The sequence below is a fragment of the Astyanax mexicanus genome, chromosome 1 (genome assembly GCF_023375975.1).
Source record: "Astyanax mexicanus isolate ESR-SI-001 chromosome 1, AstMex3_surface, whole genome shotgun sequence".
In the NCBI taxonomy this organism is placed as follows: Eukaryota; Metazoa; Chordata; class Actinopteri; order Characiformes; family Acestrorhamphidae; genus Astyanax; species Astyanax mexicanus.
This window is the reverse complement of record NC_064408.1, coordinates 65025539-65097627: the sequence shown is the minus strand read 5'-3', so window position 1 is coordinate 65097627 and position 72089 is coordinate 65025539. Positions and strand designations below refer to the sequence as shown.

The window sequence follows — 72089 nt, the reverse complement described above, 5'->3', positions numbered from 1 at the left end:
GATGGTTTGACTTTGCATTCAGGATTGGCTGGTGCTTGTGCTTATTTACATGCTTGTTTTTCAGACATTGCCAAACCGTTCTCAAACCGTTTAGGCCATGTACCACCAGTGAGCAAACTCAAACATCCAATACACTAGACATGAAATCTACTCATATACATGTCCTCATATTTTTAGCCAATTGTTCTTCACCTGTTGTGTGGAGTCTGTAATTAGTATGATTAGGTACGTTATTTGATTGGTTATTGTTTTGGTTAATACATATTCCTACTGAGACTCTCAGAAGGGTTTAGACACAGAAAAATCATCTATGTGAGAGGCAAGCAGTTAACTATAATGTTTTTTTTTTTTTTTTTTTTTTTTTACTTTTTTAAGCTATTCACTGTAATTTAGAAACTGTAGTAAACTGTTTTGACTGATTGATATAGGTTATCATATCTTGTGGCATACCACAGAGTTTTACTGTAGAAACAATGAAACTGATGTTAATAATCATAAAACTGTAGTTCTGAGAGTGAAGTGTGGCTGAAGTGTAGCTTACATACTAGTTATAAGAGGTAAATCACTAAACACTAACTAATGTAATGTTAGATGGAAAAATACAGGTGTAAACTTTATAGATTTCAGTTCTTAATATTTCAATGGAAGCAGATGTTTTTTTCTGGGATCATCTAGTTAGTGGATGCTTTGAGTCCCACCAGTGGTAGCCGTACCATAGTTTAAGAAACCACTAACCTAACCTACATTTGACCTAATCTTGATGTACTGCATCTGTTTCTTACAAATGGAACTTACCGCAGACATTAATTTAGTAAATGCATTTAGTAACACATTTACTTAAAATACCTACAGTAGAGGTACAATTAACATATAGTAAATTGGGTGAGATGCAGCTGAGACCGATTAGGGTGAAAAACAGATTAGAATGAGTATTGCTTTAAAGAATTCTGGAGTGGAGCGCGTCATTCTGCTGCTGAGAGCAGTGACCGGCACTGTGCCTGAACAAAAACACTGAAGGGTGGAGTGCTGCTTTCTCTGGCGCAGTAAGAGGTACAGCAGAGAGAGCTTCACCAAGGAACACTTGTGCAGCTGCAGAATCCAGCAGCAGCATACCAACCACAGAGATACATGTGCTCCATCTGACCAGTGAGCTTTGTTCAATATCTTGTGCTGAATGCACTGATATATCATTTTAGAGATATTGTCCTTAAATAATTACATATCAAACCTGCTCACTCTCTTTTTTACTCTATCTTCCTCTCTCTCTCTCTCTCTCTCTCTCTCTCTCTCTCTTACAACCCCCCCCCCCCCCCCCACACACACAGGCACTCTCTTCTAGATGACGACATTCGTAAGAAACAAATTCCCCTCTTTCGATTCCTAATACTATTTTATTGCTCCCAGCGAATTTGTCAGTCCAGCTCTGGGACTTCATCTATTTCCTGTGGCTGAGAGATGAGGAGGATTCAGCCAAATGTCTTCTCTGCTCAACTGCCTCAGAGAGAGGATATCCATTTCCTCCATTTTACACTTCACAAAACCCATTAACACCTTTCACTAAGAAGAGCTTTTATACTGGATACTTATATACTGTTCAATTAGGCTTCTCTTTATGAACATTTGTAAAAAAAAAAAAAAAGCAAGCAAAAGACAATTTGCTGTGTTAGACCTAGGACATTGCAATACACAGTGCAGTATTACACGTATGTAAATGGCTACGGGTGTGGTCCGATTAGACACAGCCTCTTGCCACAAGAAGACATAAAAGTGCTTCCCCTGTTGCACTTTTGAAAAAAAGGGCTCTCAGGGGCTATGTTTGGGTAGTGTACCTCTTGGTGAGAAATTGTTGACTGCTAGACATTCCTCTACAACACCCTCAAAACATTTTACCCATTTTGTCAACTTTACAAGGGTCTTGTTGTAATTGCTTTGATCTTGCTTTGCTGTGGAGTGACACATTGCTCCAACTGCTGGCGTGATGACACATATGGCTACCCCTAATATATATGAGTGGTATGAGGGACACTACCAGCTTAATGATATGTGTAGGACATCATGCAGCCACATGTGTAGCCTCTTATGGCAGGGCTTCCAACCGACATTCTTCAGCAAGATAATGCTCACCCACACACAGCAAAGGTTTCCATATTTATCATTAATCAAATATTTATGGGGCCGGCTGTTACAACCTTCAGAAACCTACAAGTATGCAGGATCTACAGGTTCACCTGCAACATCTGTGGGCAAGTGTGCCACAGAATGCAACAAGGAACCTGTTTGGAACCCTAATGCATTTTTTGTTAGTAGGTGTATCTTATATTGTCGCTGTTCAAGGAATAACATGTATCTCCAAAAGAGCAGCTTTACAGGAGAAAGAGAAAACCTTCTTAACTTTTAATGGCAGTTAACGTAAAAAGAGTTGGTTTAAGGTAATTTTGGAAAATTTCTATAGGTCCATTCATCAAGAATTTTTAAATAAACTGTAAGGGACAGTTTGTCAGTACAAATTTTGTAGCAAACTAAAAATGGACAAAAATTAAGATACTTGTTTTTCATTGGACAGCGATGATATCAAAAATAGCTGGCAATGGATTCAAACAGCTATTTACCTGTACTTTGGTTTATTCTGCAGCACTCATTTTTTTGTTTTGATTTGCAGTAGTGTAAAATATATAAAATAAGAGATCATGCAATTATATCATAAAATGTAAGTCGGCTATTTTACGGTGCCCCTTTTACCAATTAACCAACGCCTTGTATAATTTTCTTAGAAAAGTGTTTCCAATATATTAATCATAAGGACAAACCAATGGGTTGGATTAGAGTTTGTGATCTACAACTAAGTATACAACTTCTCACTAATGGTAAACCCAATCTAATTCTTATAGCAATGTTCTAACATCTAGTCTCTTTGTCAGTATTTGCTGCAGTACAGGCTGTCACTGCAGTGAGGGATGTCAAAATCCATGGTCACAGCCTTGATCAATAGTCTTTGGTACTATAGTCTACACACTAATCATGTCTTAGCACAGTGCTGTGGACCCATATAGTTTAGCATCATCAGGTAAGTATAAATGCAGGCACTACAGTGGCATTTTGCAACCAACAGAGGGCGGTACAGGCTGATAATAAAACCAGGACTATGATAAACAGCTCATTTACTTTTCACACAAAAGATCTGCCACAACATATTTAAAAAATTCAACGAATCTGGCACAGAGAAAAGAGAGTTAATGTATAATCTTAAAAATTCTAAATTATAAAGTTACTGTAAACACATTATTGAGTTACAATATGTATGTATTCATTGTGTCTATTTTCCAATAACTTGTTAAATAACATTGCTGCAGTTTTAAATGATTTTATGGACAAAGCATCCTTTGTATTATAATTGTTTTACACTTGCATGGCAAAAGTCACGGCACAGTAAACCGTGTCCTGTGATTTTTTGTCATGTCTCAGGAAGCTATGAAAGCTAGAGTTGCTTGTCGGTTGCTTGTCTGATTTCAGCCAGATGCTCATTAATAGATCTTATTACCACAAGCACTGTTTAAAGTGGATCTCTGCTCTTAAAATGCAGCATCAGTCAAAAGTTTTAATGTGTTTTCAATGTGTTTTCTTTTTTTTTTTACATAGTAAATTTAATATTGGAGACATTAAACCTATACAGAAACAAAAAGTGTTAAACCAGAATATGCTTTAATAGGAGTTAATCTACACTGTAGAAAATAAATGAAATAGAGAAATAAAGAAACATCTTGAATGAGAAGGTGTGTACATTTTTTTGTTATAAGCTAGAGAGAGAGAGAGAGAGAAAGAGAGAGAGTGAGTGAGGGAAAGAGAGAGAAAAAGTGAGCGAGATACAGACAGAGAGAGAGAGAGTGAGAGTGAGCGAGGGAGAGAGACAGAGAGAGAGTGAGTGAGGGAGAGAGAGAGAGAGTGAGTGAGTAAGGGAGAGAGAAAGAGACATTGAGAGACAGATAGAAAGAGAGAGACTGCATTACAGTTACCAAAGGTTCAAAATCTCTGCTTACACAACACACTCCACATTCACACACAACTTAGAGGTCAGACACACATACATTGAGTAACTCAGAGCTGAAAGAGAATTACACAGCGAGAGACAGATCAAGAGAATGAATGAATGACCGAAAGCAGAAAAAAGGAAGAAGTGGGGTAATGAGTAATAGAAAGCCTGAAACACAAAACATGTACTGCTGAGGGGGAACAGAACAGCAAGACAACAATAAGTCAAACAGCAGTGAACGGAAGTACGGAACACATCTCGTTACTGTTGCACAAAAACTTAAAACTCCAAAACCTCCAAAATGACAACTACAGAGGAGGAGACTCAGTAATTTCTCCTCATTCATCAACTAATTAAAATAATATATGATGACAATGTAAAAAATTGCAATAATTGAGATAGAATTTTCTTTTGTTGTTGTCTCGTTTGTATAACCAGGTTCTTGTTGTCTGCTTTTAGGTCTGATGCTGTTTTAGATCAGATTCATGCAGACATATAATAAATTCTTATAGGTTCACAAACTTTCAAGCACCAAAGTGAAGTGTAGTGAGATACAACATAAAAAAAAGTGAGCCAATCAAAACCTGATATTGTTTCTGCTTTTTTCTACTATGAGCATTTCTTACTCTATGATTTAAATAGGATTTGTACAGACAAGGTCAATGTGGACCCTGCAGACTCTCTGAGTGTCCTCAAGAGGGTGTCTGCTTGCTAAGAAAGTCAGACCAGCAGATGTTCACAAATGAGCAGCCCTAACCTTTTGGAAGTAATGAGGCCTATGTATAAACAGCACGTAGTCTGTGTGTGTGTGTACTCTGAGAAAGTCTAAATGAGTTTATATTTACAGATGTGCTATTTTTACCCCTTGTTTCCTCTCTCAATCTCTCTTTTTCTCCCTTGCTTGAACTTTAGGGCCTAAGTTTGGATATGTGAGTAGATTGAAGTACCACAGAAATAGCTATGATTCAGTCGCTCAGAGTTCCCAGCTAAGCATTCCAGAAGAGGAGGGGAGATAAGAGCTTACGACATGATAACCATGATGTAGCGCTCCTGCAGGATGTAACAAATTAGAGTAAAGGTCTCAAAATAGCTCTCACTGACTAAATGGCTTTTTTTGGCTAGACAGCATTTTATAAACTTTGTAAATCTTCTCCAAAGACGACTTCAGTGATAATGACTGTTGCTACTTCAGTGATACAAAGTTCCCAAAGTCAAAGCTGCAGCTGCATTCAAAAGCACTGTAAGAAGCATTCAGAAGCTAAACCTGATCAACAGAGAGGGTGATTTGAGGTAATTTGGGATGAGCTGGAGCTTCACAGCAGCTATTGTTCAGCACCTCAAGAAACACCTTCAAGACGCTGAGTAAACTATTCCAGCTGACTCTTCCTCATGAAGACATTGAGATTAAAATACCAAGAGTGTGCAGATCTGTCCTCAAAGATAAAAGTGCTACTTAGAAGAATCTGAAGCATAAAACACATTCTGGTTTGTTTAACACTTTTTGTTTATGAAATTATTCCATGTGTGTCCCTGTAGGACTTTAATATAGTCTTCAATATTAAATTTACAAAGTAAAACATTTAGTGGTATCAATCGATAAAATGTTTTTATCTGATTAATCACAACTAAATTCTGTGATTAACTGCGATTAATCGCTTTTGTTTTTCGCGTTACTGATTACAAATTAACAGCGTGCATTAATGCTTTAACGTTGATACCCTAAAAACTATAAAAAACAAAACAAAAAAAAAAAACACATTGAATGAGCAGAGGTGGTACCCAAGATAAGTTTAGATCTGGGCAGAAGAGCTTACATATATTTGTTATAACCATTAAAACAAATTAAAGCTTAATGATTTTGTCTCCTTGAAGGCATTTTGTGTGCTTTTTTATGTATTTTAATGTTAGCTTTGTGTTTATTTTAAATGTGTCTGTGTAAATTGTCTGATGTCATTTTTGCAACTGGAACTGTGTTTTGTCTTGGCCAGGTCTTCCTAAAAAAAAAAAAAAAATTCTCAAATAACTTAAAAAAAAAAAAAAACTCATATCAAAAGGAGTGGATTGAGCACTATCATCACACAGTGAACAGTGAGTTTAGTGAGATTAACAGTGAGTTCCACTGCTTTACAGCTCAATCTACCCCTCTAGCCCACACCTGGAATTAGGCATGGTGTCAATAGGTTCATGTTTATGTCCTATTCTATTGGTAATACTTCTCTATAGGCACTAGATTGCTGTGTCAGCAATGAGTGCAGCTAAATAATCTAAATGCATTCATTAGAAGGACTATTCACAAACATTTGAACATATACTATATCTAGTTTAACAAATGCTTAAAAAACATACATATTATTCATGTATTAAGAAGCAATCGTACCCGTTCCAAGTGCTGAATTAATCTACAATTAATAGAGGCCTCTGACTACCGCACCAAGCTTGTATAATCTCCATAGAGAAGCCATATAAAAACGAATAAATTAGATGCTGTGAAGCGTACAGTCACTTTAGCATTAAATAGATAGTCAGCTACTTTAAGGTACACTCTACAATGCCATAAATGCTGACTGGAGAGGAGTATATAATGGTATTTAACACACAGAGCTGTAGATCACTGCTCTCTTCAAAACATCAGAGATGAGCTGGAGTGACATTTGTGATCCAGAACTAATCAGCGAACATTAGTACCTGACGTCACTAACTGCTCTTGTGGACGTCACTAACTGCTCTCAGATAATTAAGGCAAAGTTCAAAATATTTGGTTTCAGAAGAAATTATGGGAACCACTTAAAAACAAGATGTTCTTAATTAGACTCTAAGTACCTTAAAAATTGTCAGGTAACACTTGATGATGGTACATACAACAGATTGCCTTAACTAATTATTAATTGCCATTAGTTAAGACATTATTAATCATTATAAAACTATGAGCTAATATCTTAATTCATTATTGGGTAACACTTTATAAAAACTTTCATGAATATATTTTAACTAATGATCAGTGTGAACAAATGTGAACAAAGCAGTAGTTTATCAAAATTTGAATATTAACAAATACTAACACTGACACTTATTTATAAGCATAGATATTCATGTTAAAAATGTTATCAAATCATTAGCTCAACAGAATTTATTTAAACTATTAATATTTGTGATCCTTTTTGTAAAGTGTTATAAACTGTCAAAAACCAGTTAAAAGATATAAATAGAAAGGGCAACAATTTCCTGTTGTTTGCCAAAATAGTGATCCCACATTCATTTATACTGTCAAATCTCAGATCTTTTTGGATGCTGGAATCTTATTTGTCTTGTTTATCAGTCAGAAGTCATTTTACCATATTTGTTAAAAGTTAAAAAAATAAAGTACCCAGATTAATTATTTAATCAGTACTTACACATATTGAATTACTAAATTGAGTTCCTATATGATTTGCCTTGACAATTTGATAGTAACAGGTTTTGACATTGAAGTATTTACAACCTCTTTAATAACAATTAATACATGCCTTTATTGACCATTTTTAAAACCTTTATAAGGGTAGTCTTATTGAAAGTGGCATCAAATTATATTATATACATTATAATCTAAAATGTAAAACATATTCAGAATAATTTTACATTTAATTTTCCATCGTGTTTGATGTGACTTTAGTTTCCAATCTCCTTATAAGGTCGTTTTTCCTGGCCGTGTCCCAATTCACTAGCCGGGTAGTGGGGCAGCAGTAGTGTATTGGACAGCCTCCCTGATGGAGCGGTGTGTTTTTTTTTTTTCCTTTCTTCTTGGGTTTACATGCTTTGAGATTAACTGCTCTGTAATTGGGTTCAACAACCCTCTGGGCTGGAGAGCTACTAGTCTGTAGCTCTCTGCGGCCAAACTTAGTTGCCGGCCTATGTTCTACATCATTTTGGACCACTTCTATTGCATATTTTATTGACACTATATAAAAAAACTATTTATTAATTCAAAGATCTTATTTAATCATTGTCTTTCTATTGCAGTCATTTTTGTTCATATCATTGTAGCGATAATGAAGACTAACGGAAATTCCTGTACAGCAGACACCTCTAACTGCTTTTTTACTACAAGAGACCTGGGGACCAGTCTTTCCAACTGTATGTACATCAGTCCATGTGGGTGTATCAGTGACAACAGAAACGGCCATGTGACAGAATTTCCCATAGAACACAACAGAACAAACCCCCACATTCCTACCAGACACAGCTACTATCTCAATAGACGTAATGCCTCAGACCGGAACAGCATAATGAGCTCTGATGACTGCACAGATCCAGCAAGAATACCCCTCACCAATTATGACCACTACACCCTAGACATACCGGATACAGTCATTTTCCTGCTATGAGGTCATATTTCAGACAAAGTGGCCCTGATTTATCTGTATAGATTTTATGATAGATAAATGATAGTACTTTATATTACATAGATATGGTTAGTTTCTTGTAAATAAGAAGTGAGTGTACAAATCCTGTGAAAAAATTAGTGTCCATAAATCAGAGTAAAAAAGAGGCAGATAATACAATGACAAAAAAGTGAGAAAAGAACAGTATACAATCTTTTACTAAGAACCTGTATTCATGCCTGTACAGTAAGTATCATTATTTTCTACTAGACCTAGACAAAAGGGACATGTAGATAAATGTATTATTTTGTAATATGTAAAATGTCCAAATGTGTTCAGGCTTTGTGAAGCTGAGAAGAATGCAATGCTTGTTGCTTTTTGCAATAGAAAACACAGGCATGCATCAAAAGTACTTTGTAGTTCGATGTTCATTGCTATCCTGGCAGTGAATTATCAACACATGTGCATTCTCAAAGTGCGAATACCCCAATTTGTTACTTACAAATATGCGGCAATGCACAAACCCATAGCGCGTGCCTGTTGGCAGCAATGCAAACGTACACATCAACAATAAACAGAATAAAAAATAAATAAATATTATTGTACATCAACACAAAATATAGGTCCTTATCATATTACTTTTCATCGTTTGCTAAGAAGACAAGGAGACGCTCACCACTACCCCCTCTCATGCCTGTTTCACCTTGAGGATCATTGGTAGATTCCTGGTGTTCCCCTAAAATGACTTGCCCATGCAAAGGTCAGTTTTCTCTGATGAGATGTGCTGGACACGTCCAGGTGGCTGCACTGTTAAAATAGCAATCCACCAAAGTCAGAGTGCACTTGATTCTTAAAGGGAATTAAAGGCAAGTGATGGGCTGAATGGCTTATTTCTTGTTACGCCCAAACACCATCCATGATTTTTTTTGCACGTTTTGAGCCATGCAAGGCGCACTTTTCCTATTGTTATTAAAGCAAAGATGCACTGATATGGCCTAAATCAAACTGTGCAGTTGGCAGCTCGCCTATATATCTTTAAAATAGGACCCTATATCTTCAATATGATGACTTTTTCACTTGAGGACAAAACATTCATAACTATAACGTATGTTAATGCAGTGAGGTTTTATTACAAGCTATTTCTATTGTTTTATTTATCATAAAATGATTAAACAATACGCAGTACAGCTATTGTTTTTAAACTGAAAAAAAGAAATCCAGGCCTTGTTTTGATGGTAAAAATTGATCCTTAAAATAACCTGCAACAACTTTTAAATGATCAAGTTCAACTCATTAATCTCTACCACTGATTAACGGGAAGTCAATAAACTGGATTTTATAAATGATTGCTAATGAGTTTGCAGCAAAGCTTGAAGGCAGTGTCAGGTGCTGTAGTGCTGGAACCTCCCAACGTAGCCATGCTTTCATGTTCAAGGCCAAATGAGTCCTCATCATCGACACAGTTCTGGGAAATAGCAGCAGCAGAGCCAAGTTCTTTACTGGAATTACCTTCTGTTTGTGCACAAACCACTCGCTTTAGATGAAGTCCGCTATCAATATGGCTCTACTGAGAAACTTTGAGAGAAAAACATTTGTGTACTCATGGAGGGTTAGGAAGTGATGAAGACATATTTGTTTCATAGACTTATTCTTTGTTAATTGATGTATTTCTTAAATCTTTTTTCTTTTGGGAACCATTATTATATATTTTTTCTCTGCTTGCTTCATTTTTTTTCTCTTCTTTTTTAAAGTGGAAACATAATTTGTATATGACACTCTAGAAACACTTATTATAAAAATATATATATATCATTCCATTGCTTTCCTTTCAGACCTATGCTGTTGAATTACAAGTAGAGAAGAGTTTGAAAGCATTTTGAGCAGTTGAAACATTAAGAATCTGGGAGATCTACAAGCAAACACTGAGAGGAAGAACCGTTGGGTTGTTGGAAATGCGTGGAGTGACCCAAGAGCCAGGATTGCAGACATTTAATAAGCAGTGACGCCCTTCATGAGTCATTCTGATAAATGCCAGCACCATTGGCAGATGGCTGCATGACACAAGACTACATGCACACAGACCATTACAACAAATGACATTAACACCACATCAACATTGTCATAGAGTGCAACAATCCCCTGACAGACTACTTTTGCGTTGGTGGAGACGACCAACAAATCCAACTATGAAGGCCCTGTGGTCAGTACCATGCTAAACAGTTTTTGTTACATGTCACACATCCAGAAGGCCTGGTTTCATGGTGTGAAGTGCAATATTAAACTGTGCCAGATCAACTTTGGTCTTCATTACAGGCACTTTTAACCTTTTCATCTTAAAAAAACTTTAAGCAGTTCCTCTTTCTTTTCTTGAACGCACCCTCTGATGCCTCATTTTAACAGGACAATGCTCGTCCACATACTGCTGCCATCTCCAGAGCTTGCCTTGAACATACAAGATACAGGATACTATGCCATGGCCAGCTGGATCACCAGACGTATGACTGGTTGAAAATGTTTGGGATGCTATTTAACATGCTATCAACATTCCATCCATACCACAAAATCTGCAGGAATATTCAAGCTGTATGGGATGGATTATTACAGCAACCTCTGTTGGTCCATGATGCGAAGCCTGACATTCTTTTTTTATTCTTGTAAATCATTTATTGTTCCTGATAACCTTTATATTTATTTATATAGAGCAATTTAATTATTCCTTCTGGATGCTATTATTTTTTTTATGATGACGAGTGTAAAGAATTAAGAGAGCACTTCAGTTTCTGAATCAGTTTCTTTGATTTTGCTATATATAGGTCTATGTATAAACTACAGACAACATTTCTCCCAAATTCCAAATGAAAATATTGTCATTTACAGCATTTATTTGCAGAAAATGAGAAATAGCTGAAATAACAAAAAGATGCAGAGCTTTCAGATCTCAAATAATGCAAATTTTTCAGAAATCAATATTTGGTAGAATAACCCTGGTTTTTAATCACAGTTTTCATTCATCTTGACATGTTCTCTTCCAGCAGTCTTACACACTGCTTTTTGATAACTTTATGCCACTCCTGATGCAAAGATTTAAGCAGTTCAGTTTGGTTTGATGGCTTGTGATCATCCATCTTCCTCTTTATTATATTCCAGAGGTTTGTAATTTAGTAAAATCAAAGAAACACACTTTTTTCAGTGGTCTCTTATTTTTTTCTAGAGCTGTATATAATATATCTTCTTATCCACTGCATTCTGGCCAAGATCACTGGGGTTCCAGTGTCTAACCTGAATTACTGGGTGACTGGGTGCGAGACAGGAATACCCCCTGGACAGGTTAAAGGAAACTGGAGTATCTGGAAGAAACCCCGCATGGAATTAACAAATTCTTATAAACACACAGGCAGAGACCTCAATGTGACTTGAATCATGAATGGATTGAACCCAAAACCCCAGACCCCTGGGCATACACCCTGCCTGCTGTGCAACTGTACCACCTGTCTACGCATAAATGATTTCTTAATGTATATTAAATATATATGTCATACATACTCAGATGTGGTTTGTCCTGCTGATACACTGGTGTAAGAATCAGAATTCCAGGTAATTATGCTTTGAGTGTGTGTGTGTGTGTGTGTGTGTGTCTGTGTGTGTGGGAGACGTGTGGCTTATTTCTGAGAATATCACTGTCTTGTCATGAAGAACACTCATTATAATGAAGGATGCTTTAATGCAGATTAATGTACATGAGCATGCACACAATGAAACTCTGAATACACACTCAACATAATCAGTGAAGGACATGGACCCAACATGTCATTGCTGGAGTTCATTATTGATTCTCCTTAGACCTCAAAACTTCACTTACCTGGAAACGACATGTCATCTTTTTACTCTCAGAGACGCCCTGAGACAGCATAACCTTGAATGGCCAGGCACACACTAACACTATACTCTGTGCACATGTATTTATTGAATGTACCAAAAAAAGTGGCGTACAGAGGATTTACGTACCATTTATCTCAGCAAAATCTGTGTTTCTGCTTCAAGATGACATTAAAGTAAATATGAATACGGTAAAAATATTAATAAGTTCTCATTTTAAAGAAGGTGGAAAATATCTTTAGACCTATTTTGATGAATAAAGCTTAGTTCCACCTCTGATTTCTAAACAAAACAGATATTGGATAATAAATATAAATAATACCAAGCTGGCAAATAAAATATGATGAAAAAATTTCAGTGTCAAATGTTGTTGTCTCTGAGTTGTATATGCATGCTGCACATGAAACATATATATAATATATTTATACACAACTAGACATTTTAAAATGAGACCTTTAATCTGCTGTGTAAATTCCTTACAGCACACTGTCCTGCCCACAGTTTAAATAAGAAAATACTGTGTTAAGCTCTTCTGACAAGAGCTGACAGTGCTTAAACTCAGCATGTTTCCTTAATATTTGATGATACATCCCGATCATATTTTAAGTTACTGCAAAAATATATATATATATATTCATTAATATGCCTTTAATTTAATTTGGTTTGTATTTGGTGTAATATTAGTGTTTTCCTGAGCAAATAAACTCCTACTGCCTACATAATGAGTTGTTGTATTGTTTTAAGTAGCGTACTATATAAGCGTAACCCTGCTCTTAATTTTAACTATGGGATTTTACTCCAAGCTCAGTAACCCATTTTTTTTGTAAAAAGTAAATTCTGGCATAGTTAGTTGCTCCTGATACTGTTAGTTATCTGCATTTGTGCTCTAGTTATTCAATAATGTCAGGACAATTTTTGTTCTGAAAATATATGAAAACACACACATGCACACACACACGCACACACCCTCTGCTTCCTGTCAAGTCCAGGCCCCTGCTGTCCTCCTCTAGGGAATGACGCATGTCTGGCTCTTTTGCCCTTGAAGATGAAAAGAACCTCCCCGCATCTCCACTCACAAAACCCCCCAGCAATCAGAGACTAAGCCCTGCGTGCAGCAGTTCTTCCAGCTTCACCCTTTTATTCATTTATCCAGACGCTGTGATCTTCCTGGAGGAAAGATGCTGCAGGTGCAGAGAGAGAGAATCCCCTCAACCTGCAGTTCACACACTTTGTCCCGACACTGTATGTACAGTATATCCGCCTGTCTATTACAATATCCTACTGTCAGATCTATAGAAAGAGTGGGGTCATTCTAAATGTTGGTTAAAATGTGCTTCCCTAATTCCAGAAAACATTCTATGCTGTGTAAAATATAAATAAATGTACATAAAAACAGAACGCAATGATTTTATTAATTTGACATATGTTCTGTTGCAAAAAAAATAAATATTGCATGTATTAACAATTTACACAGCATCCCATATTTTCTCTTTTTTTGGTTGTAAGTTGCAAGTTATGTAAATCCACCTCAACACAGGTGTAACATAAAAGATCTCCTACTGCTCTCCTACCAAGTGTAGAACAACGTATGCAACATTACTGAGCTTTTGATCGGATTCATGATCTTACCTAATGCAACTCTGATTCATCATTTTAATTCACAAAAAGAAAAAAAAAAACAGAGAAATGGAGGAACAGGAAACCCAATTTTATTCCCAGCATATTACCTTAGTCACACTGTCTGCAGCGTTTAGCCTGTCAGATATGCGCTCTTACACAACCACTTATTTTTTTAAGACACAGGCTGATTATGTGAACAAACCGGAAGTGTAATTATGCCTACTTCACTCTATCCAGATCAGTTTGTGTAAAGTAACATTTAACATTTAGGCTGCAGTGGGGTGTCCGCTACATGATGTACGTCGACGTGGACTCTCTCTCTCTCTCTCTCTCTCTCTCTCTCTCTCTCTCTCTCTCTCTCTCTTTCTGTCTTATAATCTTGAGGATTAGTTTGACTTCTGAGCTGAAAATATTAATATGAAGCTTGAATTGGGTTTAAATAAAATGAACAAGAATCAATCAATGCACATATAAGTAAAATAAATTCCATTGAATTATACTGAAATTCGTGCAATGGCATTTTATACCGAGAGGCTGTAATATTATGGCTGTAGTCTAATGCTGCTTCTATAAACATTGGTAAAATTATGGAACGCTCTCAGGAGCTCAGTGAATTCCAGCATGGCACCTGTACAACAAGTCCAGTCATGAAATTTCTCCTCCTCACTACTATATTTTTCACTGTCAACTGTCAGTAAAACAGTTGAAGTGACTGGGAACAAAAGCAACTCACTCTGACAACGTAAAATCACAAAGTGTGGTCAGTGCGCAAAGATTACCAACTTTCTGCAGACCTTCAAACTTCATGTGGTCTTCATATTAGGGTTTTCATGGCTGAGAAGCTCACTCCAAGCACAGAAGTGCTGCGCCGTTAAAATACCAATCCACCAATGTCCAATTAAAATACCAATCCACCAATGAGTGTACCTGGATCTTAAAATAAATGATATGCTATTGGGTTATTTCACGTTACGAGAAATAGCACATGCCTTTTGCATGTGACACAATGACACATCATCACATCATAAATCACGCTGCACAGTTCACGGTTGACGGCTGACCTATAGATCACTAAAATATGGCCCAATATGTCAGTTCAATAAGGAATAATCTTAAATCAAATAAAACAATAAAGATGATTCTTGCTGTAAGAAAGGCTTAAAGGAAAGGCAGTTCGTGTCTTTATATGTGTCTGATATCTGGGCCTCTGCCTCTGCCCTAATAAGTTGTACTATTTGGGAAGCCATGTATGTGTTATCACTGCAGGCGGCCTTCAAAAAGAGTGTTTGTGGATTTCTTGCCTCTGTGCCGGAGTGAAAACCCTTTTTGACAGGAAATCATCACAGGAGTGGGCCAGTGTTACACAACAATAATTGTCTAACTAAATCTGCTGCACTCTGTACTTGTTGGAAGCAGAAAAGAACAGATTTCTCCTGAGGATACTCTTTAATATTGTGTAGTAGCGAAAGAGCAGTGCAGTGCTTTGTGCTGCTCTCTGGGCTTAGAAACCTGTAATAAAGCCTTCTGCTGATCTTCTACAGAAATCACTGCAGACAAAATAAATTAATGAACTCCTCTTTACTGACATAAAGAGCTTTATTAAACCTCAGATATTAGCTCAGTTTGATTCTGATCGTTAAAGTGAGTGGACACAATTTTTTTTAACCAAGAAGGCACTTTAGCAGATGTTTAGTGAGATCAGAGGAAAACATTAAAAGCAACTCTCAACAAAAGGCTGGGCTTTCTAAATAAGTTCAGACCAGTAGCAGACTGGTCAAGTTATGCAAAAAATCTCCAAAAATAAAAAAATATCATCACTGGACCCACAGGTAGCTCTGGCTGCAGTTAGCACTGAAGTTAAGTAGAATATCTACCATCAGAAACAGACCACACAAGTTTGATGTTCATGAGAGGTGTAAAAAATAGCAAAAATCTTTTTGGGGTGTTCTGGGTGCTAATTTTGTTTAAACGACTGTACTGACGAGATTAACACTGTTATATACGGAGCATGTTCAAAGTGTTAAAATAATACCAAAGCATTGTCATTCCTGGCTGAAAATTATAACAATGTTTTTTTAAGTGTCTTTGTTTGAATTCTTTTGACCCATTTTTAAAATGCAAATGCATCTGCAATGAACCATCAACTGTCCTTTACTAAATATAATATAAAGCATGAAAAAGGATGCAAAAATAAAGGTAAAAAAATAAAGGTTCTTTTAAGAATTTGAAGAAGAAAGAGATTAGTAAGATGTTTAGAAAGAGGATGATTAGTTAAAAAAAAGAAAAGAATCACTGGAGAGCAACCCAATTCCCAGAAAAAGAGGTGAACACACACACACACACACACACACACACACAAAACAGCACCTGTCTGACTCAGCTGTTATCACCACAGGAGTCTTTTTCTTTTTGTTTAATGACATCACATCCCTCTCAGTATCTATGAAGCACACACACACACACACACACACACACAAATCGGTGTTGTGTTACTGACTTCGGATGTAATGTCATGGAAAATGAACTGCTTCTGCAGAACACAATGCAAGAATAAAAATAGTATCTTGGCAGGTCATCCTAAATCAAAAAGTCCATGTACTGTGACACACACTGTTACTGTGAATAGAATTACTGTGAGTTCAGTGAGAAGAAGATCAACTGATCTCAAACAGGAATTAAAGTAAAGATAAAACAACCAATTCAACATTTTAAGCTACAGAGATTTGAACTCCTTTACCAATGTCTCAAAGTTTGTTAGCGCTATAGCTTGTTCACAGTCATCATTGAAAGAGTTCAGGTGATAGACATTTAAAAGCTTTACAAGTACTTTTCTCAAACCTGCTCCTGAAAATCTGCAGCCATAAACTCCTCTAAGCAGCTGCCTAACATCCTACATAGTGGAAAAAACGGTTCCAACAGCAGCACTCCTGCTTTACTTTTTTAATAAAAGACAGATCAGATAAACATATACATGAAAACTTACTGCTAAATTACCCAAACCAATTAAACATCATCATTACTTTCACTATTCTTATCACCACTGCTATAGACTATATCAGTCCATCTGAACAGAGCAACAGATTTATATGAGCAAATTCTATCAGTATGTATATGTAGTGACTAGAGGGCGATGGGTCTCCCTTATGAGCCTTGCTCACTTGGGGGAGATTATGTTTGTTTTATGTTTTGTTGATATTTGGTTTTATTACTAGATTTATGTGAAGCTTTTTGGAACATCACTTGTAAACAAATTAAATGTAAAATAATAAAATAAAAATCTATTTAACTGTGAATGCTGTGCCATTTCTAATTTGCACCCTTGCCCTTGCAAAAAGTTACAAGAGGTAGGCGTGAAATCCTCTCATTAAAAATTGGGACAACCATTCAAACACCTGATATATACAGTTCAGTAACCTAGCTGCTGCAGTTTACTTTAGGGCATTGCTTGTTGTCAGAAAGTTATTATTCAATTAGTCAATTAGTATTCCTTAATTCCTCTCTGATGGGGAGCTGATAGGGGCTTTTATTTTATTTCATTTTATTTTAACGATTCCAGCCTCTGCTGGCTGTTGCACTGATTAGGATGAAACGGGATTAAGTTAGCAAGCTAGCTATTGAGAATAACTACTCGTGATTTTTTGAAAAGAAAATTACCATAAAACATTGAAACTACTCATTAAACTGGTAATGGTAAAATGTGGATATTGTACATTTTAACAAGAATTGGAACACCCTACCCCTTGATGTGCACAGGAAAACAGGGGAGGGGCTAGGTTAATTATTGATATTTAATTATTGTAAATATGTATTAATTAACAATACTATTTTTATTATCTTTAATACTTATTATTTATTAATAATACGACGCATAATCTATTAAACAAATACGTAATTACTGCTCAGGTTAATAAATAACTGTACATGTCAACTAGATTTCTATTTTATTTATTTATTTTTGGTGTGTAATCAGACTGACCCTGTCTACTACACAATCCCCTGCCTGGGTCTTTTCTCTCTCTCAATGCCCAGGGCCACAAATGTCCCTGCAAAGAAATAACATGTCATTATAGGACTGGTCACTGCAGGGGTAGGGGTAACTAGTTTTTATCTGTGTGTGTGTAGGTGTGTAACAGAGCTGTGGACATTAGGACAGGTTGAAATGGAGCAAACACAAACAGTACTGATGAAGTGAGGGGTAGTCATGCTCTGCTTAGTCATCCTGACTGCTGTAATCTAACAGTGTGCACAGAGTGCTCTTACAGGAACCAGGCTTACTCTATGTCTCTCTCAGGTTGGATGATTAATTCTGGAAGACGAACTCGACTCCAGAGGTATTGGGTGGAGCTCTGTGACTGCAGAGAACCCAGTTTCACTTCCTCACAGCCTAATGCTGGGGGCTTTATACCCCTCTAGCTGATACTGGGCATTGGGCGTGACGACGTGTGTGGTTCATCCAGAGGGTCCCATTCTATTCACGCCAAGCTGTGTACAGAAATACATTACTTTATTAGTTATTGTATTCATTGTTGATGCTATTTATTATTCTGAAATTCTGATGCTATTTACATTCTCATCCTGTTTAATGTACTATCTGTCTGTCTCCATGTTTTCCTATATAAGCCATGTGCTCCCTAGCTGTTCTGTTCCCTGTGTTCTCCTTGTTCTCCAGTGGCAGCCCAAGTATTGGTCCATTTAGAAGACCACAGTTAGCCAAATACAATCACTACAAATACCTGGATCTATTCTTGCTCCTCCCACAATATCGAGGATGTATAGAAGGTAACTCGTGTCTTACTGTCTGATAACCCACAATGCACCTCTCAGCAGTATTGATGGAGAAGAAAGTACTGCTGTGTGATAAAATAAAGTTTAAAGTTATTTTTAGACGAGAACATAGAGGTTTAGACTTCAGGTATGTGGTTTATTTGTTAAAAAAGCGACCATGTAAATATGTGCTCCTATGTTTTACAGAACATCGCTTTCCATTCCTCTAAAAGGGTGGCGGCATCAAGTACACGGCTTCTCTGATTACAGAATAAAAGTCTTGCATCCTCCCCTCCTCGGGAGGACGCACTCGTGAGCCGAACTTACCAAGTTCTTTCCAAGTGTGGGAGTCCAAACTTGTGTACTCCGTATTGAGAAACAGCCCTTGTCTTTAGTGCTTCTACTTGTGTAGTTTGTAGCTCCGCCCCCTCAGTACCTGTCCCCAGGTGTTTCTTGTTTCCTCTATGTGTATTTATAGCCCCTTTGATTTAGTGTTCAATTGTTGGTTCTTGGCGTGTTCCACGTCAGTCAGGTTGCGTCATATTGTATTCATGTATCTTTGTTAAGTTTTTATTTGTTTTTTATTTTTTAATAAAGTATTTCGGCCTCCTGTTTAAAGCTGACAGAAAACCAAACATTTTTAAATGTACAATTTTGTACCATACTACACATTATTTGAAACACATAGTTGCACAGGTCTACTACAATTGATTGTTTCCATACCTTTATAGTAGGGCTGTCAGTCTATATAAAAAAAAAAACATAATAATAAAAGTAATTTACTGTGATTAACAACGATTAACTAATTTTTTTCTTTTTAACATTGAACCTTCTTATAATAAGATTTTATGTTTTAATGGTTTTCAGCACTTTTTTAAAGAGGACAGTTTATCATACAGTCGTGCAGTAGAACCCATCAGAAACAATCCTAATTCAAAGTGTTGAAAATATTGATTTAAAGTACAGAAAACGGTAAAGATTTTTACCTTTCTAGTTAGCGTTATGCACTTAGCTACGTTGCAGACTAAAATAACAGACAATTAAACTTTATAAAACTCAATAAGACTAAACAATTCTGCAATATTTATAGTCTGTATCCTTTATTAATAAGAAATAAACTTTATATTATAGTAAACATCTCATCACTTACCAACTGGGAATGAGCCCTATTTGCACGACTGTGTCAGAAAAACTTTAAACTTTATGAATCTCAATGAATTCATTGCAAGAGATGTCTGCACACATCTGGATATATAGTGTAGGTAACTGTATTAGAGCATGTTTTGGATTTTAACAAATATATAAAGTGTTTGTAATATATTTATTATCAGTTTTCACAGATATGCACTCAGAATGCCCCTAGTGAACAGCACACAGACAATAAAAACACTATAAAAGACACAGAAACAGACATAATCTCTCTTCAGTTCACCATTTATTTTCCTTTTAGACACCACTGTCCAGTCTACATAATAAATCCATTTTACAGCCTTAGAATTCCAGCTCCTTTTGAGTTTAAAAATATATAATTTCTTTCTATCAGACATTCTACACATTTTTTTATGTACAGTTGCATCTCACACAAATAAAAGTTATTTTTTTCTTCCATGTTCCAGTTTTCGAGGAGTGTGTATTGTGTGTGTTTGTATGTATTTGTGTGTGTATATGTGTGTGTGTGTGTGTTTGCAGAGATTTGGCACAAAGTCAGACTTGTGTTTGATCAGTAACATCGAGAGCAGCACACGTTTAGAGCTACAGGAGATGAGGTTTCAGTACCATCATGAGAAGGTATCACATGGAAGTGTATACACTACACACACTCTCTTACTTCACACTCACACTGACAAACAAACACAGAACAAAGAAAAATTCTTGACAGCTGACTCCCTGCTTTGGGATGTATTTAATCAAAAAGTTTATGTGTATATGTCCGCCAAAAAAAAAAAGGGTAATTTCTGCATAGTCCTTTTAAGCTTCTGTTATTCCACAGTGACGACATAACTGTAGTGCAGGGATGAGCGCTGCATAACTTTTTGAAATTACTATGCCATAAACATGTCATTACAGGACGGTTACGCCCCTTCCCAACATATTAGCTCATTTCAAATACAGTAAGTGTCTTGTTAACCTTACCAGTAAGTGTCTTGACTGATGTTAGCTAATGCACTAAATATGCTGCTAGTTTTGCGGTATATTTCTGTTGTTTCAGTACTTTAATTGTTGTAATATTTTTATTTTATAAAAATTCAGTCTTGGAAAGTGTTTACTAAACGGCCCAATATTTTTAGATTTTCGTTGTGTCTACTGAATGTATAAAATTGTGTAATTATACGAAATAATATTTATTATTTTTTTATTGCAATAGTATTTTCTAGAAATTCTGTTTAAAACATCCAATGTTTTTTTCAAATCACTAAGAATATCATTATAGCAAACATACCTCGCCATATTGTGATAATACTTTAGGGCCACATTACCCACTCCTACTCCATATTTTCCTATCTGGAAAGCCATTTCCCTAAACAAAATGGGTTTAAAAATAGACATTTATTTAAACCAAGAATTGAATAAGGGGTGATTTACTTTACTATTATTATAGGGTTTATCTTACACAAACAAGACATTTTAGTGCTGTTATTAGAGAAAGAAAGCCATTTGAAAGCCATGGGGGTTTTACATAAAACATGCCTTCTGTCTCGAGATTTATGGTAATGTTCATTACAGCTTCCATGATTCCATGTTGGACAAAGCTGTCCATCACAGGAGAGCTTTTTCTAATTCTATTTTTATTTTATACCTGTATCTGCAAACAAAGTGGAAATACTGATTCTAAACTTCTGAACAGTATTAGATCAGTATGACTAGAATATCTAACTGGAGAAAAAGGGGCTGCAAACTAACAAGCAGATTTGTGTGTGAACTCGTGTGCCATGTCACTTGCCATATACTGTACAATTCAAAGTGTCAAACCGGGCTAAATGGATCACAGCTTGAGCTGTGGGAATAGTGTTAATAAGGGTTGTTTTCTGGGAGCAACAGAATGCTGGGAAAAAAAAATAGAGTACAAGAAACTAAGGAGCATCTTTGATCTGCTGTAAAGTCTGACTGCTCTAGCCTGTCGGTGCAGAAGTTTGATTTCTTCACTAGAAGTGCACTCTCTGTGCTCTGTGGATCCCAAAGAGAACATTGATAAGCTATATTAAAACAAAGTTTTAGGGTCTTGTTCTCACATTACTGGTTTGCTGTAGGTCAAGACTTCAGTAAAACACCGGAAATGTAACATTGACCCATTTTCTCTATAACCCAGAACATTACAATGGAAATGGCACTTTTTATAACTCTACGGCTTATGATTAGCGAATTCCAAGATCAAGACTCTTTATTTGAAGGCTACCTACATAGGGACTGCATAAATATCTATAAATGAATACTTCTTTTCTCTATACTCTACTCAGTGAGTGGGGAATTTACCTAATGTGTAACCTTAGATTTATCATCTTTCTGTAATTACTGGAATAAATCGACAACAATTTTTCTTTATTATTGTTGTTGAATGCATGTGCTATGTGGCCCCTATGTTAGTGTTAGTAACCTTCAAATAAATTATAAAAATAATAAATCTACTGAAAGTATTTATGTGTAGTATATTGTGCTCTGGTTCAACTGCAGTAGCACTGTTTGAATATACAGACTAACAAAGTAACAGTATTATGACAGACACACACACAAACACACACACACACACATACAGTTTTGTTTATGTACCTACATAACATAGTATGAAAATGACACACTTTTACCAAAACTCTGTCTTGCTGGACCCAGTCCATCACACATGCTCAGCCAAACTAAGCCCTTCATTCATAAGATAATGCAAAACATGGTCACATGACCTGATCACTCTCCCTCTCTCAGTGCCAAAACACTGCCCTTTATAGCAATAGCCCTCTTTGATGAATGCCCTTCATCTATTAATTGAATAAATTGTGCGCTTGGTCTTAACTTTCCTATTAACAGAGGCTTTAATCCCTTTACTATGCTTGATGCAGTCCATCTTTACTAGTTCCCAGCTCTAGAACCTGTCTATCAATACAGATCTAGGATCAGTTCCCAAACCATGTTCCTACACACACACACAACCTTTATGGTACTGCTAACTGCTTAAGTGTGTAACCCAACAATATGGAATTTGAATCTCAGTAAACATATGCTGTAATCTACATTGACAAGCCGCAGGGACTTACATAAATGTCTATGACTGCTTCTACTGGACTACACCCCTAAACATCTTAATGACTGGATTAGTTGGATCACATGTGACAGAGCAGGGAAGACACCAACACCAAGCATATTCAATTGTCTTTTTTGATGAAGACTTGATAAAACATTATTGTTACATACATATGCATGTGGCTAATACCTGTTCTGTGCTCAGGAAGAGCAAAACATCTGCAAGAAAAGGCTCCTACCTCAAGACCAGGATTAGGAACCACTGCTCTAGGAACTACTGCTCTCAGAGTTTCCCAGTTAATTTAAATTTATGGACCTCTAAATGGCCGACAGCTTTTTTTAAGAATCTCAGTATGGTCAACAGTTCAAAGAAAATCAGGGGCCTTTGGATGGTCTGCAGTTTGGTTTAATTCAGGGACTCTGGGGTGGTCTAAAGTTCAAGCAAATTCAGGGACCTAGGAAAGGTCCAGAATACAGTCAAATTCAGGGACCTGGGAATATTCAGTTCAGTCAAATTCAGGGACCTGGGAATATTCAGTTCAGTCAAATTCAGGGACCTGGGAATGATCAGTTCAGTCAAATTCAGGGACCTAGGAATATTCAGTTCAGTAAAATTCAGGGACCTGGTAATTCAGTAAAATTCAGGGAGCTCAGAATGGTCTGCACTTTAATAAAATTCAGGGACCTGGGAAAGAGCAACAGTTCAGTTAAATTTAGTGACCTCAAGATAGTCTGGTTTTAGTGAAAATCAGGGACCTCAGAATGGTCTGCAGTTCAGTCAAATTCAAGGACATCAGAGAAGTCCAGACTTAAGTCAATTTCAGGGACCTCAGAATGGTCTGCACTTTAATCAAATTCAGGGACCTGGGGATGGTCCAGAATTCAGTCAAATTCAGGGACCTCAGTCAAATTTAGGGACCTGGGAATGGTCTGGATTTCAGTCAAATTGAGGGACCTCAGAATGGTACAGATTTCAGTTAAATTCAAGGACCTCAAGATAGGCTGAGCTCAAATCAAATAAAGGGACCTGGGGATGGTCAGAAGTTCAATCAAAATAAAGGGACCTTATGATGGTCCTCAATTTAGTCAAATTTAGCGACCATGAGATTATTCCCAATGTAGTTCAGGGATCTTACAACAACTTGATCTGGAAAAACTCAGACGAATGCTGAGATCCATATAATTTCACATCTACAAGCAGTAGAGCATACCATAAGGACCATTTGCTCCTTTTTTTATCTCAGGGAACCCAGTAATTTTAACTTTGATATGAGTCTAGTCAGAATCACCCATCTTTAAGAAGGTTAATAGCAGTAGAATGAGGTGAACTTCAGAGCTAACCTGACTGAACTGCTTTTAACAAGTTCACACCTTTATCTCCAGAGCTGCTAGCAACATGCTCTTCAATGGCAGTTAGGTAACAAACCTGTTACATAAAGAAAAGGCAAGACAAAGTAGGAGGCGCAAGCTTTAGCCTTGAGTCTCGGCTCTGTAGGAGGATCATTGTGAGTTTAACAGTAACTTCAAAGTAATGAAGGACGTTCTCCCTCGCACAGTCTTTTGCTGATGTAAGGCATTAAGGACTCTGCTGACCTTAAATCAATCTAATTCAGTCATTTCTGAGCATCTACGTGGCCTGGTTACTGTTATATGCTTTCAGCCAAGGAGTAGATGCAAGCACTATTATGTTTTTCTTCTGAGAAAGCTACGTCAGGTATAACTCACTTATAACTTGCACTGCTGTAGAAAACTGTAAAGACTGGCCAAGGCTACTGATCATATTAAGAAAATTCCTTCAACAAAGCCACACACACACACACACACACACACACACACACACACACACCTTTACTTTTGTTCTTATAGTGCATAACAGTCAACAAGATCACCCTCACACACTTTCATGTCTATGTAGTGTATATGAAACCACACCATACACACGAACCACACTTTTCTGTACCTCAACCCAAAAGTGAAGGGAACACAACACCTACAGTACAGAGAGGCTACAAAAAGTGGATCAAACCAGTCTGGACTAGACTGTGGTAACAAGACTGCTTTGGGACAATACGAGATGGAGGAACTGAACAGGGGAGATATTCACAACGTAACGCAAGACTTTTCAGTTGGTAAGACAAAGCAAGAAGTCAAGACTGTCTAATAGGAATGCACGATTAATGAACTTTCTCCTTAATTATTATCACAACACTGGGTTACAAATCCTCAATCAGTTACCAAATATTATATGGTGTGTGGTGAGCATTTTGGCAAATCGTGGATGATTGTTTGGTGTTCAGAAGAATCATGATAAATTTATTTTTTTATATATTTCAAGTTATTTTTACCTTTTTGCATATTATGATTAAGTAGACATGTTGAATTGCCACCATAATTGGGTTCTAAACGGATAATTTAGATTGTTAGAGTTCTCTAACACTGTGTCATCAGCCTTACTATTTTTCACTGTCATTTATTAACAGGATACAAGGTAAACAACATTCCTACCGGACCATCTTTACGCTTAACTTAGCCCATTCAACTGAATTGAAAGTCCTCCTTTGTTCCCCAAGTTTTAAACAAGGTAACACACATTTATAACACATAAAACATAAATTAAAACATTCTGTTCATTCACTTAATAATAAAAAAAAAAAAGAGAACCTCAAACTGGAATAAGAGCTCCAAAATAGAAAGAGAGGCCCTCTGGTATAAGTTACCTAGGAAGAGAGACAGTTTCCAGGCCACAGCAGTGCCAAGATCTCGGAAAGGTCGAGCTTCCAGAGTGGCCTCACTGCTCCACATGGAAACTGAAGTGTTTCGAATTCTTCAAGCTTTGTAAAAGCATCGTTGAGTAAGCAGGTGTTCCGATGCTTCTGTAGTGTCTGTTGCGGTCTTCGTTGATGCTTTTGTCTATAAAGTGCCTTCAATATGCAGGTGGACTGACTGAGGGTCAGTTTACTGGAGAATGATTCCCCAGAGTGCAGCGATAACTGAGAGGAGAGAGGGGAATTCTGGTAAATGTAGTGTTGGCAAAGGTGAGGTCCAGGTGCTATTGGCACAGGTTTCAGTAAAAGGGTCCTGAGTGGGAGGGGATGGGGAGTGCTGAGGGATGTGGTGTTTATGGTCAGTGACTAAACTACTGGTCTTCCCTTTCCGTTTTTTCCCTCCTGCCTTCATTCACCCCATTGCACGTTCTGCTATATACCTCCTGTGCTCCTGCTGTCACTCTCTGGACTGATAGAAGAGGATGTATCCTGACTCAGAGTTCTTAGAAATGTCAGAAGTTAAACCATAGAACTCTTCTATCGCCTGTGCATCGATTTTCTGATGGAGAGAGAACAATAATGAAAACAAACAAATCCTTTCAGAAATGTGTAAAAGCATCATATAAACGTCTCTTTCATCTTACTGAAATATCATACTGAATAAACAAATATAAACGATATTGCCAAAAGTATACGCTAGCCTGTTTTGTGTTTGGAGACATGAAGCACTGATCATGAGCTGATCTGAAGGCCACATGATGGTTGGAGGTCTGTAGTGATTGCAGAATGGTGGTGACCTCTGCTCACTAGGCGTCTCTATGCCGCTCTACCATTTTACGACTTTGGTGTGAGTTTCTTTCGTTCCCAGTCACTTCCACCTGGTTATAACACCACTGACAGTTATCTATGGAGTATTTAGTAGGGAGAAAATTTCACAAATTGACTTGTTGCACAGGTGTTGCACTCTATCACAGTATCATGCTGGAATTCACTGAGCTCCTGAGAGCGACCCATTCTTCTGTTAACCGGCTACTTTAGCTCTGCTCAGCTAACACTAACTCAGCTACTCACACAGCCAGCTCTGTGCTAGCTAATGTTAACCAGCTACTTTAGCTCTGCTCGGCTAAAGCTAGCTCAGCTACAGGAGAGCTGACAGAAACACTACAGTTTATAATAAAAAAAAATGTAGAACAGTTTGCTAATTCCCCCTTAGTAAATACAGTGTTTTTGATAGTTATTTACACAAGATACCTATTTAGCTAATGTAAAACAAAACGATTTACTTGATTTGTACAACACTACGATAATGGGAAGTTATTAATATCCATTTATTATTTAATTAACCCACTTTTTACTTTCATTGGATTCTGCTTTTTAATGGGCCTCTTATTAGTGTGGGTGTCGTACTAAATCAGGGGTAAATTATGGAAAAGCTATTAAATGTGTGTTGTGGTGATAAAATGTGTAAACAGTGTGTAAATAACAACTTATTTGGTTAGTGTGTGCTATTTTAATGCATGTGTCAGGTGTATTGGTCTATCACTAACCTATAACCATGGAAGTGATTGGAATCTGAGCTCAATGATTTGGATGGGTGAGCGAATACTTTTGGCAATATAGTGTAAACGCGTAAAGTTGTATTTTCAAACACTTCATAAACATGTTTTTTGCAAACATATAATAAATAAACACAAACCTCTACAATGTCATCATCAAAAAGCAGCCAGAAGCCATGACTCTTCACTATTGTTATGTAGTGTCCTCTATTTGGTCCACTGTAAAGACATGAATAACAGTCAAATATAATAGAATGAGCACACAATATAGTAAGTGCAGTAATTCAAAGCAAGAATAAAACATGACAACAATAATAAGTGTGGTCACCATGTCCAAGGTGTTAAAGTGTTGGAATGTGTTTACTGCATTTCAGTGTGTGTGTGTGTGTGTGTCTCATACCTGCCACAGTGCACCACCACAGCGACAAGGTCATACATGCGGTCCAGGTTGACGGCGTCTCCGGATGTGTTAAAGAGCCGCAGCTCGAGAGGGAAGACCACGCGGTAGCTCAGCTTAGTGTATCGGTGCAACTGCTCCATGTATTTAAAGCGCTTTAGGTGCAGGGCCAAGATCATGGGCAGCTTCTTTACACGCATGCTAAAGAGAGAACAACACAAGCATTAAACACAACACCATTTACCCTAGACATGCCTTCCTAGCACTATTAAAAGGATGGACTCTTATTAGTCTGCCTTTATCTGATGTGGTCTGCTGTTAGTTGTTAAAGTAACAAACGTTAAATGCAGTAAAATGTCAGGTCAGGTTATCTCTGGATATAAAAAATGCAAACCTTGCTGGCAAGTTTTTGGTTTTGACACATGGTTTGACACAATAAATACACATGGTGGTAAACTGTCAACCCTTTTATGGCTTCTTTGAAGGTCCGTTAATATTCTTTTTTATCGTATGTGATTACCGTTTTGAGTTAGCAATCATTAGCATTTTCCTTTAAATCCTAATGCAATGTTATTTTTTTATGTTTGTGTTAAAAAACTGCATGCCAAAGTAAAAACGTCACATTCTATTGGCAGTACTTATTAACAGGCACTAGACTAGACAGTTTCAGTGCATTTGCACATGTGTGTCAGCAATGGGTGAACCTAAATGCAAATTATTATAATTCTGACACATATCTAAATGTTATATGTAACATAAAAGACAGCAATTTATCCTATAAGTTGATGGAATTATACACTGCACAGTTTACATGTGACAACAGTGACGGTGTATCTTTAAAGTTATTTATTTATCTCTTCTCAATGTTTGTTGAAATTCAATGCCTACTACTGATTAAACACAATAAATATTAAAATAAATCGAAGAAATGCAGACAGCTTATTTGTTTAATCATTGCTAAATTAACACTCTAAACTTACTGACCGTTTCTGAGCCTCTTGCTTGCTGCAGCAGGTTTCACAGTAGTATTTATATTCACTGCACAGCGTCTCCGTGTTACTGAAGTCCCTGTTCACAGACACACACACACCATTCTCTACATTTATTATACTGGAAAAAATAGACATAAAATTTGCTATGCACTACTACACATTGTTGGTTCAATTAAAACAAATAAGTGATAATGTTTTGGAATCTGTAAGGTGTGTTTCTGTAGAGGATGTGAATTTATTTATACTTATTTATACTGAACATAAACACACTATATATACACAAATAAAACATATAACCTGTATACCAAGGAATGTATATGTGATTAAAATGCCATATTCTCAGAATGTGTAATATCAGCTTGTTTGTGTATGTTCTCAGTGTGGAGTGTGGTTACGTACCTGAGACAGTGTGTTATTGAAGTGTTTTGTTCAACATCCACAGATAAATCCAAGAAGTCCTCGTGTTTACTGCTGACCTGTTACAGGCAGGACAGAGAAATCTGGTAAGTGTGTGTGTATACACTGAGAAAATATTAAAAAAACATTTTTTTTGTAGTGTGTAGTGAGATTATGTGATTCAATATGCCTAAGGTAATCAAATTAAAACTGCATGTGGAATGGAAACAAAACTTGTATTAACTTTTGATGTAAACTCACTTGGTTATGAACTAACACTTTCTGTAAACTGTGTAATGCACCTGGTCCCAATGGCATCCCCAATCATGTCTGTTGAATGTGACGACCAGCTGGGGGAGGTTCTCTTTAAGACTGGTATCTTTAAGACTGTGGTTTTATGTTTTAAAGCATCACTGTGCAAACTTTTGGGCTCCCCCTATGGTCAGGATGTGTCATGTATGCGTTGACACACTACTGAGTGACAAGCTGTACACATACATTTATGGACAGTATGTAAAAGAGAAAGAAAGGATTTCAAACAAATATGATATGCTTCACCAAAGTAATACAGTGCAGTTAGCAGCATGCCAAACACCAGAGAAGGAATGATAGAGGCACAATTCTTTCTATTATTCAGTAGAAGCTGATATTTTAAAGTGCAAATGCTATAGACAGCAGCCATGAACAGCCAGAGTTTATATCTGTTATTCCCTTCTAGCTACTTTAAACCCTCAACAACTTGCATACCGATTAAATATATGTGGTTGCTGTTGCCCTGATGTTCACTTGACCACTTGGACAGGAAAAACACATACTGTATGTGAGAATGCTGTTTACAGATTACAACTCGCATTCAACACAATCCACCCAGCCAAACTCTTTTCACTCTTTTGAAACGTCATTTCTGCCACTGTGTCCTGGACTTCCTGACAGGCAGATTAGAAATTCGTTTCTCATTCACACTGATTCTGTATTTGAATTGGAATTAGAGAAACTGGAACTGAATTCAAATTAGAATTAATTAAAAAAATGCATTCTTATCACATATCAGTGAGAAATTGAACCTTTTCACATACATTTTTCTTAAGTAAAGACACAAATATTAAGCATGCATCCCCTTAATATTGAATAATTAGCAATATCTTTATTTCAAAGTAATCAAATGAAACAGTGTTTTGGTAAATGCAATTATCATTTATCAATTATCATGTAACTTTACAGAGTAACATTCCTGCATCTAATAGTCAACAGTTCCTCAAATGGCCTAAATGTTTGGACTAACTTTATGAAGACTAGGATAAAGCAAGGTATTCTGGGAATTAAGTGCAGTCCTATCAGTTTTCCACAATTTGAAAATTATTCTATGGAGTATGTTTGTATTGTTAATTGTAAAATTAATATAATTGTATAATATCTGTATGAAAATCATGATGCAATTATATGTAATATATAGTGTAAAGCTTCATTGTTAAATACAGCTTATGTATTATACATTTCTATGAATTTCATAGAATTCCAATTCTACTTCTTTTAACTGAAATTTGAATTAGAATTCCTCATCCTGTTTCAATTTTAATTCAAATTCCAATTCAAGAAATGTATTGGAATTTAGTGGTCATTCTCAATTCAATTCTGAATTTTGCACAACCCTGGTAGCCAAGCACAAGTCTAAAAGTGCTGTTACATCTATTCTAAGACTGATCACAAATGGAACTACAGACTACAGAAATGAGAATGGTGCGATCTCTGCCTCAACATCAGCAAAACCAAGCAGATGTTTGTGGACTACAGGAGCTAAAGAGGGGTGGCTCCCTTTTTCATCAAGCGGAAAAAGATTGACCAGGGTTAAGTTTCTTGGTGTACACCTCATTTATGACTTCATCTGGTCCCACCAAACCAACACAACTGTACAAGATCTTCCTGCAAAAGCTTAATAAGTGTGGTCTGCCTCAGCAGTAAATTCTCACCCATACAAGCTTATGGCAGGTGTAACTGCAGCAAGTAAGTGTGAAAAGAAAGAAAGCACCTTAGCCTTTCAAAGATTAAAGAATACAAGAAAAATCTAGTTAGAAAAGCCCAGAGAGGTGTGAACCTGATACTAACGTGATGGCAGGCTGCCAGTGTTACATGTCAATTTTTTCTGAGCAGTCAAGATGAACTCTGCTGACCGAGAATTCTCTTGTGTGAAACGCGTGATTAAAGAGCTTGAAAAAACAGTCAAGGAAAAAGTGATCAACGCTGTGTGGTGACATGCAGAGAGTCTCTAACACCAATGAACTTAGCTTGAAGGTTGAATCTAAAATCAAAATGAGTCACTGTTTAATTGTAAGCTACATACACTGCCACCAAAACAAAAAAGGTCAAACACTTAAATATTTGGCTTTGGATTGCCTGTAGCTTTGAATGTGGAAAGAATTTATTGTGGTATTGTTTTGATAAGCTTCTGCAATGATTTATTTCAATCCAGTGTTGCATTAATTTTTCACCAAGATCTTGCAGCAGCATTGATGATGGTAGAGTCTGACCTCTGCACAAAGTCTTCTCCAGCACATCTCAAACATTCTCAATTAGGTTCAATCTGGACTGCACATACTGTTGCTGAACCTAGACCTGACCAACTGCAGCAACCTCAGATCATTTGCTTAGTTAAATCCAGGTGGAGACTTTTTTTCCTTTTAGCCGGCAGTGTATTAAAACATAATCAGACTAGAGTAGTGCTGTATCTCTTTTTGAGGTTTAATTTTTTAAACTATTTTCCTGATGATGCACTCTGATTCCTTCATACATTGTGTAATTTTGTGGGACAAAGTAAACCCAATATTAATCAAAGCCTTAGTGTTTTATATTATATGTACTCCTAACAGTACTTCAGCTTATTGTGGGCAATTCTCTTTAACTTGAGGAGCTATCCCTCAGATCCTTTGCATATCAACACAAGCACTTGTCTTTCCCGTAGCTAGATACTGTGCCCCTGCCTGGAGCAGAAGTCCACACGTGACCATGCTAGGTAATAGGAGTGGGATATTATGGCCCTAAAATGTCAAGATACTAATAATGCACTCCAAATATCTTCAAATATCCAGGACGAAAGTAACATGAATGATACTGGACAGATATAATCTGTCTCTAGAAGGGAAAATGTGAACAACGTGAATTTTTCACTTTTTTTTACAGCAAAAAATAGTACCCTGATGTGATAATTAGGGGTGGGTGATATGGCATGATATTTTTTACATTACATTACATTTGGCAGACACTTTTGTCCAAAGCAACTTTCAGGGTATGATATCGATCACAATATTCAAAAATGATGGTGATATACAGGGGTCGGCTGCTTCAAGTCATCTTTAAAGAAGTGGTGCCTGACAGACAATGCTACATGCGAGTGTGGCGAACCTGAACAGACTGTTGAACATATAATTACTGGATGCCCTCTATTCAGCCCACCCTTACTATCTGGTCTTTTTGACCAGAGACAAGGGCATGGCTGCATGACACTGAGTAGGTCATCTGATGGTGTACAAAAGAAGAAGCAGAAAAGAGGTATGGATTAAATGTCCAAACTTCTACTGTCAATCCAGTTTAAAAACTAAAACAGATACTAGTGCAAAGTTCACAGGCTTTTGGAAATCACATCTACCAAACATGATAAAGCTCTCACCGTCTCACAGTTGAGGCAGCGCGTCTCATTGGTCAGAGTGCCCTGGAAGATGTCGTGCACCCAGGTGGACTCGTTCTTGTTCTCTGGCTCAGTTTCAGCAGTGACGGCCGTTCCGTTGTTCTTCAGTCGACCGTTCTGTTTCTCCTGCTTCTTCTCCTCCTGCAGGATGTCAGCTACCGTGTTCAGCAGGTAGTTCAGGAACTCGTGAGCATCCTGCTGCATGTAGTTATCAAAGAGGTCTACAGTGGGGAGGCGGAGAACAGAGTACAGTGTTAGTTACAGTTTACATGTTTGTGTTTCCTACTTGTATTTATTAACTGTTTGTCAAAAGAACAGGAAATAAATAGTGATGTTCATGGTCACCTTTTCAAAAGTGCAAATTAAATTGGCATATGCAAAAGCTAAAAAAAAAACAATTTGGGGTGGCTTTACAACTTAATTTTGATGTGTTTGAATTGAGCAGCAAAGGCAAGAATCACAGCTGTTGATGAGAGGAACTTCTAGGTTTAGACCTTGAAACAAGGGGTCGTTGCATTGGTGCATTGGATAACCAGGCGCTGTTTGATTACTCCATCCACCACAACATGCAGTATTTTTACAGTACCACATCAATTTTAAAGCCATACAAAGACCACTGACAGGCAAAGTAGATCACCATGAGTGCAAATTGCACAGAAAAAGCCTTTATTTTGATAAAGAAACAGACGCTAGGGCAAAGTTATTGTCCTAGACCTGTACAGCTTAAATTTTTCAGCTGGAGAAACGATGTTTCTTGTCAATGGATTCATTTATACAAGTAGCACATTCAAATCTATGTGACCCTGCCATTTCTACGCTCTCAGCTGGCTCCCTCCCACCCAGACCAGCCTCTGCACAGTCAAGATGAACTCTGCTGACCGAGAATTCTCTTGTGTGAAACGCGTGATTAAAGGGCCAGAAAAAACAGTCAAGGAAAAAGTGATAAATGCTGTGTGGTGACATGCAGAGAGTCTCTGACACCAATGAACTTAGCTTGAAGGTTGAATCTAAAATCAGAATGCGTCACTGCTCAATTGTAAGCTACATACACTGCCACCAAAAAAAAGGTCACACACACTAATATTTTGTTGGAGCACCTTCAGCTTTAATTGTGGCACACATTTGCTGTGGCATTGTTTTAATAAACTTCTGCAATCTCATAAGATTTATTTAAATCCAGTGTTGCACAGGTGAAGTAGATCACACGAGTGCAAATTACACAAAAAAGCCTATATTTTGGTAAAGAAACAGATGCTAAGGCAAAGTTATTATCCTAGACCTGTAACAGCTGGAAAACAGCGGTTTCTTGTCAATGGATTAATTTAAACAAGTAGCACATTAAGTGTGGGCTGAGTGTGGGCTGAATAAATCCCCAGCAGTGGACTCAGGATAGATGCATGCTTTCTGGTCTGTCATCATTTAAAGCAGGGGTGTCTAAAAGCAGCGAGAGTGCTCAGTTGTAGCGTGAAAAACAGAACAAAGAGTCTATATGTGGCGAGAATGTGCAGTTGTGGCGCAGAAAACGGGTCAAAGAGTCTAAAAGCGGCGAGAGTGCGCAGTTGTGGCCGGAAAAAAGGGCAAAGAGTCTAAAAGCGGTGAGAATACTAAGTTGTAGCATGGAAAACGTACCAAAGAGTCTAAAAGCAGCGAGAATACTAAGTTGTAGCGTGGAAAACGAACCAAAGAGTCTAAAAGCGGCGAGAATACTAAGTTGTAGCGTGGAAAACGAACCAAAGAGTCTAAAAGCGGCGAGAGTGCGCAGTTGTGGCCGGAAAAAAGGGCAAAGAGTCTAAAAGCGGTGAGAATACTAAGTTGTAGGGTGGAAAACGTACCAAAGAGTCTAAAAGCAGCGAGAATACTAAGTTGTAGCGTGGAAAACGAACCAAAGAGTCTAAAAGCGGCGAGAATACTAAGTTGTAGCGTGGAAAACGAACCAAAGAGTCTAAAAGCGGCGAGAATGCGAAGTTGTAGCGCGGAAAACGACTAAACAGTCTAAAAGCGTCGAGAATGCACAGTTGTAGCGCAGAAAACGGACCAAAGGGTCTAAAAGCGGCAAGAATGCGCAGTTGTAGTGCAGAAAACGGGCCAAAGAGTCTAACAATTCCAAAGAAATGAAAAATGGACAGCTAATGCAGAAAATTTCAGGCATGTTGGGAAAATTACTATTTTTTAACTGAGTTCAGAGGGAAGTGTGTATGTTTAATTTGTCAGGAATCAGTTGCCTAATTAGGAGTATAAGAGTATAATATTAAGAGACATTATGAAACGAAGCATGTATTTGAAAATCTTAGTTTAAACAACACTGTCAAAGATAGAAAAAGATAGTATAAGAAGTAGTATATTTCATTGTTTGTTTGTCTGTGGCCCGTGACTGCACATATTTCTCCTTTTGGCCCCCAACAAAAAAAGTTTGGACACCCCTGATTTAAAGGATTTAAAGTTGTAAATTCAGCAGTTCCGTGCGATTTGCATCAAGCATTGAAAATGCCAATGATTTTGTTGAGTTTTTGACAGTTAATGAATTTAGTGTTACAATCCACGACTCTTGAGATTCTGAGATGATTACTAACATGATGGTTTTGATTGCCAGTTACAGAGGTCATGTATAAAAACACCACAGCAGTAATACAGGACAGTGCTGAGTAATGCCAATGGGATTTTATGAATACACAATTGAAATAATATAGCACTGTTATCCGTGAACTTGCTGAGCTTGGTGGGGTGACTTTCACAAACGTTGATCATATTTCTAATTGGATAGAAACTGCTCATACCAGTGAAACACAATATGTCATGATCTGTTCGCTAAAATACATACACACAGATTCCATGTCAGTACTCAGCTGAGCATACACACACACACCACATATGTAGGCTCTGTGAGTGGTGAGTGACAGTCTGTAAGTGTGTGTGTGCGTGAGCAGTCAGCTGACAGGTTTCTCTCTGACAGAGGCCTGTATTGTTCATTCATAGAGAGAGTGATCTAAAGTAAGACAGCAGAACAAGTCTCCTTTCATACCACCCACCTACACACACACCTACACACACACACACACACTATCTTACACCTGTCTCTCATTCCTCCGATAAACCATATTACACAGGAGCTTACTGTTAGTATGCAAGGGTCAGATGCTAATTAACTGACCTTTACTAGAGCGAGTGCATACCTAGTAAATATAATTTGTTAGTCATACACATGTATCCACAAGAAAGGGGTTATGTTTGATGTGGCAGCAATCATAAATCATAAATGTGCCAACCACTGATATAGACTACACCCATATTGGTCATAAACACACAGGAGTGATGTGTTATATGTATACTCAGTTAGTTAGACGTCACGGGTCAAAATAATTGGAAAAAATGAAGTATTTAGCTTGAACAGCATTGTTTTAAGCACAATGGAAAAGAATCTGAGTGGTGTGGATCTCTATTTCATTCATCACCCTGAAAAATGAGAATCTGCATCTCTGTCGTTGAAGGAGCTACATTTAAAACACTTTCCCAAACATCCATACATCTGTTTTAGCACCAATTTGTGGAGGAAAACCAACACCAGAACATTTTTATAGGCCCTTCTATTAACATTTAGCTTTAGATGAACATATAGAGATATTAGTGCTGGTGATTTTCACAATAATTTGGTAATTTGAATTACAGTTTTAATGCAATTTTTTTAAATTGAGTAATCACGATTTTACATACTGACATTTTATCCTTTTAATCTAAAATATCCGAAAGCGCTACTTATTTCTGAAGTATTTATCCATCTTGCCTTGGTTACCAGCACCCCCCACAGACCAACGCGCACATATTTTCATTCTGCTCAGTCAAACACACACCTGGAAGGATAAGGCACATAAGCATACCGCTTCTAAAAGAGTGCAGTGTCAATGCTCTCCGGTGTGGAACCGTGATTATTCGTGGAAAACAATACATTTTTTAAATCATTGATTCACTCAATGAGTCAACTCAACCCAGAGTGTCTGAACACCAAACAGATTATGTTTGTAGTTGAATTTTTAGTAGGGGGGGAATCGATTAAAATCGAACATTTGTGAACCATTTGGCCCTGCAGTGGAAAAGTGTGCAGCTTGCTGTAATCTAAAGTTTTGCGAACTGGTCCGCCACCCCATGTACTGTGACAATCGCTTGATGGTGTGAGCGAGTGGAATGACCATAATGAGCAGGGTTTATTTTGAGTAGCCAATGACTTACTAGTATCCACCCACCGGTAAAAACAGGCTCAAAAATAAAAGCAAGAGAGACACGTAACTGTGAAAAAATTAAATGAGCGAAAACCGATTTCTTATGATGGAAAAAAACAAAACAAAATATTAAACTCTGTTCAATATTATGTTTACAAACCTGCTTTTAAAATTCCTAATATTAAGAATAGTCCTCTCGTTTTCAAATTTAAATTCCTTAGCTTGTTATGCTAACTGGATAGCGGTAACTAGTGAGCTGAGCCAGTGTGCTTTTTTGGCGGTGCTGTTCTACACAGCACCAAAGAAGCATATGAACCTGGTATACCAGCCAGCACTACTGTAAATTGACAGAAATAGATGGAAATAGCCTGTTGAACTGTTGGGTTAGCATAACTAGCTTACTTCAGATTACTTTAGTCTACATTCACTTTAAACATAATAACATTTAAACCATTTAATACTGACCGGAAATTACAACACATAAGGTGGATTACATTTGATCATGTCCATAGAGCACAGAAATAGCTCACCTATTTTCCAGTGTTCAATCACTGACGATGTAACTAAAATGGCAATGCTAGAAGACCATCATTTAAGTTCAGGTTTTCACATGTGGAGCTGGATTCAAGCCCAGTTCTTGTGCACCATAAATAAGCACCTTGCCACCACTGTGTTAGGCAGCTCGTGGTGAGAGTGCTGAACAGTAATTAGGTTTCCAGGGTGAACACATTGAGAGCCTAAGGTTAATTGCACTCACAGCCATTAGTGACTGTGTAAAATACTTTTCCTAGCTTGATCTAAAAAAGGACAAAGACCTAGTCTGAAATTCAGCTACGTCATCATGAGCAGATAATATTACTCTACACACAGGAAGAACTTATATAGACTACACCTTAGGTCAGTGCTGCCTAGGTTTTGCCCCTATCCTAACCCATTAAAACCTAAGCTATAACATAATTGTAAAAAAATAATAATAATATATATATTTGAGACTGGAGTGTCGATTTCATATTCTGCAAAATTATTAATAAAATAAAGAATTCAAACGGCACTTAATAACATTTATTTAGTATTATATTCATCATATAATCATAGAATCATCTACATGCGTCAGAAATGTATTGGTCAAAGCAGGTTTTTTTTAAATAACCTAAAACATAGATCACAAAATTCTTTAACTTCTTATACCCTAAGTTGTTAAACTTTTACTTAAGTAATTTCAAACTCGGAAATCTGTGTGTGTAATTTGATGGTGCAAGTACTGCAAGCATAATCTAATAGAAAGCTGTCAAGTTTCAATATTATTTAATAGTTAGCTCATTTTAAGCTCATTTCTGAAGTAATTTAAGTAGATTATTTCATTATCAAAATTGTTTGCAAAGGTCTTAAAAACTCAAATACGTATCAATATAATAAATAAGCAAAAAAATAATAAAGGGTAGTCAATTTCTCTAGATTTGGTAAATATCTTGATAAATGAGGTATGAGATATCAACTGTCTTTCTGGCATAAACTTTACCTGCATATCATAATTAACAATAATGTTAATACTGTTAGCACTTAGAACACAGACTGCACACATCATAAAAAAACTGTTATAAGAGTGTAACAATGCAGTTTATCATACCATGTCATTTAATGTGAGCCACTAGTTAGGAAATTTCATGACTAGAATGCACAGGTGCTGCATCTTATCACGGTATTACGCTGGAATTAATTTTTGCTTATTCTCGACCCCTTATTTCACTAACATATGTTTGTAGAATCAGTTTGTAGGCCTAGGTATTGGTTCTTTACACCTGGGGCCATGGAATTGATCGAAACCTGAGTTGAATAATTTGCATGGGTGAGTGAATACTTTTGTAAATAAAGTGTATATCTATATTATTTTAATAGCTTTTTAAGTAACTGCTGCTACTGGTTCATTTTGTCTAAATATTGCAAGAAATACAGTATATTGTAAAAAACATGTTTAAATAACCATATATAATATTTCTTTTACAATATTTTCCACCACCAACCTAATGTGATGCATCACAAATGCAGTCGCATGCCTGTTCTTAAGGCTGCAAAACAAACACAATTTAAAGTGGAATTTAGACAGAGCTGATCAATTAGGGAGCATCAGCAATGACAAAACCAATTTCACATCACCCATCTTGTATCTGGAAGGGAATAAATTTGCCATATGATGAGTGAGTGAGTTTAGTACCCATATGTTCGTGTCCCATGGTCACATGATCGGTGGCTCATATTTCAGTTTTGTAAGAAGATTTGTTTGTTGTTTTGGTTTTGTAAAGTTTTCTGTTCACAAATTGAAAAGAGTTTGATAAACTTTGGTGAACATATATGCTCAAAGGTACATAGAAAATAACCCAGGACATCAAATAAATGTAAAGTAATTTGAATGGGGCTTAAACTCAGATGGGATAATTCTGCAATTTTATTTCAGGCCAGATGAGCTATACTCTAAAATTTTTCTCCCATTGCCTCTGAAAAAATTACAGGTCTAACCATTTACTTGTTCAGCATTTGATAAGTTGATCCCTGAGCAGGCTTAATTAAATAATTAAAGTTTGGGATTTACGTTTCCTCACCATTCTCCTTCCTCAGGCGGGAGATGAACTTTTTGGGCGGGATGACGCCCACCTTCTTTTTCTGTGTGGCGATGCTGTGGAAGAGGTCAGCCAGGCAGGTGAGCAGATTTTCCTTCTTCTTCTGCTGCGCCTTGTAGGCCAACACGCTCTCCCTGAACGGCCTGCAGAAATACAGTGCCTGCAGCACCGAGTTACAGTAACATGTGTTCCCAAACTGCAGCATGATAGAGAGAGAGAGTGAGAGAGAGAGAGATAATGAATTACCACCATGTAATTTCAGAGAGCAGAACTGTATGTGTAATGTAATCAGAGCTGAGGGAACAAAACAGCAAGATGATAGACAGACATTATCTTCAGTTTAATGACGTAAGCTTGAAGCACTTCATCCTGGTGAGAGACTGGGCACTTCACAGCTGCACGAGTGTTCTCACAATACAACATTTTCTGTCCTAGTGCTGGAACTGAACTGAATAGAGTGTCTGTAAGTCAGAACAGGCAGCCAAATCAAACTATGGCACTGAATACTAACCCAAAATAACAACCAGAGCATGACAGGGTAATCTGAAGTGTGTGCAGAGTGCCCTAATACAACAATAATGTAACCCTGAGTAAGAGCAGTGAATCACTGGAGCAAAATGTAGCATCTGCTCGTTTATGAAAAAAACAGGTTTTGTGTGTGACCTGCTGTCCTCAAGGTTTAAGATATTAGAAATGTTTGTATTTTTTATACGGCACAGACATGCTGTAACAGAATGGCTTCAGAGTGACTTTTTACCAGACTATAAACCAGACTAGGGCTGGGTATCGGTTTTAAATTTCTGATACTGGTAATGATATGATACTTTGAATACCCAAACAATACTTTTTTCGATACCTTTTTCTAAATTGGTGTTTGACTAGCTTGGTTTTGTTGGTCGGCCAAACATACTTTATTAAGAGTATTTTCTAGAGGGACAGAGAGAGAGAGAGAGAGAGAGACACATAAAGTGAGAGACAGATAGATTTTAGTGCAGCTGGGGTATGTGGACAATTTGAATGACCACGTTTCTGTGCGTGGGCACTGCCTAAGTCTTTTTTCCACGCTGCACACACTCTCCGCATTTGGTGCATTATGCACAATTCATGCAAAGCATCGAAAAATGGCGCCAATTTTTTTTTTACCTTTTTTTTGTCGCACCGAGACATTTCGGTTGGTGCTTTTTTATTATCGAATTTCGATACCCAGCCCTACCCCAGACACCAGTTAAATTACAACTGCTCAGATTTATTTGAGAGCTATATAAAAACTGATGTGAAGTATGATTTTAAGAAGTATGATATCTAAAAAGATACATGTCTGCTAGGCTGGAAAGCATAGGAAAGTAAGGGCTGGCCATGGTGTTCTTCCAGTTCATGCTGAAGAGAAGAATCTACAATCTACAAAATCTTTGTGATGTTCCACTCTATCGTAGCTACTCTAGGCTTAGCATGCTGCTAACTGAACTGAACAACTTGGGTGAAGTGAGAAGAAACTATGACTCAAGTAATACTTATGCAAAATTCATTAACAATGCAAAAACATTATTCAACCACCTCTGTTCACATGATTCTTTTACTTTAATTGAATATTCTGTGTCTCTCAGCTCATCCAGAAATGCTTGTATCCTTTTGGAAGTGTCTCACTATGTAAAAAACGGGTAATAAGACTCTTTAGTATTTGATTTGTTTTAGGCTGCCGTGTCTAACAGATTACATAAAATACAAATAAGTTGCATTTTTAAGAAAAAACAAGAGATTACAATTGACAACCAGATATAGTGATCTGACTTGGTTGTACAGCAAATAGACTGGAGGCAATCTCTAAACTCTTCTTGTTGACTATAAACAGTTACCTTCTTACCACTGCAGCAGGTCACAGCTCCCTGCAGCACTGGTTAAATATATAATTGCTTAATTGATCATGTCATTTGGCAGCTGGGTAATTGGAAACTTAACTGCATGTCAACATGACCAAGAACTCTGTAACTTCACACAGCCAACTTCACGCACCTCATTAATTCAAGCTATTCAATAAACGCATCAAAAATCAAGTTTGTTTCCTTCAGTCTAGCCCAGAATTGTTTAAGCCTTGTTTAGCTAAACTGTCACTTAACTGCCCTTTCTAAAAGTTGTTTCCTTTTTGCTTATGTATATTTTTTGGTAGTGTGATTTGTGACAGCATTTCAGCTTGAAAAAAGCAAGCAGCATAAATTGGCAAAGAGAGAAACTAAATCCTTTGCTTTTCACAGCACACACAAGCCTCATTTGGGTTATTTAAGCCTTTGCCTGATTTAGGCCAAGGGTGAGTGTGTTCCATGAAATCAGCTCAACTTTTCTCAGCTATAATTACTGTAGATCATGTGTAAAAACATGTGTCAGTCTGAAAGCTTGTAGCAATGGGTGACACTTACATTGACCAATCCGAAGTAGTGTTCATTAATAGGGAACTGCTCTGGACCAATGTCTTTCTCCAGAGCAGAGGCATTGGTGCCCTAAAGAGAGAGAAAAAGAGAGAAAGGGATGTTAAGAGTCAGACTGTACATAAACATGATTTCATGAAAATGTCAGTGAACCCTTTAGATGTACTTTGGACATCTGCATTGATTACTAATGAATGGTGTTCTCGTTTCAAAATCACAATTTTAGACAAACAATCTAATTACACTAATAACTGCTTCAGAACACCCTAAAAGACATGTACCCTATTTTTTGCAGATGCATATAAAATCCTTTAATTTACACAAATATCGTCAGTGCACCTTTTCATCCGGTGTGCCTTATGTATGAATTCTACCAGTCAGGTTGTATGGAGCAGTAAAGCCTCTCTGCTAAAGTACAGCGTTATGCAGGAGTTTCAGTTTAGTTCTCCAGCACTGAGACTGGAGCAGTATTAGCATTACCTGCGCTAACCGAGCTAGCATTTTGCTGTCAGAAGCGAGTATATCACACTGTAGTCTGCATGGTTACCATGTTAAAACAAGCTACGTGGGAGGAACCGCAAGCTAATATCATCCTGGCTTACCAAAACGCTCAAGGTTCCTCAGTGTAGTGCTGTCAGGCGGCATTAGACACTAACTGCTAGCGGTTAGCCAACAATGCTAAGGGTGCTAGAGAAATTTGGGAATCTAAGCTTACTGTAGATAAACAAAATCACTCACCCAAATAAACAGTTTTCAAGAAAGAAATATGTGTAGATTAACATCCAAGAAAGGCTTTTTTTATTACAGTTTTGTTTACTTAGTTTAGCTTTACTTAACTTAGTTAGCTATCCCCCTATGAGGGGCCCTATGAGCAAGGCCCTTAACCCTTACTGCTCCCTGGAGGTGGATGCCTTGTAATCATTAAGGAAACAATGTAACAAATGTATAAAACCATTTAGGATATTACAGTTTTAAGCACAGCAGACCGCAATCTAAAGAGATGCTGGGTGATGCAACAAGACAATGATGCAAATCACAACTCAATTAAAAAATGACAGAAAAAAAAATTTTTGTGTCATGGAGTCCTAACCTTAACCATAATTAACATGCTGTGGCATGACCTGAACAGATCTGTGACTAAGATAACAGTCAGACCTTATTTAATAGCAATCAAAAATACAGGTAATATTAAAGGCTTTACCTTCCGGAAAAAATAAACAGGTTTTCTCCTGTTCTGTAAAGGTTTTTGCAGGACACTGCAAAGTAATTAAAACTAAATACTGAAGCATTTTTTTACTTTATGTACTGCTAAAGATAAACAGAAAAAAAACTCTCTGCTATATTTTGGTTCAATGCTTCTGAATAACTAACGTACAGACAAAACCCAGGGCTCAAACTAAATGTTCTTCATTTCACTGATGGGCACACATGGGCAACATAAAAACATGTTACTTACATATTCTACAACTTTTAGATTATTAGGTGTATTCAAACTAAATACACCATATAGTAAGCTGCTTGACACATCTAGATGCAAATATTAGCATTTAAATATCTGTTCTCTCCTTCAAATCTACATACTAAGTGTACAGCAACAATCAAAAATGAAAGGCCGGTAAACACGGGCTGATATAAGTTCATAATTATATGGGAACATCATATGTTTACACGTGTTCTGACAAGACTGCACAAGATTAAATGGATGGATAAATGGATGGGTAAATAAGATGGATCAGCCCGAGTGCCAGGAAGCATGTGTTGTCAAACTGTGTAATTGCTTAATTGGTCATTTTCCTCTAGCCTGGTGATTCAGTTTCTGCTTTTACTGAAAATGTTTTTTGTTCTCAGTTTATCTATGGGTTTTAACAGTGTCTTGACTAAATCTGTACCAGGGCGAAAACAGTCCGTATCAAAGAGCCAAATAAAACACTCTGTCCCTTTAGCAAACTACATCAATAAACATGTGCCTAGCCTGACTGTTTCAAGCACATTGCCATTTTAACCATGCTATGTTGTTGTACACAGCTTTTTATTGGAACAGGGTTCATACACTTTGTGACCAATACATTTCCATAATTTTTTTTCATGACTTTTTTCTGTTTTCACGGCAAATTCTCATGAACATATGATTTTTAAAACATCAGTGCAGACAAAACTCAACTAAAACTATAATTATAAATGTGGACGCAATCTTTAATAATAATAAAATGTGTGTTAAATCCTGAGAGCTTAATTGTGTAGGGTTATAGCCTTTTACTGAACTAACTGAGCTGATGTATTTGTTAGCTCCAAATAGCTTTTCTCAGTCGATAAATGGAAGCAAAAAACTTTCTGGGTATTTTTATTTTTCCAAAACTTACCCAGGCCTGGAAATTGCTATTTTCAAATTCCATCTACGTTTTTTATGACCGTACGGACCCTGCTGGAAGGACGTAATCCATGTACCAATGCAGTTTCACACATTTTGTTCAATAGGAATGAATGAGGCGCCAACTTTTTGGAACCTTTTAAATGTATCAGTGATACAAATACTTTTGTAACCCCTAACACTTAATATTGGGTATCACAGCTACCGCTTGAAAACACCTTGGCAATGATCTGAGACACCACAGTAACAACTTCACAACCACTAACTAATATCACAGAAACTGTCTGACATACCATAGGAATCACCTTGCCACACTAGCATCCATCTAGCATCCACTTATATTTACCACAGCAACCACCTGAGATGCTATAGCAACTACTTGTCAACACCTCAAAAACCAACTAGCAACAAGCTGAGCCACCACTTACAGTAGACCACTGCAATCACTTGGAAACCATTTAGCAGCATTGTAGCAGCACCACTGCTGCAATCTTCTGGAATACTATAGCAAGCACTCAGCAACACCATAGCAACCCCTTAGGAACACCATTCTGGGCAACCATTCTCTTTCTTACAGGAATTTCACTTTTCTAGTTAGTTGTGTTAAAATGTTAAAAAAAAAATCTCTGTTATAATATTGACATACTCTTGTATATCTGAAAATCTTTCTGAAATGCAGGCTATGAGAATGGAAACGTAATAACTGCAACAATTGCCTCAGTCATGAGTGCTACATCCACTTATGGACCCAGTACAACCGATTAATTCTTTATCGGACAAAGTCTTGGCCCAGGAAAGGCTATGGAGATGACCGACAGGTGATTGATGTCAAATAGCCACACTGTGCTTTGTGTGTCTGTAATGACCTGAGAAAGCAATCCAGCTTTTATTCTCTCTGAGAGGGAATATAATTCCAGCAAGGCTTCCATTTCAACCTTAGCAGACATTAAGTGGCCACAGACTCAAAGGTATATAAGTATTGCATTGTGCAGCAGAGACATTAGGACTGTAAATGATCTTTGCCTACAGTAGGAGGCATGTTATACTCATACAAGGGCTATTGAGGTAGCACCAGTTCAAAGGCTTAGAAATAGAACAGTATCATTGTGGAATGGCTATGAATGGACACGCTGGTATGCATTGGTTTTGTAGCAGTTTATGTGTGTGTAGACTTTTTGTCTACAAGAACCAGAATGCTGGACTTTCTTTCTTTCTGTTGCTGCTTCAGCTGCAGAAACAGGGCTGCACAATAGGGAATAAATGATATATGTTTGTTATATTGTGGGGTGTTGATAAAACTCGAAATCTAACACTTTATCAGCAAGCAAATTAAGTCAAAGGCAACATTAAGACAACATTAGACAGTGACATTACACACATGTCTAGAAAAAAGCTAATCTGATACACAGCTCCAGCTTCAGGTTATGTTTATGATTACATATTTGCTTTGGCGTTACCAGTAATAAAAAGGTCATTACATACTATGTGAAGCCAAACCAATGAGAGCAGTTTCCCAGACAGAGATTATACCTAAGTTTGGACTACAAAGGTTTTTGAATCTAAAAAGATTCTCCATCTCTGGAGATTCTCCATTGAAAAAAGAATATAGTGAACGCTTATAGTGTAAGATTAATCCCTGTCCAGGAAATAATCCTATCAGGAAATACTTGAGGAGAACACAAACACATAGTGATACACATACTTTAACGAGACCCCAGGCCAGGCCTGATCATGTTAGATATCTCAATTAGATTTTCAATTAAAAACTAAAAGACTACAGCACTCAGCAGTGTTACACAAACATTAAATGGCTTTAAGCTCATTGAGGCCTGAAATTACAATATGGGTTTTAAAGATACAGACAGCCCCAGCTTTATAAGCATTACCATTCAGGACACAGCACCCATCACTGTAGCTGTAAACACTGATGCACTGCATAAAGCAGCCACATCTCTCATAAACGAACAAGTGGCAGCCGATAGTTCCATGAGCAACATTAAAGGGCAGTCTGGTCTGTGCAAAGCATGGATGCTACCATACATTCCATTAAATTATGCATTAAACATATCCTATTCACCGCCATCACAGACACATTACCTGCACTCACCATCTGCCTGTCTGAGTAAGGACTGTAATACTGGGCAAATATTCTGGGTTTCACACTGTGTTGCACTCGAAAAGACAAGAAGAACTGCCAAAAGTCTACACTGAAACATAAGTACTGCATTATGCAAAATATGAGTTTATTTTTTAGAACACTGAAAAACAGACAGTGCCAGAATTTACAGAACTATCATTAAAACTAAGGAATATCTGTAAAAAAAAAACAAAACAATAACAATAAAGTATTGCTGACAAACAACGTCCTCCGTTTAATGCTACCAGCACCATGTTTGCAAGAAATCATCACACAGTGCTGATGTATGATGTATGAGAATAAAGTGACACTGCTATTCAGTTTTCAATTAATGTGTAATATAATAGTCATAACATATTGGTGTAATTCTTGGCAAGAGGTTTGTTTTAAGCTCTTTATGTGTATTTTAATCCTTAGATCCACAAATATAAAGTTTGCTTTGATAGAGCAAATCTACAAAATGCACAAACTAAATAAACTTTCATATCTGGAAATCATCTGCCTGATTAAGGTTACGTTTGCTACTGTGTGATGCTCTTTACAAGCTGACCAGATCAAAACATCACAAAATGCAGTGATGCTTTAGTAAATATAGTGATACAGTTTTTTTTTAATCATATAGTATTCCTGTCCTGCAGAATTGCTTCTACATTCCTGAAACATTTATCAAAATAGATAAATGTGAAAAAGATATTTGATCATACATATGTAAGCAGAGAATCTGATGATGAGGCTTGCTTCCTTTGAACAGGAACTGAACTGCCCTACAAGATGGATTTTCAGGAAAAGATTCAGGAAGCAGTCTTCTCATCTAGTGAAACTTGAGAAATACTTTACTGAAAAAGAAAAAAACATGAAAAAAAGGCTTTGCAGTCAAATGGTCTGGCAATGTGTACAGATTAAGAACTCTCTCTGCTTGCTGCAGGCTGTCAGCTTGGCTCGCTGCTTAACTTGCTCTGGCACTTCACCTGAGCCTGTGCACAGCAGGTCGCCACACATCACTCAGATCAGTTGAGTTTAATAACTGCCAGACAGCTTAACGATCAGACAGCGCCAATGACTGAGCACTGACCTGAGCCCTGTCTGACTTTTCTATTATTCATTTAAAAAACTCTGGATTATATTGGGAGTTTCTGATGTTGACATGTCTGCTTTGCAGCACCTGTGATGGCCCCGTAAGGCTGGTTTGCGAAGAAACTGTTTACTATGAAAACAATCCAAGCTTACTGCATAGAGCATATAGGTATAGCTAAGTTTATCACATTGGTGTGACTTGTACACCTCAGAGATGTTCAGGTGTGTAACTAGCTAGTCCACTGTCTGGTCTGGAGTTCTTAATGACAGTCACAGTTTGCTAGCTACAGTATGAAAAAGAAACACGGGTAATCCTAATGAAATTCTCAAATTCAAATGTGAGTTTCAACTTATTGCTGCAAATAATGAATATTTTGTTATCTTACTAATCTGATAATCTTTTTTTTTCCAAATAGTCGATTAGCCACCGATTTCTGCCACCCTCTCACTAAGTTTTATCTCCCATGTTCAAGTCTGTGCACTTGTGAATGTCACCCTGTTTTCCAGTCTCTACCTTAACATTACACAAGTTTCCATAGGAAATTAAAAAATAACCGATAAAACGTGAATATAAACTAAGGCTTAGTAGCTTAAGCAAATGTAACTGTTTGAAATATCCCGCCCCTTTGCCTTTTAGTCCCAGCACTTTCTGTAGTGTGGTGCATTTACAAACAATTACTCAATATTTGGATCCCTAGTTTCAATGGATGTCAATGTGGCTCTTCATGTCTGCCCATGCATAACATGCATGACCACAGACTCCATAGGTCAAGCTTGTTAAACTGGTTTTCAGCAGCATAGGCTTAGTTTTAGTTTAAGTACTATGGTTTAGCTGATCTATAAGCAGGACCTGACCAGGTTAGACAACCAGTATGATCAAGCTTGACCATTATGGATGATCAGCATGCCCAACCAGAATGACTAGCCTGCATATCCAAGGACGGCCCAAATGCAAAAATCAACAGCAGGCTGGTCATGTTTTCGCCTGGATGTCCAGCTTTTCAACCACCTTAACCCCCATTGACCGCTTAGACAATCTGAAACCAACTACCAGCAACAAAAACTGGTTTTGAGCTGGATTTCTCAAGACAGTCATCATTCTCCTCCTTCTTTGACAGCAAAAACTGCCTTTTGGATTTCCACATTTGCTAACTAACCTTATATGTCACTGTAGTTGTGAACTAGCTCATACAACTTCCATTAAAGTTAAGGATTCAGGTCTGTGGGAGTAAAGCTAGGATATCTAGCTAGCCAAGTTAACATCTACTGCAGATGTAATTTTTCTATTTTGCATATTACCATCTATTTGCACTGCTCTTATAGTGTATATCCTTATTTGCATTTGCATTGCTGCTCCTAGTACATGCATACTGCATTTCTCTCTCTATATATATTTACAGCTCTGGAAAAAAATAAGAGACCACTTCAATTTCTGTATCAGTTTTTCTATGATTTTGCCATTTATAGGTATACGTTTGAGTACATTGAACATTGCTGTTTTATTCTATAAACCACTGACAAAGATGCAGAGCTTTCAGACCTCAAATAATGCAAAGAAAATAAGTTTATATTCATAAAATTTTAAGAATTCAGAAATCAATTTTTGATATAATAGTAACCCTGGTTTTCACAGCTTAACAGCTTTTATATATCTTGGCATGTTCTCCTCCACCAGTCTTACACACTGCTTTTGGATAATTTTATGTCACTCCTAGTGCAAAAAATTTAGCAGTTCAGCTTGGGTTAATGGCTTGTGATCACCCATCTTTCTCTTGATTATATTCCAGAGGTTTTCATCATTTTTAAGTGGTCTCTTATTTTTCCAGAGCTGTATACTGCACTTCTGGTTAGATTCTAGCTGCATTTAACAATAAAGTTTAATCCATTCTAGTTTAACACTACCTGACCTAGGTTAGCTCGCTAGCTAGGTTATATTAATGGCCCAACCAAGCCAGCAACTCCTTATTAACCTCTCCTAACCTACATTTGTCCTAATAGAGAAACCTACGCAGCAGGGAATCTGCACGTTATCATGTTAGCTGGACGGACAGCCCCTGCACTTGCTCCCGCTCCCCGGATCAACTCGAGCCTCGACATCAGCATCCCTGCAACCAGGCAAAGCGCTCAGCTAGCCAGCTAGCCGGTGACTAGCATTCATGCTAGGTTAGCTAACCTATCAATGGGTGCAGAGCTCCGTGTACTCACCATATTACAGATGGAGGCGATGTTTCTGACAGTCATTTAGTTCACAGGGTTCCCCTCGCCGACATCTTCATAAAACAAACATCACTGGAGAAGCTGCAGAGCTGAGAGCTGTAGATGATCCGCAGCCCAGCTGGACCAGGAGAGGCCAACCGCAGTGCCTGACGAGCCCTGACTCACAACACACTGATATTATAACGTTACCCCCTTAGAGCAGTGTTTTTCTCCACTCAGAGCCAAACAAACCCCCCGTCTAAAAGACAAACATCTCCAAAACAAAGCTCAATTCATTTTAGTCGCTAAAATCGAGCCGTTATTTTGAAATTCTGAGAGAAATCTGCAGTAAACATCACTGCTCTTGGCAGGTAACCTAGGTTAACTAGCCAGCTAGCCAGTCAGGACGCCCCGCCCACGCCCCGCCCACTCTGACGGCGAGCCGCTTTGAAGTTAGGGTAACCAGGGCTGGCTTTACTGTGATTGACATGCTGTTCCACCAATGAGAGCCATGGATCCAGTTCCGCAAACGCCCAGTGTTGTACACTGTAGCCAATGAGAGAATATTCATTCAGGAAATTATTGTGTTTTTAAAATGTGTCAAATAAACTACATATTAATTTCTGTTTATTATCGAATTATACTTATATTTAGAATACAAAAAAGGAAACGTAATTTTAACGTCTACTTTTAAGAATAAAAAAAATGTAATTACATTTATCTACTTTTTATTTTAATTACTTTACTTTAAACAAGCGTGTAAAATAAACATGACAGTAAGCTAATTATATTAAATATGTGTTGTTCATCAAGGATGTGAACAGTTAGTTTAGCTAACATAACATATGTTATTCAGAGGAGTCCTCTGTATGTGTGTAGTGGATCCAGCGCGTGCCTGTGTCTTTAAAAGTCCCATAATCCCCCTCTCTCTCCTCTCTGCTCGTTTCTCCCTCCTCGAGCCTGACTCTGGTCTTTCTGTTCTGCAGCTGAGAGCAGATGGAGCTGTGTCTTAGGGCGTGTTTGGAAGGTGAGAGTTTAGAATACCAACATTCATGCTGTGTTTAGATGTTAAACCTGTTATCAGATCTGCATCATTAAATCAGCTGCGGTTAGGTTTCATATGGATATATTTGTTGACTAGAGAAGTCAGAAATGTGCTGCTAGCTCTGGTAGTTAGCACTGCTAAATACTTCTGGTTAGATTATCGTTAGAGTATCTTGTTAGCTAACTAGTTAACTTAACTTAACTAAGTTATTGTTACTTAAACTTGTATTGGCTGCATGTAAGTGCGTTGGAAAAGTTTTATATTCTAGGCTGTAATTTTTTTAAACCCCATGAACACGTGGGAGTTGTGTGGTTGGGCCTACTTTATTAGCTACCTAGCGGTTAGCTTACCCATGTGGTACAGGTAGTTAGCTTACTACAAGATTTACGTTTTTATTAATTCCACAGAAACTGTAAACTATTGTCTACTGACAATAGTTATAATTATATTTATAAATATAATTATCTTGGTTTTGTCATTTGTGTTCGCAGTCTTCATGTTACTTCAATGCCTGTCCTTTCTGATATTCTAGGTTGGAGTTCTGAACCACCTGGTTAAGTGGTTTTTGAAGCTTTCAATGAGCACTACAATGGTAACTGCAAAGGTTAGGGTGTTTTTATTTTTATTTATTTAAAATCGAGATACATACCCCCTCAGTGGAGCTCATTTAAGACCATGCATGTCCTTAATGATCAATATACTAGGGGTAAAAAAAAAAATCTCTCAAAAACCTATGGCACAGGTTATAGTCCTTGCTGTGGATCCTGTCGGGAGAAACATGTCTAATAATTGACCTAAAAGTTTTAATAGTTAATCTTCTAACAGTAGCTGATTTTAAATGTGATTTCTTTTTCTTTTTTTCTTTTCTTTTTTTGTCATCTTTTCAGAAGTGGCTTGCAAGTGTGGATTCAGGCTGGAATAATGCCCTCTACACAAAACCTCAGGTGAGTCTTAGTTTTTGCCTTTAAATGACATTTTAATCTGAGTCATTCTTACTTCTCTGCATGTGAGGTAGTTTTTCAAATTTGATATGGTCGTTTACACAGGAAAGCTGTCCTGGTTTGTAGTTGGAACCCAGCACTTAGTAGGTAAAATTAACTGCTTAAGAGAGAAAGCAACAAGACTAATCAAATTTAGTAATGTTTTGGAAACATGCACACAATTATCCCCTTTATTGCCCATTTAGGACTGGCCATGTCTTAAATGGATAACACAGGGGGGTAGACTAATTCTCTCAAAAACCTGAAGTGAAGGCTTAATATTCCTTGCTTCGGATCCTGTCGGGAGAAACATGTTTTTATACGCATTAAAAATCAAAGATTATTACCAGTGACCATTCTAATGTGATTGCCTTATGTTTGCAGATAAGAGGTATGCAGATGTAGCCCCTGTCTGAAATGGGAGGTGTCTTGCACAAAGCTGGTAAGTCCTTTTAGAAATTGAGCTTTAAAGTTGCTTATACTTGTTTATCCCCTTTATTGCCCATTTAAGACCAATTATGTCCTAAATGATTAACACAGGGGGGTAGAAGAACTCTCTCAAAAACCTGAAGTGAAGGCTTAATATTCCTTGCTTCGGATCCTGTCGGGAGAAACAAAGTTTTCTTAAATACATTGCCAATTTTCTCAGGTTTGAATTCCTCTAAACCACCTTTATTTACAGATGCTGGAAAGACATGTGGATTGTGGCTGTTGCAGTAGGTGACCAGGTCAAGTTAGTCAGGTAAGCAAATTAACTTTTTAAAGGAATTAAACGAAGTTTAATTTTAAAGTTTAATCTGTTCATGCTCTAAGTTTCTGTATCTAGTGGTCATTGATTCTGTTACAGACTTTAGGGTGAGTGGGGGAAAGTCTGAAACTTAAAGTTCTTAAATGTCAAATCTGTTGAACCCCAGTAGACTATTACTGAATTTTGGTGCAAGATAAATCTGATGCTTTGTCTATATAATCCATTTCTTTTCTTTACCAGAATCTGCCTTCTGAGCCCTTGGATGCAGTGGAGCCCTGTTGATGCTACAGCCTTGACATTTGCCACAGCCTGTAATTTTAGACCAGAGGTCTTTTGCTCTGACCTTAAATCTAGATTGGAAAGTGCCATTATTAAAAGAGAATGAGAAGTTGAGTAGTGTGGGATATTTATTTTATTTTATTTTTTTATTTTTAAAATAATTAGTTTCTCCTTTTCTACCTCAATGTATTTTTCTAAGGTTTGATTGAAATTATTTCGTTGCCCCTTATACATTGACTTGTACAGCTTTGTATAACTTATGCTTTGCATGTATATGCTGTTATCATTACGGTTTTATTCCAAAGCCTATGATCAGACAATGTCTACGTAAAAATAAAGTAATGCTGGAACCTCAGTTGTGCCTGTGTATTTCTGATGGGCTTATAAACCTGGCTTGCAAATTGAAATATTTGTCCTTTCAATAAGGTAGGAGTGCAAGATGTGTAATGTAGTGACTTAACATCATGATGCTAAATTTATTAATCATGTGCTAGCAAAAATGTCAAAGTGTACAGTACTAAATGGTACTGTACTCAGAATCTTCTCTTTAGAATTATTGCCATTCTCCATTATTGATTTTAAAACAGTGTCTTTTTAATAAATGTTGTATTTTAGTAGTGTAAATGCTTAGCATTGTCTTCAAAAGCCATTTTTAGCCGATCCTGGGCTCGAAAGCAGCTTTCACACTTGATCAAGTGTACCTACAGAAAAAGCACACATGGGCCCAAAAGAAGAGCCTTGATCACAAGTGATTTGAAAAGGGAGAAGCACTCACTGTGTTGGGCCCTAGTGGTGAATACACTTAATTATGTGAAGCTCTTAATCATGGTAAGGAAGCCTATGTACTGATTAAAAACAGATTGTGGATTTGTGCATGCAAGTGACCAAAATGAACGCACATCTACATCCCAAAGCTGGTCTTACTTTTTGTGATGAGGGAAGCTAGGTGTAGAGTTGCTGCTCCTTTGTTTTGAGGGGAGTCAGTTGAAGCGGATTAGGAATCTGAAAAGGATCCCTAGTCAATTTCTAGTGGAGGTGTATTCAGTCTGACCACCTGCTATGAGACACAAGGGAATGCTGGGGATGTGGTAGAGGAAGGAAGTGGTAGTAGAATGAGCTGGGAACAGGGTTGTCTGGGTCTGGGCTCTTTTCTCACCTTAATTTTACTGCAACCATGAAATGGATCAAGCGGATAGGAAGATTTATAAAGAAAAGATTAAGAATATGTGGATCCCAATTACAAGCCTTACATTGCCTATCATGACGTTTTATAAATGCTTATTAGAAACTTAAAATGCTTGACCCCTACTTCTGCCATAATCTGCCCCACCCAACGCACTGATCTCTTGTCTGGCTGAACGAGCGCTCTTACAGTGCAAATTAAGTTCAAATTCAGAAATCCTCTGAACCAATTTTACAGTCCAGTTTATTATGCATTCTTTATTTCAGCACCCTACGTTGATTTTATCTCCCCTCAAACATACAAGTATATACTATTATTTTGATTGACATTATCAATATACATATAATTGCGTTCTTTCTTTGATTTACATTTAAATATCCACTATAAAAATATACATCAGAAGAAAAATAAATGCGTTTAATCGCAGTTAATCACAGAATTTTGTTGTGATTAATCTGATAATTTTTTTGAATCCATTGACACCACTAAAAAATATACTTACCTGGTTGTTGTCCTTTGAGGGTCTTTCTTCTTATTCTTCTTTTCCTCGTGAATGGCGGTTGACAACGACTTTGGTGTATTACCGCCACCGCTTGACTGGAGTGTGGAACAGTAGCTGCCTCTTCTAAGAAATGAAATGCGTCTAATTAGACCTGTCTCTTACAGAAAAGTAAATAAAACAATATAAAATCTTTCCAATATTTCTTTGTAAGATATTTTTTAGACTGAATGCTGTGTCATTGGCCTCTACTTGTTCAATCAGAGTCTGTCTCTCTTGCTGGAATTTCCTACAGTGAATTAGGACATGCTCTACAGTTTCTGGGCTTTCCATACATTATTCACAGGTACCATCAACATGCCTGTTCATTCTAACAAGAGTGCTGTTCAGCCTACTGTGCCCCACCCTCAGTCTGGCCAATACCACTTCCTCTCATTTTGTACCTTGGGGGTCTTTCTGGGGAATGGTGGCCATCTTAACTCCCCTTCTTGTAGTATCATGGTGCTCCGTATGTACTACAAGATGGGGGGGACTTCTTATTGGAACACCTGGGGGAGAGAAAAGTTAGTACAAAAATATGTTAATACTTACCATCTAGTGAAATTTCCAAAAATCTGTATGTAAGTGTGGTGTAAATAATGTCGACATTGATGTATATTTGTGTGTGTTTGTATATATTTGTGTGTGTATACCTTTAAGTAACCCTACATAACCCTGTAGTAATGGTATGGCCCAATTGAGGAAGGGGCGGAGCTAGAGGTATATGAGGGCAGGTAGAGACACTTGTGGGCAGGGATTAATTTTGTCTAAAGCACTGCTGATTAAAAGGGCTAGTATTTGCTTGTGTGGAGTCCTGTGTTTATGGTCAGATTTGACCAGTTTTATTTCTTTTTGTACAGAAAACGCCACTTTGGTGTTGGAATTGACCTGAAGGTATTTTGGCTCTTCTTTCTGTGGCGAACCCCGCTTTCTCCCCCCCAATTATAATGCTCAAAAAGATAGAACATCAGCTAACACCTTATAAAATGTATACACAATATTGAAAAAAGAAAAACAAAACACCATTACCTTGGATCACCACAGACTTTTTTTTTGATCCCGCTGTCCACTACCTAACACTCACCTCCACTACCACAAGGGAAACCTTTTTACAAGGACGAGGACAAGATTAATTTGGACCTTCAATCCTAACCACCTTACGCTGAACAATTGAGATGACAGGACCGCAACTTAATTCTAGCAAGACTTTTATGATTTTATCCTGACACTGGAAATTTGTTTGTAACAGTGAAATTGCTTAAAATCATTTGGTGTAAGAATATTAAAAGTTGTCCTTTGGTCAGCATACTGTTCACACATACAAATCTGCAAAAACACAAAGAAAGAGAGAAAGTGTGAGGGCTATTTCAGGGCAGATCAGATCTGTTAGACTGGAGACCTCCATGACTGATCTGTCACTACTTCAGCACCGCTAAACTGCAGAGCTGTGTGTGTGCAATACCAACATAAACCTCCCCTGGTGTCCTGTCTTTGTAACACCATAACAAGAGCACTAAGACTGTACCTGTACACTCGTGAACGTGCGGGAACATCCTGGCTAATGTACTGAGAAGGTCATTGAAATGATTTTTTTTTTCAAGCAACACCAGTTTAAAAGAATGCTGGATGTGTAAAGGAAAGCTGGGAATGGGCAGATATGTCTGGCTGTTTGAAGTTGTCCAGGATGTACCAGTGGTTTATTTGAGAGCTCTGAGATTGGCAGCTCCACACACGCTTTGGTTTGTTTTGAAATTCTTTTGACTGACAGCTGAACAATTAGAATGGTTGGAGACAGTGTGTCTCTGCAGTACACTCTGTTCAGAGCAGCCCGCTTTCAGACTGCATTGTAATTTGCAATGGTTGTGGATGACCTGTTATTCCCCCTTTTAAGCATGTGAATGTAATGCATTAATGCAGAAACCTTCTCGCTAGATTTTGCTCTAAAGTGCAAAGTGATGTTGAGCACAATGGAGGAAAGGAGAGAGTACCCTAGGTACTGTAAATAGGAGATATTGAGTATATAGGAGAGAGTACACCAAGTACATGTTCTGGAGCAGCATTTTTCTTGTGTGCAGAATATCCAGCTTTACAGTATGTTCTAGCCTAAGCCTACACATATGTATTTTACATACACAGTATAGCCAAAGGCTTTTGAGGAAAGTTAGTATGTTTTTGTTTGTAAACCACATTGAGGTGCACATTGAAATCTGCCGTGATTTGTTCAGCCGTGGTTTTATGTTTTTTGGATACAATCCGGGTTAGCACCCGAACATCCCTTTCAGACAGCTTCCTCCTGCGTCCACAGTTAATCCTGTTGGATGTGGTTGGTCCTTCTTGGTGGTATGCTGACATTACCCTGGATACCGTGGCTCTTGATACATCACAAAGACTTGCTGTCTTGGTCAGAGATGCACCAGCAAGACGTGTACCCATAGTTTGTCCTCTTTTGATATGTCACCCATAATGTTGTGTGCATTGCAATATTTTGAGCAAAACTGTGCTCTTATACCCTGCTAATTGAACCCTCACACTCTGCTTTTACTGGTGCAATAATGTGCAATTAATGAAGATTGGCCACCAGGCTGCTCCAATTCAGCAATGAAACCTCCCACACTAAAATGACAGGTGTTTCTGTTTTATTGTCCAACCCCTGTATATTATGATGTGGGAAAAAAACATCTAAACAGCTCTACAGATCTAGTGCGAAACTATTTGTCCATTTTTGTGTGCTTTACTGGTCCTTGTCATGGTAAATAAGAAAAGTCTCTTAAATGACTATGATTATGATTATTAGAATCTAAATCTATTGTAATGGTAACTCTAAATACTGGGCTTCTATGCTTGCTATGCATTTTGTATTCTCCCTTGCTATTTTAATAAATTTTGTTTTTGTACAGGAATCATTTTTTTGAAAAATATTTTACAAACATCTGTCCTCCACAGCTAAAAGGTTCAAGAAAGGTTAGCCTGTAATGTGTAACAAAATAAAGGTTTGTATCACAATGTTATTAAAACATTGATCTCATTACATTCCCAGCTAGACAAATAATAATGTTATGGCAACGTTAAAGGTAAAATTCCCAAAACAGCAACAAAAAAGTCTAAACATTGACGCAAGTGCCGTTGCACAGACGTTACCAGAACGTTCAAATATGTTAAAAAAGTTCTAAGAACATCCAGAAAACTAGACCGATTGAACATTCTAAGACAGTTAACTGTAACATTCAGATTTTTTTGGTACTAACAAAAACTTGTTAGCTGGGTCATTATCAGTTGTTCTTATAAAGAGATTTAACTTAAACCCCACAATTTTTATGTCTTTCTTATTTTGAGATTTTTTTTATCAGTTTATGAGATAACAGAATATATTATTGTAAGATCAGAGCTATGTACAATTCTGTGTTTTTAAAACAAATAATTTAGTTTTAGACGTTTCACTCAAAGACCCCTTTATATACAGTACCAGTCAAAAGTTTGGACACATCTTCTCATTCAGTGTTTTTATTATTTCTTTTTCTACATTGTAAATTAATATTGTTAATTTATTCAGTTACCCAGAATATGAAGGAACACATAAGATATTATGTTTTAACTTAAAAGTGTTAAACAAACCAAGAAATAGGCTGTGAATCATTTAGGTGCTCTTATCAAGAGTGCTGTTAATTTGGGATTTCTAAAGCTGGTAAATCTGATCAACTGATGAACAACAGAGGAAACTCTTGGTCTCCCTTTCCAGGGGCAGTCCTGATGAGAGCCAGTTTCATCATAACATTTTTAATATTTTTTGCGACTGCACTTGAGGATACTTTCAAAGTTCTTGACATTTTTTTAATTGATATTCTTCCCATAATCTGGATTAGAACATCACTCAAATAGAGCTATTCACTGTAAACCAGCTCCACCTCTTTACAACTGATGCTCTGAAACACATTAAGAGACAAGAAATTTAAATAAATTAACTGTTGACCAGTTCAGCACAGCTGTTAACTGAAAGCCCTTTTAATGTGACTCTACCTCATAAAACTGACTGAGAAAATCCAGCCAAGATGTGCAAAACTGTCATTTTGGCAAGAGGTGCCTTACTTTAAAGAATCTAAAATATAAAACATATTCTGGTTTGTTTAAAAACTTTTATATTTGCTAAATAATTCTATATGTTGTTTTTCATAGTTTGGATGACTTTAGTATTAATCTACAATGTAGAACATTTTTTTAAAAATAATTTTATTTCAATTTTTTTCTCCCAATTTTCTCCCCAGTTTACTTATTTCTTACCCAACCCACTATTTAGGACTCCCCCTATCACTAGTGATGACTAGCAAATGCCTCCTCCGACACATGTGAAATCAGCCACCGCCTCTTTTGAAACTTTTTTTTTTTTAATTACTGAGTAGCATCAACTCTTTTTAAAAATTACTGAGTAGCATCACAGCACGCTTGGAGGTAAGCGCAGCAACTTGTTTCTGATACATCAGCTCACAGACGCCTTGTGCTGATCGACATCACCCTCTGGAGTGATGTGGGGAGAGAACGCCATCTACCCACCCAGAGAGAGGAAGACCAATTGTTCTCTCTCAGGGCTCCGGTAGCTGATGAGTACATATTTTAAAAGGTTTTAAGGTACTGTATAACCCATTAAGACTGTATTTTTTTTATTACAACAGACAATTTTGACACTTATTATAAAAAGTTATGAATTTATTGTATGTGGTACTATTTAGACTAATACAATTATTATGACACATGAATGGAGAAGTCTTATAAAGTACATACAGTAGAAGTCATTTTAGCATTTGCATTGCAGCCATATTTTATTTTTACAATGTTTTGTTTTAACAGGAGTGATAGTTTTGAGTAATACTCAGGGTTTAGACTGTAATGGAGGAGTGGGAGCTTGGCTGGATTGTTCTGGGCTGGGCTGGCAGTGACTTGTTTTGCTGCTCTGGGTTGGGTTACTGTGGCATGTTTCAGCGCTGGGTTTTGATGTGTTTAGATGGAGGGGGTCAAGCTCAGGTTACGCTGCACGTTTTTGGCAGAGAAAAAGGGTCACTGTGGGGGATCAGACCTGAGCATCCTGGACACCTTTGTGAGGAAAAACAATACAACATATTTGACTCACACATACACACAGACAAAACATAAAACACCCTGTGACATAAAAACACATTTACAAGGAGACTACAGCAACCATAGTACTTTATTAAGAACACATGTGGCATTAGTAGTACTCGCTATTATGTTGATATCTTTTATTCTAATACATAACACAAGCTTCACCTTTCACCAACATTACACACACACACACACACACACACATACACATGCTCGCTCTTTTGAAGTGGGCTTGTAAGCATCTGTGGAAAGACTCTGTTTGACCTTCCGCAGGTCAACTGAGAAACAAAGAGATGAATTATAGATCCCCTTCCTCTGGAAAAATAAAGAATTCATCTCGCTCAAAGGAGACCTCTCTCTCTCTCTTGCTCGCTCGCTCGCTCACACACACATACACACACATACACAAACACATTCACTTTAGCACAGAGACAGTGTTGTGTGTTGTGAGCAGTCACAGGTCCTGGGCATGGACAGATACCATGCAAAGCTGTCTGCTCTGTTTTTCTTCATCAGATTCCTCTTTTCTGCTGCCTTTATCTTGTTTCAGTAACATGCAGCCGTCTAAAATACTCCAAAATCACCACTGTAAGAAAACTGGCCAAATAGGCAACTTTCACAAAATGTTATTTTAAGTATGGGGATATTTAGGTAGGAAGAGAACATGAGTAATTGGACCCACAACTTCTATGTTGGCAACCAAATAGGATTTTGTCACCTGAACCTGAATGTAGTTTGCATAATGTATATATGTATATAGCTTTCTAAAAAAGAAGAACCAAAAAGATTACACAATAGATATGTTCTCAGCAGAGAATGCACCTCTGCGTTCAGCCAGGGCTTCTGGTTCGGGTAGGAAGTCACAGTAGAGATATTACAGTTCCTATTATAGACCCCTAGTTGAACCCACAGTCTTTTAGGTATGAAAACCACCTATTAGATTAGAATTAGGCACCACTATGATTGTAACCCTTCCATATAACAACAGCCACTGACCACCATCATCATCACATCAATAGAAAACCATCACCAGGGTTGCCAGATCCAACAAAAATATCCAGCCCATCGTCAGTCTAAAACCTGCCCTTCTGAAGCTTAAACAGCCCAAAATATGATTTGAAGCAAATAGCAAAACAACTATGAGTGTGTGACTTAGTATTCAGTTTATATCGGGTTAATTATCAGTATTGCTATTTATCTTAAAGTCATTAATAATATTGTTACATTAGTGTTTTATTACTTATTTTATAACAGTTTTATATCCCAGCCAAGAACATTTAATAATAACATAATTAGCAAAAAATAAAAAACTGGCTTTTATTTACTCATTCTTACTTCTGGTTTTGCCCCTCCTGAACTCTCTTCTCTTTTCTTTAAGTTTTTTTTTTTGGTTACATTGTGATTTCTCTCTCTCTCTTTCTCTCTCTAGATTTTCAAACAAGCCCAATTTGGCGGAAAAACGTGAACCTGGCAACATTGACCATCTGGAATCTTAGGAACCTAAGAAATCTTAGGTTTTTGTTTTCAGTAAGAATAGTGTCTTCTTTGCAGATAAAAGACTTGATGACGGAATTTACTGAAGATGATACTCATCTTTAGTCATATGCAGTTGTGTGCAGTAAATAATCTGTACAGTAGGGTCTCAGGAAGAGGAAGCAGTGTGGTAGATAGAAATATTGCAGAAGACTACAGAGTGCTTTCTAGAGAGGAAATACAGCACAGCTAATTTAATTCCGTCTTGTGAAAACAGATTGACTGCATTTACATCAGTTATATCGTAGCCCTGCTTACTAACAACTAAACCTGGCAGATGTAATGAGAAATTTGTGTCTGATTTTACAGTCCACATGGATGGCTGCTCTTTTGCTGCAAGTGTGCGCGCTTCACCTTAATCCTCTCCACGTCAGGATGGTCACGGGTAATGACTATTACATGATTTGCCATTCTATTCTTCCTACTGTTTGTGTGTGTGTGGGTGTGTCTTGTCATTAGGCCAGGAGTATGTGGGTCAGGTCTTCCACTAGCACTGATTTAAAGTGAACTAATTGACAGCGATTGGAGTAGAAGCAGAGCAACACTTGAGCGATCATAAGGATTAATACCTACTAATGGTATGAAAGCAAGGGGAGACTCTCCTTCACACAGAGAGAACAGTTATATAAGAGTGAGAGGAGGCACTCAGGGCACAGGGTACCTTCATCAAACAGCCTTAAATCCTAACCTCTGAAAAAAGGGAAGAGGCAGCCACTTAAAGAGCACATTAGGGCTACCCTTAGGCTGGCCCTTGTAAAAGAAAAGTGTATTCAAGTATATTTTTTTAAAAGTATACTTAACATGGAAAATTACACACTTTTTAAAATTAAAATGTCTACTTAAATACATACTAAATGTACTATTTTGGAACAACTTATGGCAACTTAAGTATATTTCAGTTGTAATTAAGCTATATTTAAACACTTTCTTCGTACAACTGCAAACTTAAGAAGATTTTTTTAGTACACTTGAAGTACATTGCAAATGCACTACTTTGCATATTAATGCACATATTGTGTACACCTTAATGCTACTGGAAAAACAAAATACACTAAAGTGCACTTAAAAAGTGCAGTATTTAATGCCACTATATATATATTTTTCTATCAACACAACATATAATCTAAAGCATTGCTTAAAAATACATTGTAACAGAAATACAGACAAAAGTATATTTAATGTGTATTTTCAAAAAGTATATTACATTGAAAATGCACTTTTAGTGTTCTTTAACTAATTTTATATTAAATTTGAGCATACTTTTAATGCTCTTAAGCATACTTCCTTTTCACAAGGAGGGACATGAGAATATAGGCTGGGAAAATCAAATATACGGTAAATATATATGTAAACTTATCTTAGTGGTCCCCTTACTTAATCACACATTTTAATCACACGTTACATTGATATAAACATGAAAAGATATTTAAAAAGTATATCACATTTACACAGTAAATACAGTAAGTCTGTTCTGTAATCAGCAGTATGTCAAACCAAATACTTGGTTTGACTTTATAATAAGGTTGTCTAATAACTGTGTAGTTACACATTAACAATTATGTAATAACAGTGTAACTACTAGTGAAGTACACATTGTTACATATTTATTACAGGTTACTTAATTATATGTGTAAACATTCATTTTGAATTGTGTGTAATAGGATGGATTACTTACACATCTGTAATAAATGTCTCCAACAGCTCTTGTCTGCTATATAAATAGTTTTGTGAGTGTTTTTGACTACTAAAAATCATTATTCAAATTTTATCTTGGGAAGATGGACAAAATATTGTACTAGGTCTAACTGACACTGATACATATATGTAATTACTTAACCTGTGCATTTGTAATCCACCTGTAACAATGTCTACATCATTTTTTTTGCATTGCATTGTTAATGTGTAACTACACAGTTATTACCAAATACGGTAACCTTTCAAGGCTAATTAGCTATTTGGGGCTATCTCTCCGCTGTGTATGCATTCTAAAATATATCTACAGCACTTAATATTGTAATAACATATACATTGTGCACTTAAAGTGAAGTAAAACCTTGCCTAATGATTTTTGACCTTTAATGTAAAATCCATTTTTCTTTACAAGTAGTGTAATACCTTAATGTAATAATAACATTGTTAGGAATTTTAAACATTTTTTGTGTTGATACATTGTAATACCTTTTTTGCACCATTGTTGATATGGCTATCAAAGCAACAACTCATCAAGTTTCTTTACGCAGCATTTTTTTTAGTGTTAAATAAACTTGCCTTGTGTTAAATTAAGAGTACAAGTGTTAAACTTTAACACTAATCAATGTTAGTGCTGTCTTATTTAATCTATAGAATAAATCATTTTAAACCAAACTCTCAATGGTGATATAAAGCAAAGCAATAGGTGGAAATGCTCTTTAACATCAGGGAGACTGTACAAAAGGCAAGTCATGCTAGGGTTGCCAAATGTTGTCAGTAGTGTTTTTCTGGTGTCCCATGTGCTCCCAGAACATAGTGAGACAAATGGGCCAGGCCTCAAGTGTTTTGCTGGCTGGAGACAAACCAGCTCTGCCTTGGATTTACAAACATCCTCACAAGAACATTTTGGAACGGAGTGTTGACAAAAGAGGCAGCTGGAAAAGGGAAACAAAGTGACAAGCAAAGAAAAGAGAAGAAACTGGATTAAACAAGATCAGATAAAGGCAGGGAACTGGAAGGGTGAAGTGTAAAAATGTCCTATTGTATATTTCAGCTCATAAATAAATAAATAAGTGAACATTACAAGTGTCCAACTCAATCATTGCTCTTCACACCTGCTAAGAGAGTGATAATTAGCTGAGTAGGCTACATAAGTGTGACCTAGTTCACCATTCCCCACCTTCACAGCTGTATACTGGAAGTTGGTGTCTATAAGCTACAGAGTGTGATCATTCTGACCTAGACTGAACACTCACTGGTTTATGACCTGAATAATATGAGCTATGTCATTAGAAAATTAAATGATCTGCTTTTTAACATTGATATGTTGCTAATAAAAGAGTTCATGGCAATTTTAGGAACCTTATTTATAAATAGTTATAACTGCAACACTTTTCTGCTTGTACACCTTTCTTAAATATAAACCTGTTTGGTCTCTTTCTGATAATAGGTGCTATACCTTATCATCAGGTGTGACGAAAGCTACCTGTAGACTCTTCTGCATCTACAAGCTTCTTTCTGAAGGCCTCAGAGAGCTCTTTCTGGATTTGGTCAATATGATCCCCTTACTTCAACAATTAAATGCAAACCAAACTAATGTATGTGGATTAATTGAGACAGACTCCTCCAAAACTTATCAAGTTGATGTGCTGCACCTGAATACATTTTTTAATACATTTTATGTATTTAAATATATTTGTATCAACTACATTTTCTTTAATGAAATTGTATTAATTCCCTTTGTATATAATTACTGTACATTTCTAGTTGACTTGAACTGAATAGAAACGGTCAAATTACCTAAATAAACAAATAAATATAAGATTACTATTAATGTATTAGCATTGTTTGTTAGCTCTGTATCTCACAACAGTTTAACATAAGCCTACATAATGTACATACCATGAGATAATGTTAATCAGACCAAAGTTGATCTGCTTTTTATCTGAGTGAAAAATCCATAGTCTCTCTGCACTCTCTCTACAGTGTTGCTGGCTGTAATTGATAAAGTCATGCACAGTTACACCACTGAAAATCAAAATACCTTAAATTTTGAAATCAGTTAGAGCAATACATATTACTTAAAGAAGACCATTATGCATTTTCCATTCTTTCATTTTAATTATTATAAAATATGTGCATTACGTTTTATTTCCATAATCCCCAAAATACTAGATGCTATATATGCTATATAAAAGATGGTATTTGTAGTTTGTCTCTCAGATCACTAAACTTACTAAACATAAACTGCAGTTTTTAAATTCTGTATGTCATATACAAACTGGACAAAAAAATCCAGTCAAATCAATTTATATCAATTTAAATTAATTTATATGGCACTTTTCACAACAAATGTTGTCACATACTGATTCTCTTTTAACGTTGCACAATGGTGACTTCTGATTTTGTTAAGTATTCTCAAATGCATTGCTTAACTCATGAAAATCTTTAATTGAGTTGTTTAAGTCAAGTTTGATTATTTTGACACAGAATACAGTGGTATTAGATGGGTGTTCTGATACTGTTCGCCTCTGTTCGGGGACACAGTGTTCTAATGAAACATCTGGAATCCATCCCAGCGTGCCCTCCTGGATCTGATAATATAAACTCATGGCAGTGTGTGTGTGTGTGTGTGTTTTGTTAGTTATTTTTGGCCATGTTGGTATGATAGTACCAAGCTGTCATTGCTTTGGGTTTCCAGGTATAATGTCAAAGAGGACACTGGGATAGCCTCTCTCTAATTTGTATTAAAACAGACAAATAAGTAGACAATGCATACATACATACAGCAAAACACATCATATATAACAATAAATCACAAAGCAATTGAATAGAGACAAGTTTAAAGGGGCCACAGTGTAAGAGACTATAACTCAATAAAATTCTAATTAAACAAATGTTGTTTGTGCCCATGATGTGCTTTGTTTTGGCAGGTTGAAAAGAGATATTGCGGCCAAAAACATCTGCACTGAGACCCATGAGAGGAGGTGGTCTTGGTTCATTCCTAAATTAACTCTGGAGCTGTTTGTTTGTGGTGTTAATGTGATTCAACCTCAATTCAACTCAACTAACATATATACTTCTTATTTTTAAGTTAAACGGCTGTTCAGGTGCAGTTTAAACTGGTTTATTACACATAATTCATCACCTATATATACTTTCTTGCTGCCACTCAGTTTTGGTCAATAGGTGGAAACGACATGTTCACATAGTTTAGTTGTCACACATTTTGTTACGCTTGCAGTTTCCTGGTTTGAAACCAAACCAACCAAAGGGGAAAAGCGCCAAGTTAACAAACTCGTCAACTGATTTGGACCAGAGCAAACAAACTACAAGAGTGAAAACACCATAAAGAGCAAATTATCTAAGAAGAGAACAAAAAAGAGGGAATGACAGTGAGCATTAAAAAAAGATGTAAAGTGAGAGATATAATGAGTTAAATAGAGAATGAGAAAGAGAGAGAGAGAGAGAGAGAGAGAGAGAGAGAGAGAACATCCAGGGTGAAACTGAAATGCTACATATGAAGATTCAGTCACCTGAGAAACAGAGATGGCTGCCATAGCAACAACTGAACAAAGACCACTGTGTGTGTGTGTGTGTCGGTAAGGGCACAGGAGTTCATGTTCACCTCCTGAAACTGAATGGAACTGTGTGTTTGTGTGTGTGTGTGACAGTAAGAGAAATGAGTGGCTACATTAGTGACCTAGAAATGAGGGCAGTAGGTGTGTACTGATGCTGATGTCAACACTGATTAGCATTATATAAACCAATATGTGTGTGTTTGAAGTTCAGTGAATCCTCTGTGTACCCCCACACATCCTTCAGGAGATACACTGTGTTTTTGGCTCCCGCTGTGACGTGATGGGCTGTGTGTGGAGCCTGAAAGCTTGTTTCTGTATTTTGTCTTTATTTATTCCATTTCACCATTCAGGCTTTCACCACACACAGTTCTTGCACGAGAGAGAGAGAGAGAGAGAGAGAGAGAGATAAAGAGTGATGGAATTTTAAATAAAAGGCCAAAAGAAAGAAAGTCTAGACTAAGTAAGCCATGGCCTACATTTTCTGAGGCACACCACTCAAGCACAGTGACAACAAGAGGATCTTAAGTGCTCTGAGAGTGTCTGAAAAGAATTAGGCAGCTGCAGGCTTAGAATAACTTTGAGTGCTCCCAAATTCCCAAATAGACGTGCTCACGTACAGCAGTAAAAGGACAACAGTAGCAACAGTGAGCTGTAGTCCTCTGATCTTGGTCACTTAGCAAGTCGTCTACAGAGCCACTGAAAAGAATTAGTCTACTTCAGCTTCTTTTCCTTCAAAAACCAGTTGCTTTAAGTCAGCCTTCAGATTCTTATCAGATTTTTTTTTTGCACTTAAAATCCTTTATTTTCCCCCAAATCATCAGTGTATCTTATAATCTGGTGCACCTTATATATAAGTTTTACCAGTCAGGTTGTAAGGAGCACTAAAGCCACTCGACTGTATTATGTTTTAGTTCTATTGTTTAGTTCTCCAGCGCTTAGACTCAAGAGTGGAGCAGTATTAGCATTAGCTGCTAACCGTGCTAGGTGCTAGTTAGCTTTTTCACCATTCAAAGGTAGTTATATGAGTATATCGGACTGTAGACTTCCTGTTTACCGTCTTGCTACGTGGGACAAACTCCTAGCTAATATTGTACTGGTTTACCGGAGCTCAGGGTTCCTTAGTGTAGCTCTGTCGGGCTAGCACTAGTGGAAATCTGCAAATCTAAGCTTACTGTAAATAAACAGAAGCGCTTAACTCACCCAAATACACAGTTTTTTTAGGAGAGAGATCTGTGTAGATTAACATCCAGCACTCGTTTGACTTTAAAAATAATCTGTTTTATAATCAGTGTGCCTTATAGTGTGAAGAATACGATATCTTCAACTTCATAAGTGGGATTAAGTGTAAAATTTAAAGAAAGCATGACAGTATATAACACTATAAAAATTGTTTTCTAAAAAAATGCAGTGGTAATATATGCTCACTACTATGAGATGCTAGTTTAGTTATATTTATTTTTGAATGCCATGATAGTGGTCAAACAGCAATTAAATTTGGATCCACAACATTAAAGATAGATTTGTTTTTAGTAATACAAGGACTTTTACATTCCATATACTACTTAATAAAATTGGCTTAACATTATTAACATATATTAAACCTTTGTCAAACTCAAATATATATGTGAGCATGTCATGTAATATAAACATAAATGCATGTTATAAATAAATACAAGCATGTTAGTTGTATGTAGTAGGTAGAATATAGTATTATAAAAATAGAAAAGATCAGAACTAGATACATATTACTACATTTATATATTGATGTGTTGATATGTGTAAATTCAGTCATGATTTAGTGTTAGTTTTACACTAAATTTAATTAAAGCAACATAATGGAGTATGTTTACTTTACTAGAGTTGTGTAACGCAGCATAACACCATATTTATATAAAGTCCTGTAATATTGCTCTACCACCTCAGTCCACATGCTTCTTGTATGTAAGTGTGTTCTTCTTAAGAAGTTTCTCAAAGTGTGAATTTCACAACCCGACTCTAGAGGGAGCCCAGGAGCAGGAAATATTAATTTTCACATAAAGCTGCTTTAAGAGCTGTCTGTGTTGAGTTTACAGACATGTCATTGTCCTTTTTCACAGTTCCACAGTCTTGTCTCTGTCTTGGGGTGAGGTGGACTCTGAGACTTTGGATGAGACCGTCCAAGTCCGAGTCCGAGTCTTCTGTCTGAGGTGAAGTTCATTATAAAACAGAACCTTTTTTCTATTGTAACTGAATATCAATAATTCATTCAAACAGACTGAATCAGTTGTTTCTCTGTGTGTCTAAAATCTGAACACAGATTGGCTAACAGTGAAAAAACAAGCTACTCCTACTTTTGTTCAGTACCCAATCAATGCATTTTTCATTTTGAATAGTCTGATGTTAAGTTTAATGTGCTCTTTTTATCAACTTACTGGAGTTATACTCTTTATTTATGTGAATCATTGTGACCTCGGACACCACGATTAAGTTTTCCAGACATCTAGAAAGAAAGCATATGGAGAAGTAAGTGCAAACTAGCGAGATAACTAACGTTAGCAGTGGGCTAGCTAACCGTACCAACGAGCTAACTAAAATACAAATGTTATTGGGTAGAGAACTAAAGTTAGCAGCGAGCTAGCTAACTGTAGCGATGAGCTAGCTAACCAAAGCAACAAGCTAACTAAAATGTAATGGAATGTTACCAGGGAGAGAACTAAAGCCAATCTTAGTGACAAGCTAACTAAAATTCTAATGTTACCTGGGATAATACTAAAACTAGTGACAAGCTAGCTAACCTTAGCAACAAGCTAAATTACACACTAATGGTACCAAGAAGTGAACTTAAGCTAGCAAAGAGGTAGCTAACTCTAGCGACAAGCTAGCTAAAATACTAATGTTACCTGGAATAGTACTAAAGCTAGTGACGAGCTAGCTAACCTTAGCTACGAGCTAAATTGCATGTTATCAGGAAGTGAACTGAAGCCAGCGAAGAGCTAGCTAACCTTAGCTACAAGCTAGCTAAAATACTAACGCTACCAAGGAGAGAATCTTAGTGATGAGCTAGCTAGCCTTAGTGATGAGCTGTTTGAGGGCAAATTGTGATTCATTTTTTTTTTTTTTTTTTTTACATATTATAATAAAAATAAATGTAATTTTATTTGAATTTTTATTTTTAAATCTTAATCTGGTCTTAGCCTTGGTCTTGGTCTCAGTTTTTCTCGGTCTTGGTCTTTTTTTGGATTTGACCTGTCCTGGTCTTGGTCTTGACTCGGCTCTAGCGGTCTTGACTACAACCGGGGTCATTAAAACTTAAACTGAGAAATGGTTAGTGTGGGAGTGAGTGTGATTATCATTACTAGTGTCTGAAAGTAGATGTATGTATTCTGATGTATTTTGTTAATATCCAATCATGCTAACAAAATAAACTTCCAAACTAAAAACAGCTTAATAAAGTTCTGTAAAGATAAATGTCTTATGCATCAGGAATGTAAAATGAAAAATATATTATACAACTTTATATAACCTCTCCTTTTCTGTTATATGCCGAAAATATATATTTTGGTCTTGGCCTTGACTTAGAGTCTGCCTCAATTGTTTGGGTCTTTATTCTGACCAAGACTTCAGACGACTACAACACACAGTAGCAGCTATAAGAAAAAAGACTCTACAAGTGACTTTTTTAAAGCTTTGAGAGGTGACCCATAACCATTACCTCCAGATCAATGGTTTGTGTTACGGCTCAGCTATACAGCTATACACACTGCCTGACTGTAGGAATAAAAAGTGTGAATTTATTTACTTTGATTTCTAAAAGCTTGAAAAAAACCCATGCATGACATTCAGAGTCTGAACCATCGCCCAGAACAGTTATTAGGAAGCGTGCAGCTGTTCGTATAAATGCATTAATGTAAGATTAGCATTAGGCAAAACAAACTACATCTTCCCCCACTCTGCATGGCCTAATTTCCCCATCCTCTTTCCTCTCAAGCTCTATGAATGAATGTTTATACAACCTACTTATTGAGGCGTTTTTACCAGCAGGTCAGTAACCTCATCATTTAGCTCTGACCTCCTTTCTCCCGCAGTTCTCTCTCTTTCGTTCATCGTGAGCTATATAACCTCTCCTCACATCTCTACTATGTAATTTCGCCAGTCATTCACTGCAGCCCTTAATCTGAATACTATTCAGATCTAATAAAAAAAGCGCAGGTTATGGGATCTGGTGTGCCCCAATTGCTCTGGTTTCCCATCTCCTAAAACCTGTGCCCTGTCAGCCCTGCCAAGCATAAGAGATTATTTCTCTTTTTCTCTGAATTGAATTACTGTTTCAATCATTTCAATGGATCTGTCCATGCTTTGACTACGAATGCATTTGCAGCAGTTCAGTAATAGATCAGATTAGTTTAATTCAGTTCAGTTTGTTTCAATTAAGGGTGAAACTGTAGTTCAATGTAAACTTTATTTGCCTGTGCAGAGCTGAATAATGAGAGGTCGGTACATGGATGTAACCTTACACCTCAAACACTGGTGTCTTTTTGCTGAAAGGTAAAGCACAAAATCCACCCAACACTTCAAAAATCATCATTTCATAATAGTCTATTCACACCTCTACATAATATTAAAAGCGTATCTCACTATTGCAAGAACACCAGCAGCTCTCTTACAAAAAAGTTTTTACAGATTCTAAAAATGATGTAACAATGTTTTTGTAAAACGCCTCATGTTAGTACAAACATTTTACAGGACTGGCTTTAACAGTTCTAGTCAAGTCTGCGTACCTATCATTCCTCCTTTTTTTCTTTCTTTCTACTGAATTTCTGTTTAGTTCATTTCAACTGATCTGTTCATGCTCTGCCTACAAATGCATTTGCTGCAGTAGGAGGAGCATCGATAGGTCAGTTTAGTTCAGTTCAGTTCAGTTCAGTTTAATTTAATTAAAGGTGAGAAAATAGTTCAATGGAAAACTGTATTTTCCATAGCAGAACTGAATAATGAGAGTTTAGTACACAGACATGACGTTGAATCTCAAACACTGATGTCTCTTTGTTGAAAGGAAAATCTGAGTACATGCATAAACCCACTAGTGAAAGCCCACTTTCAAATTGGAAGAAAATTGTGTTTTTGATGCTTTTATTCAGCTGTCTGGACAAGCATGCACATCATTACCAGACTCCACTTGTTATGGGAATATGAGTAGGAACATGGACCAGGTGTTCTGACTAGAGAACTAAATTACAGAGAAGATTATATCCCATAGTTCAGGCTTAACCAATGTTCTAGCTTGCACTTTCGAAAATATTGAGCAAAAACAAGTACATTGTATGGACAAAAGTATTAGGACATGCACACATTACACCTACAGGAGCTTTTTGACATCGCATTCTACATCCATAGCATTCACATGAATCTGGTCCTCCTTTGCAGCTCTAACAGCAGATGTAGAACTCTGTTATTGTTAGTCTGATGTTTTGTGTATGAGTTGCTGTGGTTCCTAATCTCCTCCATTTTTAAATAATATCACTCACAGCTGATGGAGGAATATCTAGGAGATATCTAGATATCTTTTTTTTTTGTTGCAACAATGGCATTTAATTACAGTAAAACACTAGAGTTCAGTGAGCTCTTTGGCTCCATTCTTACTTACACTAAGGTCTATCAAGCAGGATTGCATAGCTAAGTGCTTGGTTTTACACACATGTGGCAATAGGACTGAATCAAACAAATTGAATTCAGTGTTTAAA

The 72089-nt window shown here is 37.0% G+C and overlaps 1 protein-coding gene, 1 long non-coding RNA gene and 2 other non-coding genes across 12 annotated transcripts; 3 read left to right on the top strand and 1 right to left on the bottom strand.

Moving 5' to 3' along the window:
• Positions 1-20058: 20058 nt before the first annotated feature.
• Positions 20059-50088, bottom strand: usp46 (ubiquitin specific peptidase 46). 9 transcript variants are annotated; one of them, XR_007440111.1, is made up of 11 exons: positions 49691-50088; positions 41898-41978; positions 39469-39682; positions 32643-32881; positions 28985-29061; positions 28578-28661; positions 27597-27794; positions 27337-27415; positions 23499-26199; positions 23433-23465; positions 20059-23366 (listed from the first exon to the last, which is right to left on the bottom strand). XR_007440111.1 is itself a non-coding variant. In XM_007257034.4 (9 exons), the coding sequence occupies exons 1-9, from the start codon at positions 49724-49726 to the stop codon at positions 26098-26100; spliced, it is 1110 nt and encodes a 369-aa protein (XP_007257096.1). In that variant the 5' UTR covers positions 49727-50088; the 3' UTR covers positions 20059-26097. The 9 variants fall into 9 exon arrangements, 1 of the variants encoding a protein (XP_007257096.1); XR_007440107.1 differs by having other exon boundaries at positions 20059-23399; positions 23433-26199; XR_007440109.1 differs by having other exon boundaries at positions 23433-26199.
• Positions 50089-50608: 520 nt separating this feature from the next.
• On the top strand, positions 50609-53088 carry LOC103041812 (uncharacterized). The gene is made up of 6 exons (XR_002649180.2): positions 50609-50708; positions 51259-51330; positions 51614-51670; positions 52091-52148; positions 52389-52448; positions 52695-53088. It is a non-coding gene; the product is annotated as an uncharacterized LOC103041812 (long non-coding RNA).
• Positions 51901-52021, top strand: LOC125785837 (small nucleolar RNA SNORA26). Its single transcript, XR_007428183.1, has one exon. It is a non-coding gene; the product is annotated as a small nucleolar RNA SNORA26 (small nucleolar RNA).
• Positions 52205-52325, top strand: LOC125785839 (small nucleolar RNA SNORA26). The gene has a single exon (XR_007428184.1). It is a non-coding gene; the product is annotated as a small nucleolar RNA SNORA26 (small nucleolar RNA).
• Positions 53089-72089: the final 19001 nt, after the last annotated feature.

Bases quoted from the DNA above. Each gene is read 5' to 3' on its own strand.
- usp46 (XM_007257034.4), bottom strand. From the start codon at position 49,726: ATGACTGTCAGAAACATCGCCTCCATCTGTAATATG. The intron at 41,979-49,690 runs GTGAGTACACGG...CTCTCTCTTTAG, and splicing joins TCGCCTCCATCTGTAATATG to GGCACCAATGCCTCTGCTCT. The intron at 39,683-41,897 runs GTAAGTGTCACC...ATCATGCTGCAG, and splicing joins ACTACTTCGGATTGGTCAAT to TTTGGGAACACATGTTACTG.